At 39.0% G+C, this 62,950-nt stretch overlaps 1 long non-coding RNA gene across 4 annotated transcripts; it reads left to right on the top strand.

The window, feature by feature from the left end:
* Nucleotides 1-14,226: 14,226 nt before the first annotated feature.
* Nucleotides 14,227-62,261, top strand: LOC148217052 (uncharacterized). Of its 4 annotated transcripts, XR_015797888.1 has the most exons (7): nt 14,227-14,509; nt 16,608-16,669; nt 18,297-18,467; nt 18,726-18,847; nt 37,966-38,043; nt 59,767-59,854; nt 61,478-62,261. It is a non-coding gene; the product is annotated as an uncharacterized LOC148217052 (long non-coding RNA). The 4 variants fall into 4 exon arrangements; XR_015797891.1 differs by lacking the exon at nt 16,608-16,669 and having other exon boundaries at nt 18,731-18,847; XR_015797884.1 differs by lacking the exon at nt 16,608-16,669.
* Nucleotides 62,262-62,950: the final 689 nt, after the last annotated feature.

Below are 62,950 nucleotides of genomic sequence, written 5' to 3'. Positions count from 1 at the left end.
TTTTAATTTTAAAATGTGTAAGCCCAAGATATACAGCACAACTCCAAGTTACTATGATTTCAAATCCTATTTTCCTCTGGTTGATCACACAAATGTGGGCCACTCTGGGGAGAGACAGGAGGAGGAGATGGGTGACCTCTGAAATGAAAAACTCATTGTTTTGTTCTGTGTTGTTCTGTGGAGAAGTTTGAATTTGCTTGAGTTGCTTATTTACAGCTCTGCAAAAACAGAAATCCATAGGACCATATGCTCCTGTAGGGGGATTGCCAGAGATGATCCCGGTTGAAATGCTCCAATTTAGAGAGAAATGCTTAGGGTTCCCCACCCCCACCCCCGCAAATTGAAGAAGTTATATACTTCAGAAGCAAATCTACATCTTGAAACTTTGCCTCCTCAAGGTGAGGTGGAAGAAAAAGGAAGTCCTGTCTCCTTCCTTGAGGAACCAGGCTAAAGGGTTATCAGTCTTCCAATCACTGAAAAGTAGAGCAGAGATGAAGAAAGGAACAAAAAGGGAGTTCACTACTTGCTTTCTCCATCCTTCATGTCCCTCGTGGTCAGCAGGTTGAAAGAGGCAAAGGATCAATGCTTTGGGAGCTACATCTCCAGCATCCTTCGAGGTCGGAGGTGAAAGAAAAGTAAAACTTGTTTCTTTGACCATGATCAGCAGTTAGAGTTTGGGGCATGTTTCAATAAATTGCCTATACTTTGTCCAAGGTGTGTCTCGCAGCATATGCAAATTATTCTCCATGTGTTTGATAATGCTTATCACAGCACTTACCACTATTCTGATTTGATATTCTCCTCTGTTTTTTAAATGTTTTCTGTCCTGCGAAACAACTTCAGTTTTTCTGAATCTGATAATCTATGAACAGTTGCAGAAACTTCCTGTGCTGTTGACTGTTATGCAGACTTATAGGTGAACACAGCAACAGTAAATGTTGGACAACTTGATCCTCTACAGCAGCTTAATCTTTGTCATCAAATCTTATAGCTGTGATTAATAGTGGCACTTGAGCCTGTTTTGAAACTTGTTATTTGGCATCTTTGAAGTTTGAATTGTGGATTCATTATAAAGAATCATTATAATACAAATGTCTCCTGCTATCGTCTCATCTAATTAAGCCATATATAAACATAATGCAGAGAAATCTGATGCTATTGATATAAGCTCTTTGTTTATTATGATAATTTAGGCACTTTATCAAAGTGAACGATCACATCCAGCAAGATAGCAAACAAACTTTTAAGAACAATAATAATGAACAGCAACGCTAATAATTTCTCAAGGCCAGAATTGGCTAGTAATTTACTTCATTGATTTACACTGCATCCTTATTTCAGTTAAGAGCTCAGACCATTTACCCCAAGTTAAAATTGCTTTAAGGACCCTGGCCCAGGGCATAGGTTTCCACTACACGCTGGATTTTTTTTTCAAATTCAGCAATTGCCCATAGAAAGTACAGCTATGTACTGTAGCTGCCTGTATAAATACATAAACTTCACCCAATAACAGAAAACTCAAAACTGCTATTATTTGCATAACTATGCACTGCGACACAGCTTGCAAAAACATACACAACAATGCACAAAATGGTACACAGACACATCTACAACCGTCCACAAAGCTTGTCTGCCTTTACAAGCATTTACAACAGATTGTGCAAAAGCAGACAACAAGCATCCAGTTATGAATTGTTAATGTGCAGTGACTGCCCACAGGGAGGTGAACAGCAAAAGTCCACATAAACTCCAAACAGCTGTTTACACAGCAATGCACAGCAGCTCACACAAATGTTCTGACCCACGTGCAACCATTACCTGCCCAAATAGAAGTAGATGTGCCCATAAGCCAGGACACAGATGTGCACAATGGCTGCCAGCACAGCTGTGCACAATTGCCCATTCAAGCATGCCCAAAGCTGTTTATAGAGCTGAATAGCAGAGAAGCAGGCTGCATAACTGTGTGTGGCACAGCCGTTCTCCCCTAAAACAAACCCACACATAGCATTTATTCATACGACTGCAGTGCGCACAACGTGGGCACACAGCAGAATTGCCTCCAGTGAGAAACTATCCAGATCCAAATAGATTGGAGCCCTGTACGGTGATTCGGTGGACGGTAGATTGTTTTTCAGAGCTTGGCTGTGGATTCTGTTATTTAGTTTGTATTTGGGGTGATATGCTTTTCTATGTTTTAAGATTGTGCTTTCTAATTGTTGTAAGCTGCCCAGAGTCATGCATTTGAGATGGGTGGCTATATAAATTGAACAAATAAATAAATAAATAAATAAATAAATAAATAAATATTATAAATATTATAAGCTCTTATCTTCAACATTCAGTTGTTTGGTAAACGGTCCCTAATTGGCTACCTCCTCTGTGAAGATAACACAAGGATGCACTATAGATGTATATATAATTGACAATAAGACATCTGTTTTCAGTTCATTCTCAACAGTGAAATAATCTTCTTTTCCTCCACAAAGAGAAAAAAAAGAATGTATCACAATATACAATGTATATAAATATATACGTACAAAACGGGAAAATGCATAACTTGCAATAAATTGCATAATAAAAACGGAATGTCCATATGGTATTTGCTGGGAAGTAATATATTTCAAGGGAGTTACTGCTATGTAAATGGAGAAGATTGCAGCCACTGTGAGCTGCACAGTGTACTTTATAAAAAATGACAGAGAGATCCATTTTCTCTACTGCCTTGTACCTTCAAGGTTTGGGTGAGCACTCAGGTTAGCTCTTTTGCAATGTCGCTTGTGAGTGGACAAGTGACATATGTCACCCACCTAATAGAATGCAATGCGTCAGGTAATAAAAATTAATACTTTTATTTATTTCCAAATTTAGAGGCCGCCCAACTCCTTGATGGCTCTGGATGGCTTACAGATAAAAAAGAAAAACAACATTGGGAGATGCAAGTGAAAAAGCACCCTGGCTGGCAGGAAAAACAATAGACTAGGCCCTTCTGCAGACATAACAAACAAAATGGCCCCACCCCTGTTATAACGCAGGAGTTCATTTCATGAAAATACTACACTTGGGAATGTTGCGCAGATTATATTTTTAAAATTGTATTTACTCTCTGCTTTGCAGTTAAGATCAGTGATGTGCAGTACTGCAGGATTACAGTGTTAGATGTCTTTGCTAAATGAGGGCAGATGAATTTGCCCATCTGTAGGTACATCCAGGCATGTTTGGAAGAGAGAAACCATTGCGGATTGCAGGACAAACATTACTATATCCTTGCATGTTTGTTTGGTTTTTTTGGTCATCCTTATCACTGTTTAATTAGCCAGTTGTTCTAATCAGTGAACTTCTTGAAAAATACACACTTAGTAGTCTGATGTTGAGATATTGTTGCTTTTAAGTGAATGAAAAATGTGTCAGTATTATATGCTGGGGCTGGGCAAAATATTAAGAAGGTGGGTTGTGTGTCTTAGATTGTAGACCACCATTCCCCATAAAAGTGCCTTCCTCCAATATGTTGGAATTTAGTTTCCATAGTCCTACAGCCATTAGCCCTGCCTGCTGGCGGTTGTAGGAGGTATAACCCAGCATATGTTGAGGGTCATCATCCCTATTTTTGGCTGCTACAGACATAAAGCTAACTCTCCGCGTTAGCTCCAGCGTCCTGATGAGTGAGCTAACTAAAGCCGAGTATTTAGTTACACTTAAGCCAATTTCCATATCGGTCCATGTTTGTTGTTGTCCAGGTATATATTTGCATTCATTTTCAACAGCATTTATCCTATCATTTGCCATTTTGGACACCGTTTTTTCCATAGTGCAAATGTTTCAAAATAGTTTCCCCTGAATATAATGCTGTTTTATGTTCAAGTTTCCCAAATATAGACTTTTTCATAGTGCATGCATATTTGAACTGGGGAATTTCCTCACAATTTGCATATAGGCTCAAGAAATGGAATTAGGTAAGTTTAAAATGTAACTGAATGACTTCTTATCACTCTTCCTAACTGGAACCAGTCACTTGGAAAAAAGAGTTTTTCCTTCACTAAAGATTTCTAAGCAGCAGATTTTCTGCAGGGGATTCTATTAAATAGCCTAAAATCTTCCATGCTTTCAACTGTACACATTTGTAAATGAAACTGAAACCCTTCTTCCTGTCATTGGGACTTGGTAGAGCACAGAGAAGATGATGTTCTTATTTCTGATACTCTAATGCAGGGACACAAATCTATGGCCCCACTGGGCTATACCCCAAAGTGGGCTTAAGGCCTTATTTTGCACTTTTAAATCCCCCAAACCCCAAAATACAAACAGCAACAACAACAAAAAACCCCAAAAGGTGAAGGTGCGGAATCTATGGGCCTCTAGAATTCATTAGATTCAACTTCCAATCAGTATCAGCATGGCTAATGGTCAGGATGATGGAAGGCCTCAGTCAAAGATGGGGAACAAAATAGCACCCCTTCTCTTTCCATGTACTGTAGTGGAAAGACAGGTAACATTACTAGCCATGGGGTAGCATCCCCAGGGTTCATATTCTGCAAACTAGCTTAAAATCACAGGGCAGGCTGTGTGACAAAGATCTCTCCTGATCAGACATCGCTACCTGCTCCCAGCATCTACCACCTGAGACCAGTGACCTTGATTTGCCTCATGGTAGGGTTGGCTAGGGGTTGTTCACATTTCTCCTTCTGATATTTGGCTATTTGTGCCATTTATATGATACTTATAGCTTATAGAGGTTTGTGTAATTCACCTTCTCAAGTTTATACTCATAGTATCCCTCCTTCAACATAAATGAAGCAGATTATATGAAGAATTAATGACAGGGAGAAATTTGTAGTGAATGGTGAATTGAATTTGGGTGTTGTCTTGGGTTATCTGACCCTCTAAGCCAGTGTTTCTCAACCTTGGCAACTTGAAGATGTGTGGACTTCAACTCCCAGAATTCCCCAGCCAGTATGGCTGGCTGGGGAATTCTGGCAGTTGAAGTTCACACATCTACAAGTTGCCAAGGTTGTGAAACACTGCTCTAAGCATTGTACCAGAGGTAGGCAGCTTCCTGTCCCAGCAGTGCCTGCTGCCCTTGAGTGCCCCTTCGATATCCTCTGGATTAACCATGATTACAGAAAACCAAACAGCACATTTTCCTGCCATTTTGAGATGGGAAATATATGGAGACTGTAGCGTAAGGCCCAAATGTACAGATCTTCAAGGTGATGCTTCACTTCAACAATGTTTCAAGTGGAGAGCCCTCTCAAAGCTGTTTTGTAAACAAGTGCTTGTTTCTAAGATCAAAGTCAAACTACTCAATTGCTTTGCTTCACTCTATTTTGACTGCCTCTTCCTAGATTTGCAATATTTGGAAGAGGTTTCTGTGCAGGTACTTTGATTGTCCAGAAGCTTTCTGCAAATGATGGAGGAGGACACATAGAGGACATAAAGGAAACAAGAGAGTTGCAACATGAGCCAAAGTGCTTCATTGACACAAATCTCATCACTCCTTTGTCTCCATGGTGCAAAGTTCTTAGTTAAGGCAAATCTAAGTCCAGGATCAAAGTCAAAGAAAGCCTCCAAAAACCCAAGCAGATCAATCTCACCCATGTGTACAATGCAGCTCTGCCCACCCATTTTTCACCCTCACCCCCACCCCCCTCCCAAAATGTAAGTTTTTTTTTTAAATCTGCACTCAGTGCAGCGGCGACAGCCTGGATGAGTCCCTGCTTGGCCTTCTCTGGACTCTGATATGCTGGCTTTTGGGCTTGTGTTAGAGCAGAATTAGATGTTGTCACTATATCAAGACAAAAATCTTTGAGGGAACCATCTGCCTAAACCTTGAACATTTCCATTTTATGAGACTTTGATCTATTTTGAATTATGTCTGTGGCATTGTGTATTTCTTTCCTGCATTTACCTTTCTTTCCTGGATGCTTTTAATCTAAAAGGAAGATAATGAAGATATACATTACATTCCCTTAGCCACAAGTAAACTGTTACATTATACTGTAACAGATCTCACTTAGGAAATCCAGCAAAAAGGATTGTCTCTGACTTAACTGTGGGTTGCTGATCAGAATCTATCACTCGGTTTAGTGGATACAGAAACAGCCAAATCAATGGATTTTTCTCTAGTGAATAACAAAAGTTCAGTTAAATGACCTGTTTTGCATATGCAAATAGCATGTTTCACTGGTGCTTCTTCAACAACCAGAATGACAATTGAAGTTTGAAATAGTGCTGAAGCTTTTTCAAATTATGCTGACTCTTATGCTGTCAGCCATATGTTGCTCTACCAATGGAATCCAATTCAAACTCTTGTACTTGAATGGCTTACACTGTCCTCCCTGTAGTCTGTTCCCCGTTGGCTTTGGCTGACATTCTTTGGCAGCCGTGCCAGAATTCATTTCTTTGAAGTTTTGTGTATTGGTGGTGGTGGGAGGCTTTCAAAGATGTGCCCCAACTCTCTGTTTTGAATAAATAGATATTTCGTAACATATGTCCCAGCTTCCGCTGCTGTGCTTTCATTTTCCATTGAAATCTATCCTGTTCAATAACAATCAATAGCAATGCAAATATTGCGCTTCATGGTTCCCCAGTGCCACATTGATAAATAACAATCAAGGTCTTTTGGTATTCAGAATGAATGCAGTAGGCAAAGGATGAAATTGAAAGTGAAGCTGAACCTCAAGTTAAAATGCAAAAAGTAAAGCCATAAAATTTGTGCAGATATATACAAAATCATATCCAAAAAAAGTTCTCGGATATTTTCCTATAAAGACATTTATAACATCTTTGCTTGATTATGTTACAGTCCAAGGAGCAGAAATATCTAAAACAAAATACTAGTGAATCCTTCTTTTGGTTCACAAAATTAGAACATGTATCTGACCAGCTGCAACTTATTCAACAATGAATTCCATAATCCAGTGTACCAAGGGAAGATTATACGTTGCAGATTATACATTTAAGCAAATAAAAGTCTAATTCCATTCTTACTGAAGTCAGCCATGTTCCTCTAGGATTGCAATAAACAGGCTTGAAATGTATTTGTAATCTATCAGATCTGTAGAGAGTAAAGAGGATGGCCTTGAAGGAGAAAGGGGTGAACTGTTACCAAAGAGTCAAGAAGGAAAACATAGATTAAGTCCAGGACATGTAGAAAGTGTGCACAGACGCCTCCCTAATTCACATGATTATAAAAGAGAGAGGAGGGGGAGCACAATCAGACTTGCAAGATTATGTTACCACAGCAAGTCTAAATAAAAGTAGTCTTTAGTCTTCCATGGAGTTTATTTCTTGGTCTGATACCAAGGGCTGAAACCATCTTAGTTCAGAAAAATACAACTAAAAAAAAAAATCAAATGCTGATTTGTAAAATATTGGAAAATACCTGTGGTGAAGCAGTTAAGGTATTGGATTGGTGCCAGACAGAGTCAGGTCTACTCTCAGGCATGGAAACTGCTTGGGTGACTTTGTCACTGTCAGCCCACAGGGTGGGAAAATATGGGAGGCTAAATCCTTTGAGCTCCTGAAAGGGAAGTGGGAGATTAGATAGATGGACAAACAGACAGACATGCTACTGATAACATACAACCCCCTCCCCTGAGCAATGGAGGCAGATCTACATGAGTATTTAAGATCTGAAACCTTTTAAAAGATACAATTTCAGTAGAATATTGATTAGTAGGACAAAGTTAAGAACTCTTATCATCTTCCTCTACCTCTTCTTTATACTTAAAATTAACTGTGAAGGTTTATTGTTGTGAGCAATGTGTGGATGAGGGCCATCATACATAAAATTGTGGGAGCACACTACATCACATTTCCCGTAATAAGGCATGGCAGGAAGTTGGTCTGGATGTGGAATACCATGTAGGGAGGGGATCTTAGCCTTCCCCCAAGAGCACAGCTCTCATCCCAACTGCATGTCCATCACAGTTATATTTGCCTTTTGGGGGGGAGGGGGTATGCACAGCAATGGAAATCTGATCGTCTGTGTGACCCTGAAAGAAAAGATCACAGTTGATCTGTGTGAGAGAATCAAGACTTCATCTACTTCTTAGTCACAGCTGAACATAAAAAGGGGAAGGCTATGACAAATACCTTTTTAATAGCATTGATGAACAAGCTAAAATTTACTATATATACTTAAGTGAATAAATGGTGTGTTTATAATCAGACAGATATTCACACACTGTGTGTGTTGGCAAATTACATGCCTTCTGGTTTCCTTTTTTAAAAAAAATGCTTTTGCAGCGGCTTTTCCACTGGGTGAAATCCACATGGTATCACACGCTACTTCCAGGGGCAGGATGGATAGGGGAGGCAATTCTCTTCTGACCTGCAACCCTTTACCTTGACAAATCTGTTCCACAAAGTTGACGGACCATTATAGCCCTTTTCATGAGGATCAAGCCAAATTTTATGGAATGTGTTGAAGGCCTGTTCCAACTGTTGTCCATTGTTTACACAATAATCATTCACCCGAAGCATTCAAATCACGCTGCCATAGATCTGTGAGATTAGAATAGCAGTGTGAATCATACTGAGACAGGAGAGTTACTTTGGGCCACATGGGTGAGCAGAACCTATATTTACACCTCAAATGCCAATCAAGCCAAATCATTTACTTCTGAAAGCTATTGAAGTATAAATGTTTGACAATGCAGGACAGGGAAAACCCTTGGCCGTCCTGGTATAAAGACCCTCATGGGCCTTAACTGCTATTCTTCACAGAGGCAAAAACCTACAGCAGTGTTTCTCAACCTTGGCAGCTTGAAGATGTGTGGATTTCAACTCCCAGAATTCACCATGCTGGCTGGGGAATTCTGGGAGTTGAACTCCACACATCTTCAAGCTGCCAGGGTTGAGAAACCCTGACCTCGAGAGTGGGAAATGCCCACTCTCACTGCTTTGGGTGTTCCACCGCTGGACAGAATTGCCTCCATTTTTTGCCCAAGGCAGATTATTTAGGCCTTTGTGTTGGTACTGGGGCAAACTTGATCACTTCCATGAGCTGCTGTCCTAATGATTAGGCCTGGACTCTTGGGGATGAGACTTAAATAAGAATAGACTGGCCTTGTTCCAGAGTTTGCAACAAAAGGAAAACACAATTTCCCATCTGACAAGCACAAGAGGGCAGAGCTGTTGAAATGACAGACAGGATCACTAAAGTCTGCTAAAGAGATAACAACACTTCCACATGAGGAGGAGGACGGTGGGGATGGGGACGGTGGGGAGCTGGGGGAGGGGAGGGGAGGAAGGAAAAAGCCAAACAGCTGTTAGCCACAAAGGGCTGTTTGGCAGCAAGAAAGGATTTCTCAGCAGGCAGATAATTAGACAGAATCCAGGCACTACCACATTGGATGTCCAGGAAATAAATCTAGGGAAGACTTCTCTGGTGCTACAAGCATTTCATTGTCCTTTTCGTGTTACGGTTAGTTTGAAGCATGTTCTCTGTCCTGGCATATTCTTATGCAAGTTAGTTATACCAACATCAGTGACATGCACTGCTAATACATTATTCCTGAATGCTCAGGGCCATCAAAAAATGATATAGACTGTATTTTTATAATTACTTGTAACATTATTTGTATTGCTACTATTCCACTACTTATGTAGTCTCCCCATCCAAAATTTTCTGGAAACATGGCAAGGAGCTTGCTTCCTGACCCACTTGGTTGAGGTGACACAGATTTCAAGCGACATTTTCTTAAGCCATCAATTTAAAAAGAAAATGGTCAGACTTTTTAACTTCCAGGGTAGTTTTCACAAGATAATCAGAGACACACTTTCTTATAATCTAAAGCAGTGATCCCAAACCCAAAATATGTGTGTAAGCCAGAAGGCTCTGGTTTACAGATACATCTGAAATGTGAAGGCGTCCTTTGGACACTTGAAAACTCAAATTCTGTTTTGACAGCTCTCTTGGAATGAAGGTTTCTCTCTTTCTCTCTTGCGCAAACATGCCGGCTAACATTTGTATTTGCCAACAACACATCAAAATAAGGAGAGAGATCGTATTCATGTTCTTGATAAAAATGCCCTGTGCCTGCCTGGAATGTCATTTGAGAAGTCCCAGTAATGTTGTTCCCTGCCATCCTTCAAGCACGTTGACATTTGCTGATGACTCCATGCATAGCTGGCCTGATTTGTGATGTGCTTTTTAGCAAGCTGAGCAACAGAGTTCACTGAGTTGGAGAACTTTGTCACCAGAATTAGAAACTTATACAAGCAGTCGTCTTCTCCCCCAACCAGCCACCATAATTTTTTTTTTCTTTTTTAGTGTGAGTCACAGGTGAGAGATGAATGGTGAAGTTAGATATGCCAAAGAATTCCTGGCTGAATAGTATCATTTTAACGTTAGGGTTTAGCAATTTGTTCCTGAATGACACATCAGTGTTAGCTGTATATATTTTCAGGAGAATAACTTGTCTGTCAATTTTCTTTTTCTGAGTTCTTCCTTTCTTCCCCCCCCCCCACCTCCAGGCTGTGAAGCCAAGGCTTTGTCAAGAAGCATCTTACTACTCATTTCCACTACAAACAAATTTGGTTGTTCTGCTTTCACAAGACCTTTCAGTGGAGGGACTACTATCTACTAGGATTTGTCTTTCCCCAATAAAAATCTGCAAACAAACCAAAACATTGCAGTTTATTTATTTTTTCTTGTTAAAGATTTCTAGTTACTTCTAAAAAGACAGCTTACCACAAGGAATATAGATTTGAAGAACTACCATCAGGGATATGTGAGGAAAACCAGCAGTTTGATCTGCATTTACAAAAAAAAAAAAAAAAAGGTTAGATATTTTTGTATTAATAGTTTTGTACATTATGGACATAAGGGTAATAGCCTACATATGTTATATATTGTCTCCGTAAGTTATGACAAAATTTACTAACTCAAAAAAAGTAGTAGGAAAAACACCAATTATAACATTGCCCTGGAAATGAGGAAAATAAGGCAGTCAAGGATTTTAGAGATTTCTTATAGGTAGGGCTAAAGAGCAAATCATTCAATGCTAGATTATGTAAAAGCTGTCCACCCCCTGGAATTACTAATAATGAAGCCAAAGCTTAGCTATTTTAGATGCGTAACATAAAGACATTGCTGATGCTTGGAAAAATCAAAGATGATTGAAAAGTAGGTCAACAAAAGACCAGGTGACAAAATACTATAACCAATGATGCAAGCATGAATTTACAAGAATCCAAAGAAGTACTTAATGACTACTAATTGGATTTTTATGCCACCAATTCAGTTTATAGCAACATACATCTTGGTGCAATGTCTGTCAGGTCACAGCGAGTCAGAAGCAACTGAGCAACCACCATCCATGGGTAGAGGGTTGGGCAAAGGACTCAGACTGATGAAAGCAGTATTATGGCATTGCAACCCAAGCCCTGCCCCTTTCTACATGTGTCCTGAGGTTGCACCCACACCCAAAACCTGTAGCACAGTTTCATGGCACAGCTTTTATCAGAATGGTGAAAGCAACATGATCTTACAGATGCACTGTCTGGGCTGTAACTAGAGGGCAGCAAAGAATAGAGTTTTCTATACTCCTCTGCTGCCATCTAGTGGCCATGCAAATATTTGCAATCCAGATTTTGTAGCCCTATTTTAGGAGGATCAGAGCTCTAGGTGACTCTATTGGACTCTACTCTGATAAGCTGGATACCAAATATTGCAGAAATTACTCCAGAGTATATTTTACTCTGCCATTAGCAAAGCTGCATGATCTTCATGCATATAGAAAAGTATATTTAGTGCACTCCTCTCCTCCCTCTGCACAATACCTCTTTTTAAATATCCAAAGGTACAGCAATTCTTTGCTGTTATGTTTGTCTGCCAATCAAGAACATAAAATCTGAGCTTGAAAGGGGCAGAAATCCTCCACAGTTTAGACACTTGTGTAGAGACAACTAATTTTAACCTTGGGATGCTGTGAAGGCATTGTTCCAAAGCACAGTGAGAGTTGTAGCAATCTTATGGCTGACAACTGCACAAATACAGAATGGGCCAATTTTGTAATAAGGGTTGCCACAGATTAGTTGAAGTGAGAGGCTACCCCATCCACTTTTTAAAAATTATTATTAATATTATTATTCCGACTCAGAGATCTAACAGTGCTGAAAAGCAGTATTTGCCTTTTGTGGTTTCAATTCCAGAAATGCTAAGCTTTTGTAAAATCGCCTTCCCCTTCTCCTTGTTTGTTCTTAAATAGGCCTAACTTTCCAACTGATTGATTATGTGCCATCAAGTCATGATCAACTCTTAGTGTCCAAACAGTGGCTGATTTTAATCCAATCATTAAGATAGCCTTTTATAACTGAAATATCTTTGAAAATCATTTCCCCATGAGCAATACTGGTCAACCCCAATAGCATCAGATAAGACCACACTTTAGAGTGTTTCCGAGTGTTCCCAGGGCTTCGCATGAACTGGCCAGTTGCACTCCTTAGAACGACCCGCACATCCGATGGCACTAGTATTCCTCAGAATGCAGAGGGGACTAGCTGAGGTTTAGACAAAGTGTCTGGTCCCAGGCCACCAGCTAAGTTTGAGCCAGAAGCATCCTGATCCATAACACAGTCTCTGAATAGGTATACTTATATTGCCCAGCCCACTGTCAGCAAAGGTGACCGGGCCATTAGGCATAGTGAGGCAGTTGCCTCAGAGAGCAAATACTGAGAGGTTCTAGCAGAGAATGTTTACACCCGGGAGCATGCCTTGCATCACTAAACTAGCAGGCTGCCTTCAAGGGCGATGGAGATATTACAATATCTTCCATGTTAAAGAAAGATTTGACTGACAGTCCAGTTGACTTTTGTACATGAGATGGGAGGGAAGGGACACCATTTTGCCTGCAGTTATGAGTACACTGAAGTCTGCCCATGTAATATCATTACTTTAGGAGCTGCATTGCTGCCAGTTATCGGGCAGCTGAATTTCAAGGTGCTTGGTGTCATCTTTAACACTCTACATAGCTCAGGACCTGGATAACTCTGCCCATCCAGTGAGGTCAAGGAGATGCAGCTTGTTGAGGGTCCTGCCACTGAGAGAATGCCTTCTTGGTGATGGCCCCCCTCCTTTGGAGCAGCCTATCCCTGCATATCCATATAATCCCTTCCCTACTGTGTTTTCAGGGAGACACAAAAACATGGCTCTTTAGCAAAGCATTCAGGGATGAATAAAATGCTGCTGCTCTTGAATGGGTCCGATGGATCCGATGGAATTTTTTGTACTTTATGTTTTTTGTATATTTGAGTCCTACTTATCTTGGTATGTTGTAAACCACTCAGAGTTTTAGGGAAAAGAGTAGCATACAAACTGAAGCAAACAATGAAGTAACTTAAATACATAAATCAATAAAATATTCAGGCAGTACCATCTCTTGGGCTAGCCCTGATCATTGGAAGAGCTCCTCTAATTCCTGAATCTTCGACTCCATCTGTTGTACAGATTGTTAAATTAACCTTCAATAGCTTTTCTCCCATTTAGCCCAAAGCTGTTCTTCTGGAGAAAGATACTCTTGAAGAATTCCATGAAGGCACATGGCCAAGCCCCATCATTTTTCAGCTCCTGTCTTAAGTCCAGAATCTGTACCACTTTTCTGTACCTCAGCAGTGGGCAAGGTATGAGAGAGAACCTGTGAGAGGCTTGGCCCCTTAGAGTTTACACATACGCATTTCCCTACAACTGTGCTGGAGGGGAAAAAAAGATCCATCTACCACATGCTGCTCTGGAGATCAAGCATTTCATTAAGGAAGGAAATCAGTCCTGAACAAATGCTGCTTACCAATCTGCTCTTTCAAAATTGTAGTACTGTAAAAGTATACAATAGATAGGAGTCTCATCAAATTACAATGTCTGTGTGGCTAGCATACACATAAGCACATACACCAATCCAGGAGTCTACTTTGGATTGGACATACTTATGTAGGTGCTATGCACATGTTTCCTCTCTGTGATCCAACCATTACAGATGTGCATATCCATTTAGAAGCAACTAACATGTTTCCTCTCTGTGATTCAACCGTTACAGATGTGCATATAAAGTCCATTTTAGAAGCAACTAACATCAACCATCTAGTGGGGACTGAAGCCACCATTCATCTTCTTCACAACTCAGCTGCTGATTGCAGAGATTTTCACTTCCAAAAGGGATTCTGTATACAACCCTGGATACTGGATCATTGTGGACATTTCCCTAGGTGAGTACATAGCAATCCCTTCAGTTAGAGCTATTTATACAGAAGCCTGCTTTTCATACAGAGTGCTGATAGCTGGATCCAAGTGAACATCTACATTTGTAGTGCTGTAATCCATCCTGGGAACATTTTGTTTTGAAGGGCAGCACGCATGAAGAGTTTTCTTGGTGAACTGGGCCCCAGTATGATAGTCTTGAATTTTGGTGGTTGTAATCCAAAACCTTTGGAGGACACCAAGTTGGAGAAGACTGCTGCGGATAAGCAGCATGATCATCTAATTTGATTTGCTTTTCACGGATCACTCTGACAGGTATGAGAAAATGCTTGCTAACAAGAACTGCAGAACATGTTTCAATAAGTGGACAGAACAGCAGGGTGAACAGCTTCCTCCCCAAGATTATTCCCTGAATTCTCTGCCCTTGTTTTCTAGTTTTGTTTTGTAAACTCTGCAGTACAGCACTAATGTGTATACAAAGCCTGCTGTTTTAACTGTAATCTGCCATTTTGATGCTGTTTTGCATCAGAAAGGCAAAGCAGAAATTATATACCAGGAACAGACAATATTTTGTGGTTGTAGGACTTACTTAAAAAAAAAAGGTGGTGGGTTAGTTTCTTAAGGCAGAAGGGCTCATGGTAGGAATGGCATAATTTTCAGCTTTTTTTGTATTTTGGGGCCCCAGTTTTTTTTTAAAGGCCATGAAGCCTCTCAGATACTTAATATACTGTACTTATTTAAATGTTCATTTTTTAAAAAAAATTGCACCACCCACCCCCAGAAATTTGGTGCCAGATTTTAGTGGCATAGACTTGGGAGGCTTGGGAGGCCATCAAAAGGAGGCTGAGGCTAAAGACATCCGATGGGCTATGGGCTCCCTGTTCCGATTAAAAGCAAATAAATATACAGAACAGGATAGGCTTCCCCCCACAACATCTTGCTGAGGCAGATCATCAAATGATGCCATCCCACTGACATACACAGTTCTCAAATGTTATTTTGGCACCCCAGATGGAAAATTTCTGGTTACAAATATAGTTATAAAAATGTAGTATTATTTTGCATCACGTTATGGTACCTAAAATCTATTGCCCAAAGCATCTACTTCATTCTACTTACCATTCTACCTAGTTGGAGAATAAGCCTTGGATCAGAAGGTTGCCATTAGGGAGTGCATTTGTGTTTGTGTGAATGTGAAATAGAGTCTATGCTCATGAGTTGCATTTTTTTCTGGACTATAGCAGTTAGGATAGCAGAATTATTCATGAGGAAGAAATATGCACACATATCCTTTTTCCTCAAGAGTGTCACCATGTAAAACCCTCAGAAAATATATATTTTGAATAGTATTGGCGTGCTGTTATTTACATGGAGCATTTCACTCCAAGTTAAAAAAAGGAGTGCCATCAAGATTTTCCAACTCCTCCTCCTCCTCCTCCTCCAGAAATTCTCTCCCATCCTCAGTAAAGCTTTGGCATCTTATTTTTGAGGTAGGCTGACTCTGCCCTCATGACTATTATAGATTTCCTCTGCCCCTGAAGATTAATAGCTAATCTAAACCCTCCAGAAAGGTTTGAAGCAAATATTTAGGCCCAGAACGAACCAACAGATCTCACAGAGGATGGTGTCATGGGGTGAATGAAAGCACCCAAATACTGGGGCAAGTCATGCGTCATTCATAAGTAGCAAGAGGAATGCCATAATTCTCCTTGGCTGTCATCAAAATACGGCAACCTACATAGGCTGAGCAACATCCACATACTCCTTGAAGTGGGGCTGTTATTCCCATGGCAATTTCCCTATTCTCTGGTGTAGGCGGACCAACAGCTGATCAATGCATGACTGTTTTTTGTATGAGATCCAATCCAGATAAACCTCTCTCACTTGAAGTGCTGGACGAAAAGCTGAAATGCATGAAATCCCCAAATTATTTAGTGCTCTCCATGGATTTTTTTTTCCTCCATCATATTTGGCACGCATAAAATTTGGGAAGTGGGCCTAAAAGCAGCACAATGGATGTTTTTGTCTGACAATCCCTTTGTGAAAGATTATGGATTTAAGTGCTTACTTTCATTTCATGCAATACTGGCAACAGATGGAGACATACAAAGGAACCAATTTAGGCTTACTTGCTCCAGTGATTTGGAGATATTCCCAGTTCACTCCTATGGCTCGGAAGTCTGTGGAAAAGAGGCACAGACATTTTACTTGTCTGTTATCCTAAGTATCATGATGGTTCATACCGTACCCAGCATTTGGCTAGTTAAACTCAGTTACCTTTGAATCATCTGAATTGAGAATCTAGCCGTTGAATGGCTCTATCACACCTGAGTTCTCTAGGCAGGTTTGAGGTGATACAAAGAAAAGCTTCTCTGTCTTCTCTCATTATTTTTATTGTTTTTATTGCGGCAAGTTCATCCAACAAGTACATCTACAAAAAGGAAATGGCTGCTCTGTACATTCGAGATGAAAAAGGTAATGGAAAAGAAATAGCTAATGGATCACAAGAAGTAGCAATCAGTAAGGGACTGCCTTTTCTCTTATCAGAATTAACCTTTCGAAAAAGCCTTGCAGGTGTGCTAGAAATAGTGCATGTCAATTCCATGCACAGCAAGAAATCTGGGTTAAAGCTGTTACTAGAAAGTGCAAGCTCTGGAATGTAATTGTAGCCAGGCAGAATAAAAATGTACTTTAATTTTTAACAGGAAACTTCTGGAAATAAAGAATCTCCAGAAATTATGTGGGCACATCCTATGCCATTCACAAGCATCAGACTCTTCTTAGGGGTATACAGATTGATCTAAATTATGGATGTGTAGCCATTGGGATTCAAAGCAGAAAAATGCTTTGGAAGGAGTGTGGGCACGTTTGTGTCACCTGTCCCCACTTCCTTAAAGCTGGTGCCTTTGCCTGGATTTAATGGTTGCTGTGCAGTCCCAGGAAAATATGCATTTAAGTTAAGGAGCTGCCGACGGGATGCAACAAGGTGGTTGCATCCTGTTACCATCTCCTTAAAGCTTTGTTACACAATTTATTTTTGTAGGAGTGTCCAGCTACTGTGCAAGCCCAGGAAAAGGTGTAGCTTGCTTTGAAGAGGGCACCAACAGGCCTGGCAATTGCATCCTCCCGCCCGCACCCCCCATCTGAAGCACTTTTTCTGCTTCAAATCCAAATAGCTTCCACATCCCTTGCATAACTCCATTCCATATCAGTGGCCATATTAGTGATGCATTATTCTAATTTGCTAGGGGGCTTTTTCAAACATTTGCACAACTCCTATTTTGCCATGCTGTTTGCCTTCCCATTGGGTTTGCAACAAGAGCAAAATGTGCACATACCGTACCCCCAACCCCACCTCAAAGTCTCCTGCCGTGCACTGAGCTGCCAGAGGTCTTGGAGAAACACAGATCCCTTCCCCAAAAATGCTGTTAATAATGCACATTTTCCTAATGTCTGTCCCCTATTTAGTTATCAAATATTCAGCTATCCCAAATATACACTGCTTTTCATACAAATATCCTGAATATAGATGTCTTTCTTGGCACGCAGCTTTCCTAAATATGTGTCCGTTTTCAGACTTTTTTAAAAAAATTAAATTATATGCACAAATGACTGGTGTGGGTCTTCCGGGCTGTGTGGCCGTGTTCTGGAAGTTTTGTTTCCTAACGTTTCGCCAGCACCTGTGACCGGCATCTTCAGAGTGCAGGAGCACAGACAGGAGCAGTTCTCTCTGTGCCCCTGCTCAGTGCTCTGTGCTCTGTGCTCCTGTCTGTGCTCCTGCCCTCTGAAGATGCCGGTCACAGGTGCTGGCGAAATGTTAGGAAACAAAACTTCCAGAGCACCGCCACACAGCCCGGAAGACCCACGCCAGCCATCGTATGCCGGCCGTGAAAGCCTTCGACAATATATGCAAAAATTTACTGCAAAATCGTAGATATTGTTAGGCACTATAAAGCTCAAGTCCATTTGAGGGTTTCATACAAATTCACTCCAGAGAAATCTGAGCAGGTTTCTTTTGCACTTCATATTGCTTAAATGAACACAAGTAATTGTTACTAATGTTACCTTTTATTGTTGTTCTAATACATTCTGTGACATTCAGGAGGAGGATGAGCTCATGAACATGCCTCCAAAAACTTTCAGCGGTCTCAGCAAGGACTCCCAGGAAAAGTTTCTGTGATTCTGAGAAGGACAGTTCCTATGTCAAATCAAGAGCTTTGGAAGCCGAGACGTTCCTCTTTAAAGTTCGTTCTTATTATGTCCTTGATCTTAGGTAAGCTATATGGCACAAGGCAGTTTTGAGTTAAGAACCACTCCACCCCTCACCCCCACAGATAAGAGGGCTGCCCTTTGGCAGTTCGTATATCTGTGATTTACAAGGAACACACAGATCTGTATCCCTGGTGTCAAGGTCCCACAGTATAAAATACAGCAAATGGGGTTTTTATCTTTCAGCCCAGAACATAGTGGGTGCAGAGGGTACATTTCTTGGTCTGCATGCAATCAATCTAATGTAAACCATTATCTTCAGGACAGGAGACCACACTTCAAACTGGTGTCTAAAATATGTTTGAGAGACACAGTTCCCATGATCTCTTACAAGCTGTGTGGGATCATTCCAAGATGTTCGTCTTTCTTTGCAGCTTGAAACAGGTACGAGTCTGAAAAAAATGTAATATTTCCAGTGATAATGCTGGCAAGCTAAAGTGCATTTTTAGTTTGTATTTAAAGCAGTTCTGGACATTTTCAAAGATGATATAAATGGGCACAGAATAAAATGATAGTGTTGGGAAAGAATAGCTAGGAAAGACATGCAATGCTTTTATTTATTTATTTTACCTTTTCTGTAATTCTCTCCCCTCCCAATCATAGTGTGTATATGTATGTATATGTGTATGTATGTGTGTGTATATACACACACACACACACACGTAAACAATGTATAGTGCCTTTGAGTCATTGTGTGTGTGTGTATACACGCACACACACATACAATGACTCAAAGGCACTATACACACACACACACACACACACTCATGATGTTTTAAAGTTCAGCATAAACCAAAAACATTTTCTCACTTGAGAATTGCGGTGAGAATGAGAAAAGCTTCAGATGCATGTAAAACCACAAGGGTTGTACTTCAGTTTGAGGGATCGTGGCATGACCCATTTTAAAGCAGGCAGGTACAGAAATGCTGCATTACACACCACCAATTTCCAAAATGGGAATCTGTTTCCCAAACAGTAAGGTAAGCAATTGTCTGCCTGAGATTCCCAGAGATTCAACAAACACTTATGGCTGGATTTGTCACAAAAGCTGCTGGGCAGGACAATCTACGGCTCTCCTGAATTCCCCATCTCTTACCTGAAAGAACTAAAGTCTGTGTATGAGCTGCGATTGCTTTTACTGAGGTTTACATTCTGTCCCAAGTCTTCAGCAGCCCTGAAGTGGAGACGGGAGTGTGAGGGAACTATGTTTGATTTGTACCACCATTTTGAATTATATTTTCCTGTCAACATTTGATGAGATGACAGATCTGTGCTTAATGTGAATAAGAGGTCAACAGTAATCTCTCACTCATTATTTTTGCAACACCCAAGGCCTTCTGAGAGGTTTATGATTTTACCTTTGACCCTGGCAGTAAATACACAGTACGGGGATTATGGGGTGCACACATTAGGTGTCATGGCCCTCAATGCTTTAAAAGGAATTGGGAAAAATATAATGGCTATTTTTATTGTGACTCCATTGAGTGACAAATTGATACAGTAGAATTAAAGACTACAATGCTGTAGGAAGCATAGCAAGAACTATTTTCAAAGATGGAAAAGTCTACTTATATAAAAGCATTTGTGCACATTTTCTCTGACTTCAGAAAACATATTTCTGGGTAAACATCTACTGGATAAATTAAAGTTTGTCTATTAAACTCAAGACTTCTCAAATTTGGGAACCAGGGACTGATACGAAAGTACTCTTACAAAATGGCTGACATGGATAGACATGGCTAGTCAAAATATCCAAAAGGCAAGCTGATGAGGATATGTCCTGTTACTCTCTTTAACTAATTAATTAATTAATTTTTAAACAAATAAACTTTACTTTTTAAAACCAAGTGAGGTATGGAAACTGGTGGACACTGCATTTACAGAGATCAGTTATACTTAACTGATACTTAAGTTATACTTTAAAAAAAGTATAAAATTTGATTCATATGATGCAGCTTCATGCATGTGATAAATTTTATATTGATTTTAAGGGGATGGTTGATGAGTTTGAAACAAAGTACTCCTATTCTTGCAAAATATGAACATGACACAGATCACATAAGTTCTTGCACCCAGTTTTGTTGGTCCATGTCTCTGACTCCTGTGCAGTTCCTCAGATAGAACTGTAAAAACCTCAAGGAACTGTTGTACCTCACTTAGAATTGCACCAACATTGTCTTTTCTGAATCATAGTGAGCATACTACGTTTGAATTTGGAAAATCTGAATGAAATCTCTGCTTCTCTTAATATGGATTAGCTATTGTTTTTTTCCAACAATTTCTCTTTAAGTTTGCCAGTTGTAAAACGGAACTATTAAGTTAAAGCTTTTATTGTACAACCAACCAACCACACTCATCAAATTGTATGAGAAGTTAGTGTTTTCCATTTGCAGCATTCAGTTCCTAAATACAGAAGAAGAAAGAAAAACAGGGGAACTGCAAAACATCTTTTGATTGATAGCATAGCAGCCATCCATTGGGAATCATCCTACGTGAGGTTATATGGATAATGCTTAGATTTAATTGGCTTGGGGCTTTCAAAGGTTTAGATTATGCCTTGGTTTTATTGAATATCTTTCCTACAGCAAAGATAGACCATCTTTCCATAGGCATCGTTTTGGTTGCTAACAGGGGCAACCAAAAATGTATGCTTGTACAATTTCTGGTCCCTGGATTCTTTACTAACTGTGACTGTCAAAAGTTGGAGGTATGATTTGCTTCTATTCTGAGGAGGAAAACATGCAATAGTTGTATTCTAAGCTCCCAAGTAGGATTTTACATAGTTAACGAAAGGGAAGGGAGAAAATCCACCTCTTTCTTCCAAAACCCAAGTCAAAGGGAAAATCGCCCCATGCCATGTTGCGACTCTACCCATTTTGCATTTTCGACCCACCATTCAGGTTCTTGTTGCTCCCAAATGTAAACTGCGCTTCCACCCCCAAAAGATTGCTGGGCCCTGCTTTAATGCAGCAAATGTCTGTCGCCATCCATCGGTCCACTCTTTGGCTGACACTTGCAGGGGGCCCTATCCTGTCCCTTTTGGAGTAGTAACAGATGTTCCTAATAACAGAACAGTACATGAGCCCCTTGCTTTCAGTGGCATTAAAGTCCATGCTATGGGAAAAGGTGTTTTTCTGACTGAAGAAAAATCATTATCCTGCTTTTTAAACAAGTAGCGGGGCCATGCTTTCAGTACATTACAAGAAGTTCACATAAACACAACACTCACCCTCTTAGCATCTCTGGCCATTCTTCGGGTGTGCGGAGAAAAAGGCAATATTTCCGGCAGGGAAAATACCGGGCAGAGGGCGCCAGGGTTTCAGTCACCTGCCTATCAATCAAGGGGTGGAAGGCCAAGAGTTCTATTAATTGATGACACCTGGGAGACTCTCGCAGCAATTAACAAGTCAGGAAAAGACACTGGAAAAACAAGCATGCCATTTTCTGTTCTTGAATGAAAACAAAATCGACCCGTGCACTGCGATGTGTTGAAATTGTTCTTTCCAGTCCATTTTATCTCTTGTCCTCCAGTGCTAACAACTCTTGCCTCGTTTGCATTTTTACAGCCCGAAACATGAAACAAAGTATTGCTACCATGAAAAAGAAAAGAAGTGCGGGTTATTGGTCCATTGTGGGGGATGCAGCTGTATGAAAAGCACAGCAGTTTTAATGTAGTTATGCCGAGTAAGGAAATTAAAACAAACAAACAAACAGACTGGACCTTGGTCCACTGAGCTAACGAATGCCTCTCATATGTTTTAGGCTTACAATTTACATAATCCCCAGCAATTGGACAGGCAATGGTGACAGTGGGCTTACCCTATCAAAAGTGAGCCTTTCTGAAGCCTTTCCTTCAGGCAGCTAGTGACAACTAGCCTTGGAAAGGGAATTCTTCTCACCAAACATCTCTCTTGGCCTGCGAGGGCTTGAAACCCTTAGGCTTTCGCTCTCTGGAAGTTTGGGAGGGTCCATCTGCATCTAATGGATAGATGATGATGCTGGTGGCGATGATTTAAGCTGAAGACTCACAGATTATTAGAATTTGAGAGGGGAAGAAGTATAAAGGGGGAAACAGAGAACTTCTTAAAGGAGCAGGGCATTACTCACTGCAGAAGTTTTAATGAGTAGAGGATTTAATGAGCCCTCCTTGCTTGTGACTGGGTTCATACATGGCAAAGAATGATTTTTTCATTTATATATAATTATACAACACCTAAGATCAGGTGAACAGATAAATAAGTATGAGGCAGGCTCAGGCGTATCAAATCTAAAATATTGCTTTGATGCTTTTCAGTAAAACAATTAACACATAATATTCAGCACTCAAACAGTACAAACTGAGTTAGTGCCAGATTCCTAATTTGCTAGGGCAATACCATTGATCCCTAATAAAACAAAGGTTATGTTTTGTTTTATACTACCCCAAATCTATATTTAAAACATACTTTAGCCATTTGAACAATATGGAAGCAAGTTCCGGTCACTCTTTTCCTCTTCTCTGAGTCTTTGATCTCTTTGAAACTCATGGATAAATTTGATGAGCAAAGAATGAGAAATTCATGGACCTTATAGGATTAGAGACTTGATTGTTGACAGGAAATCCACCATATCTGTCGAATTTACTTTACAGAAGTCTGGGGTACAAATCCCAGACAACTGACTATAAAAATAATAGCTTGCATTTTCTTAACCTGAGTGGCTATAATTAGCTGTTATATTTCTCCTTTTGGCTGAAGAATTTTGAGGAAGGGTAAACGTTACTTGGACTTTGCAATTCTTTGAAGGCTTGCTGCATTTCAGTGAAGGCTTGTACAAAGTAGATCCACAAAGCATCCTAGTCCCCTTGCTTCTAAGTACAAAATGCCAGGGTCAGGTAGCTTCACGTTGCCCCATTCCTGGGACTTTAAGCAGCATTTCTCATAGCCAAACAAGGCTTCACTTGCACTGAAGTTGTTTCTGATGCTTCTAATCTTGGCTTAAGCATTGGAAGGGGTTTTTGCACATCTGCAAAACATGTGGATAAGTTTCTTCTGGCTACTGCAAGTGCTGGTGGAGGCTTCCAGGGGATGCCAAGGACCTCATGGAGGTAGATCATGTCACCTCTTCTCTTTAACAGGAAATGCGTCACCCCTACAAGCTCTTCATTGAGATAAATCCTACCCACTTCACACAGGGCCCCAAAATTACACAATCTTCATGGGACCTTTTTGCCCATTTTCTCTAAAATGGCACAATGTAAAGAAAAGAATTCAATTTTCTTTCTTAGCTGGTAAGTTTGCTGTAGCCAAATAGTGGAAAACTCAAATACATCTTTGGATCAATGTATTTAATAGTGTGGGAAATAGTATTCATTGGCTGAAAAAATTAGGTGAACGAAACAAACGACATCAACTGAACAGTGCTGTGTTTCAGAGCAGACATTTTATCTATGGTATTCAGTCAGGATTATCTCATTCGCATATTCATCAGTCAAACATCCAAAAGGATCTCAAAGTGTTGCTACCTCATTAGTGCTATATTGTTCTATTAAGTGCCCGCTGCTATATGTTTGAGCAACTATAGCCAGTTAGATTTGAAAAAGGATAACAAAAGAAACAGTCCCCTGGAAGCATCACCATGTTAATCTTCGGCAATCTTGTGGCATCAAACAGTCCACTTCATCCGATTCCTGAACAAGGGTGCTTCACTCAGCAGCACGGTCCCCTGGGTCTGAAAGCGAAGCAGAGCAGCCAGATTAGTTTACTTTGCCTCTTTCTGAGACCTCAGTATTACAAATATGCAGAAGCCTTTTCTGACCCTTCTGGTCCACTACCGGAAATGCTTCAGCACAGGTACAGCTCTTGCACAGAAACCTAAGGTAACTACAGTATTGCAAATCTCAGCCGAGGCTGCAAGCCCTGCACCTCAGAGCATCAGGTCACATTCTTCTGATGGTCTAATGGAGCTGCTATGAGAGCATCAGCTCCAGCAAATGTGTTTTCCACACATGCAAAGACTACATGTGAAGGCCTTTAAAGTGGCCATGCTGAACCTTCAGGAGAAAATCATCCTGATATTTTGGGAAACATTGTGCTTATGGCAATGCCTTGGCTAAAGTAGCCCTTTGAATGATTTGCAAAGGCTAACATAGACACAGACACAGACACAGAGAGAGAGAGAGAGAGTTGTATTTTCTAAATTTATTTCCAAACAACTTCATTAGATGATCCACGGCCTTAGTGGTTTAAGAGATGAAAGAAAATCTTCTCCCTCTCCACTTTCTCTATGCCATTTATGCTTTTATATACCTAAACAATATTCCCTATTATTGCCTTTTTTCTAAGCTAGAGTCCCAAAAATTCAAGAATCGTATCTAGCTGGTTTGGTCCAGTTTGAGGTAACTGGTTGTTAATTTTTTTCTAAGTTGCGTCGAACCTTTTGTCATTCACCCTGAGCAGATACTCAGTAGATGGGGGTGGGCTGGTGGGAAGAAGCTGAGAAGATTGGGGGAGAGGGGCTGGCAGGATGATGCTGGGAAGGTGGGGGTGTACGACCAATCCATTTGTTGCCTAATACAGATAATACCACAGCACACATTCTTGCCTTTTCTCACAAAAGGTGTTTAAGCTTCCTGATTATTTTCATTGCCCTCTTCTGAATTTTCTTCAGCTCTGTTAACTTATTTTTCAAATGTAGCAGCCAGACCGCAATAATCAAATCAAAGGATGGTTCTGTGAGAGTAAATAACAATCCTGTCTTATGAATTAATGAAATAAAACTTTTTGATTTAATATTGGAATTATTTCTGAAAGTACATTTTAGCTAAGATTACAGCATTGACCTTAATACCTCTTCCCCTTTATTTTCCCATTTTTGCTTATTGTAACACCTTGAAGAAGGATTCTAAGACTGTTGACTTTTATAGTGTTTGTTTGGCCCCAAGTAAAAGTGTTATCCTCTTAATGTTTTAATTTTAAAAAATATTCTATTATTTAACAGAGTAAGGAAGTTTATTAAAATGCTATCATTTTATTTTTCCCGGTTTCTTTATTGCAAATGTATGAATTGTCTTTCCCCAAACGATTTATCTTGTAAGTTCATTCAACAGACAAAACAGATAGGTAGCTTGATTTATTCTTACCCTCTGTTTGAACACAACTCATTTATTTTGGCCTTGTAAATCCTACCAGCAGCTTTATATTCCACTCTTGAATAAATCTCCCTAATTAGTCTAGTATTTTCTCCCTTCCACAAGCGGTTGCTCCTTCTGCTTGATCATGCTTGAAACAGCATACCACATACCAAAAGCACACATTTCTCACTACACACCATGAAAGGAGACCACATTGCTCCACTTAATGCAACTGCAAATTAAATTTCCTATTTGTGAAATGTTCTGAACTTTTATCTAGGGCTAAACAAGAAGTGTCATGTCATGAAGTAGACTGTGATTCTAAGTGGCAACTCCACGGACAGGATGCAACACAAACACAATTTTCCTGTATGTGAAAAGTAAGACTAAAATCATAACTTTGTGAACAAGCTTGCTTTGCTCTGTTTTGGAAGGTATGAATGATATTGGTAGGTTGAGCACTAATCAGTAATAATAGGGAGTCCGTTCCCAAAATTAAGAAGATTTTTGGTTAAAATTAATTATAGTAAGACTTTTGGTTGTAATAGTTACACTTATTAGGGTGAGGCAATTGCTTTTACTAAGCCCTTTCTGGCCACAGAACTTGGCTGCATTTTGGATGCTTTCCAAATACTAATCCTTTCAATTCAGACTGCAATAATTGAATTAAAAGGTACTTTTTCTTATCAGTGTACTGAGATAACTGAGTGACAGTAGTTTTAAAAAAACCCTATCATTAATGGAAACCTGTTTCTGATATAAAGAATAATTATGTTAAAAGTGAAGTCCATTTATCTAGAGAATGTTGACATAAATGTGGTTTGGAATTATCAAGTCAAAGGTAGAGTGTGAAAAAGAAGAGCAGTGAGGTGTAATACTGAAAATAATGACTTTATAATCTCATTATAACTGATATTCTGTATTGCAGAAGATAACATATTGGACTAGACCCTGGAAATTTGGGGGTTTTATACCTGGTTAGTGCTTCATTCATTCTGTCCCAGGAGGTAGAAGGATATAAATAATCTGACATTTAAGGAGAAGTAAAAAAGCAACTAAGCCTGTGTTTTCTCTTCTACTGCAAGATTGGACATGATTTTTCTGGAGATTTTCAAATCTACATTCACTGAGCTACTCAGTATACCTATTGGAGCTTTGAGTCCCAAACAGGACTCTGTTCCAGAAATTCAGTTTGACATACCATTCATTCATTCAATTTATAGTTCACATTTCTCCTGAAAAGTGTCTAACAAATTTAGAAAACAAAATTCAAAAAATTAGGGACATAAATTAAATGTGAGGTTTTCTAAATATGAAAAGAATGGGGACCAAATTCAGTTCCTGAGGAAGATTTTTCTGTAGCCTGGGAACAACATAGGAGAAAGTCCAAAGCCATATAGATGTGTCTCCTACCAATTTTTAACTCACAAATTCAGAATAAGTTCATAATGATGATGTGGCATGGACAAATGATATGGTCTCTTACTAACTATGGAAAGTAAAATGGTGAGAAAGCTGATGGATGGATGGATGGATGGATGGATGGATGGATGGATGGATATTTAATCTCTGAAGGAACATTTCACTTCAACTTCAAAGGTTCAGTTGACAAACCTAGTTTAGGACAGTTTGTATTTCCCACCTCAAAAATGCAGGAAACCACACACAATTTTTAGTAATCATGAAATTTGACGGTATAATCAAAGAGGACTTGGGAAACTGCAAAAGGTACAAAAATTATTTGAGGATGTGTTAATATTACTTTTATTAATAGAGAAGCAAATAAATAGTATACCGATGACTTAGAAGAATTCATTTGTATCACACCAAGATCAGAATATAAATGAGAGATGTCAACAATTCTAACAATATTCTCATTTTGAATTTTAAAAGCAAATCATGAACTTTGCACTTAAAACTTGAACAACGAAAGTTTATAATGTGCATCCTTTAAAAGATTGCACGCATTACTTTCAACTTTTGGGTACCAATACATATTCTCCATGAAGGCAGATTCTTTCACCATTTTTTTTTTTTTTACAACAGTGAGACTTTGATTAAACCACATGGAAATATGGGGGAAGGGTTGTTGCTCATTGATGCAGCCCATCCTTTGCATGCACAAGTCCCCTTCCTGTGGCCCTTGAGTGCAGTCTCCAGAAACTTTCAAAAATTTTTCTAAGGAAAAGATTTTTAATGTGCCAAAAGAGAAAAAATATTAAACGTATGCCTGGAAAATAATATCAATTATATTTAATAGTTAATTAAGTTTACCTGAATGAGATGTAAATGAAATCAAATTTAGTTTTTTTCCTGCCCCTACCCACTACTTTCTGATGTGTGTGTGCCCCCCCCCCCGCCAAGTTCAATGTAGTTGAACATACCTGGACGGTATCATATAAGGGGAATTTAGTATATGCTGAAGACCAGTCATCTGAGTCAGCATAAGACAGTTTCCTGACTTGCTGAGAAATGCTTCTCTGATTTGCTTGCATTTGTTGACTTTTTGCACAATTTGTTGCATCCATTGGCCCAAATTCAGCAAAAGCCAGTCACATAAAAGCCCCACAGAAATTCATGGGATTTGAGTTAAGTTACAACCACTTGAATGCTATAAATTCCGTAGGAATTTAAGACACAAATCACTGTTGCTGAATTGCCTGTTGTGTTTCACATCAAGACAGCTTAGCAACATTATGATAAGGAAATCTAGAAACTCATTTGAGTAGCAAAGGAGAAGCTTGGGGAGGGGGAAGAACACTTATGTAGAGAACCAAAGACACAAGCTGTCAACATCTATTTTTGTGTAGTATATGTTCTGTGACTGTTAATACTACCCAGAGGATGGCAAAATCAGCTTGGTATGTTTCATTGAGGTCACAAGCTATTATGCTGACACCACAGGTTTGTGAGCATATGTGCATGCCATAAATAAATCAAGATGCGTCTGGGACCTGTGGAGAGCTTCAGGAGTCAGAAACGTTTTAACGGACAAGGCTGCTAATTTTTTCCATGTAGCACTCACACATTTCTGGAAGCTGTACACAGACCTGAGGTTGCACAATATTTCCACTGAGGTATATGCCACATGAAGGCAAACTTTTGCATTCTGAACACGATGGGAAACATTATACGGGACAGAGTGTGTGCCATACGGGAGACACTACCCCACCCCAACTTCACAGTTTTATGAGGCAGAGGATTACTTCAGTTTTGCTATTGCACCAGATGTGGTAGCTTGCTTCTGATATAGAATGAAGCATTGGACAGGAACCAGGGGACTTGCTTTCCTTCACTTTTCAATACATAAACCTTTTCCATTAAGAAACCCATATGACGCACATACAGATGTTTCCAAAGTTTAAAAAAACACTAAAACTAACAATTTATGTTTAACAGCTTTAATAGAGTGATACTTATGCAACCGGGTTAAATTTACCATTCAAAAATTCATAGGAATATACAAGAGTTGAACATGGGGTGGCAGCTAACCCACTCAAAGGTTGGGAATGGCCAGTCAAGAGGCATTTCCAAAGGATCTAAGTGATGGCAATCGCTCATAGGGAATTTGCCCTGTGAAGTCAAGGGCTCTCAGTCAGACTGAAAAATTACGACTTTTCAACACAGAATGGAAAAATGGAATACTGCTGAAGTTTTTATCCCGCACGGCTTAGGATACTTCCCACATTATGGCCATCTCCATTCCCTAATCCCTTAAAAGCAGTTTATAGAAACTGTCTTCTCTTCTGTTGACATTGCAACACTGAGAACATGGAACAAACAATCATTCTTCTAGGTGCCAGACTAAGAAAACCCCATCATCTCCAGTTCACACAAAAGGGAAATAGCCTCCCCCTCCCCTTTTCATCCATGCCCTTCCTTCATGTTGAATGCATTTATCTGATTGTATTTTTAGAAAGTCCAAGTGATTTCTGTGTGAGGGTTGCAAAGCTAACAAACCACCTTTCCCATTAAAGTCCTTCAGGGTGGTTGAAACCCAGGAGCCAGGTGGTATGGTGGACTCAGAAATACTGCAAACAGATTGTCAAAAGCTCCAGAGAACTGCACTATGATGAAGACTATTTTCAGCTCAGTTAGTCAACACAGCCTACATGGGATCGTGAAGATCGAGAGTTGGTTTCAAAGTAGTGCAATGTCCCTGTGTGAAAGTACTCTGACTCAGTAGAGCATTTTCTAGTTTTCAGGCTGTCACTTTAGAAGCACCAGAGACTGAAATACCTGTTGTTTTTTTTAACTAGGTACTCTTCTAATATGGTGCTGAGTGGTCTGGATCTGAAATTCATAGGGATTTTGTGAAAAGATAGAGTAAGGAAATCACTATCCAAATACAATTTAAGAAAATGATTGATCCTCCCCACAGTTTCTCAAAATGTCATGCATTATATGGTGAGAGTCTTTAAGACTAAAAAGGGTCTCTGTTTCTTTTTCCTTTTTCCTTTTTATTATGTTATTATAAATCTTAAATTGTGTTGATTCAATATATTGATGTTTATACAATATGACTGAAGATTATTAACATTCTATTATTTAGTTAGCTTAGGATACTGAGAATAGAGAAGAGAAAGAAAAAGCATTCTATCAATGTCAGTTAGGGTGTCAATATTACTAGCATAAAATTATTTGGCTTTTTCATCCAAAGTTGAGTACAATTTTGAAAAAGAGCCACTACAACTCACATCAAAATATTTGATATATACTAGAAGTTTCAATCTTAAACCGATTACTTAATATCAAAGTCTACCTTGTATTGTTACTTAGTACAGTATTTATTTCTGCTATAGATAAGCAGAGCACATTTAACAAGAATTAAATACAAAAAGAGTATTTTTATAAAACTAAAAAAAAAAGAAAGAAAAAATTATTGGGTTTCTGATTCCTCATTTCTGCTAATCTGCAGAATTAATTACATCTGCTAATTTGCAGTATTTACAGACATTTAGCCCCCATTAGAAGGAAGAGTGTAAGTGATTATATTTGCCATGGTGCACGATATGTTGCACGTACGGGAACCATTCTTGCTTAAAGTTAGTTAAACTTCTATTGTGCATACTGCTAGTTTTGCCATTGCTGTGTATTCGCCAAGTTTGAGTTCCCAGTCAGGTACAGTCAGAATTGTATGTTTCTTCCAATGTTGCGCAAAATGTATTCTTGCTGCTGCAAGCATATATTTCATCTGATGTTTCTTGTCTCTTTCGCTTGCCCTCCCACACCAGCTATCTTTTCTTTAGCAATGACTTTAAATTAATTTCAAATGTGGTTGCATTGTGCTTTACAGTATTATGTTTATGAAACGTTATTTGAGGGCCAAGAGTTATGAAACAGGATACAGATCCTCTTATCATCTCCATCATCTTTATTTGCAGCAATTGGCATCAATATCTAGTTGGCCACTCTTGGAAAATAAAGGCTGGGCTGATCCACAAGGCAGTTTGTATGCTCCTCATAGCATCCCACAATTGGCAAGTGGAGCAAATCTCTACTAGTATCCCATGTGGTAAAATACCATAATTGTATAGTGAAATATAACCTCCACATCCACTCCACTCAACCACAGCTGGAGGGAGTATGGAGAGATAGGATTTCACTTATCAGCGAGGACTTTTATCCTTTAGGGTTTCGTCAGTAACACCGTATCTGTGAACTTTGTGTCTGTTTTATATACATTTGGTATGACTTCAATAGGTGGTGTTTAATGCACATTTTATACCCTATCACTTTTTAAGTTCTATATTGCTTTAGCTTACTGATGCCTTTGGAGTGTTTTTTATATTCTTAAAGCCCAGGGAAGGAGATTCATTTCTTACTCCGAACCTTATAAGGGGAGGATGACGGCTCTTGAGAGAGGGCATGTGGCATGCATTTGTCTGAACGTTTTAAACTCCACATTTCTACTGTGAGGTCCAGTGGTTAGGGCAGTGTTTCTCACCTTTGGCAAGTTTAAGACGTTTGGACTTCAACTCCTAGAATTCTCCGTCTAGCATCCTGGCTGGGGGATTCTGGGAGGTGAAGTCCATACATCTTAAACTTGCCAAGGTTGAGAAACACTGGATTAGGGTATCGAAGCAGGGACCACAGGCACCAGGTAAAAGAGTATCCTCAACTATGGACATTTGCTAGATATTCTTGAGTCAGTCACTATTCCTCAGTTCAACCTACCTCTCAGGAAGTTGTGGGGGGAAATAGAAGAAGGGAGTGATATATACAGTATATATATTCTCTGGAATTCCTGGAAAAAAGGCAGGAAATAAATACAACAAATAAATGTAATGGAAGCCAACAGACAATGTCCATGTAAGAACAATGCTTCTTTTTTGTCATTCCAACACTAGGGAGAATTGAAGATTCAAATTAAGTCTGATTTTCTTCCCACCAACCTGAACTTCTATCCAGTGTACTCTATAGTCAATATGAATTAGAAGTGACTCAGGAGTCTTGATTCCAGTCCAATAATCTAGCTAGTTTACCATCCTTGTTCTTCTCATTTCTCTTTGGATATTATCTAAGATTCAGGTATGCATAGCTGAATATTTCAAAAAAGACCATGAGGCTATTTTACAATATCAAATAGGGCAAAGAAGGAGAGGAAAATTATAATTCAGTATAGTATCACATTTAGTTTTGTTTTACTACTGATGTTCATCATCATCACTGAGTGCTACTCAGCTGTGACTTCCCAAACCTGCTCTGCAAATACTTCATTATGGCCATTTGAACATTTCCTTCCTTATTCCATGATTGCCTAGCTCCTGGGATTTTTGTCATTAAGTGAGCAATGTCAGGCTCTGATAGGCTGCCGAAGAGAGTCTAGGCTTTCAGCAGCTGCTGACTCAATTCAAGCAACTCTGAGTTTGGAAGTGCATTTTAGTGAATTCAAATTTTGATGAATAAAAATAACAAAGAAAGGGGGGAAGAAATAACACCTCCAAGTGTTTATATTTGAATCCTCCCTGTTTTCCACGAGGCCCTGCAGTCAGTTTGTATTTCTGCTGGATATAGGTTCCTTTCCTGTGTCACCTTAGATATCACATCTGTTGCCGTAAAATATTCCCTTGTTGAGAATTCATTTTTAAAGGACTGATTAATGTTTAAGTTTAGCACAGACTCATACCTTCCTGATGTCTTGCACTAGTTAACCTTCTCTCTTTTTTGGATGCTAAAAGAAGGTATGGACTAGGTTGAAAATCAGTGTTAATCTTTCTAATTATATGCTTCAGTCACTCCAAATACACTTAAGGGATTTGTTCTCTGTGAATTCCAGTATGAATAGATCTGTTCCACACATTGTAAATAAACAAGAGAATCAGAGTGTAGAAATCCTTCATATTAACACTTGTCTATATTTTCCATATCATTCTTGGCTAAAAAAATGTGCAGAGAAAGTCGACCAGATGCTGCCACCTGCTGAGATTTTTGTTCTTATGAACCTGTCCAATTATTAAGATCCATCAGAGGGGTTTGGTTTGGTGTTTCAACAATACTGTCACTCATAGAAATCCATTTGTTGGGTTCATGGAAAAAGGATTTTTGAAAATATTAAGCTCTTTTATGTTTAACATTTTTTCCTAATTTGTTCACAACTTTATTGATTATATTATGATTTTATTTTAGAGTTGTGCACGCTGTTTTGCTAGTCTTGGCATAAGGAAAAGGTGGTGTAAAACATGTCTTAAATATTACTTGTACAGCATAACATATCTAAATGAACAGCATTTGAGAAGTAGGCATACGAATTTTCAAAATATGGATTCCAAAAATACATTTAATTTAAATGCACATTTTTTTAAAAAATGTAGCTTCATGTAGGATCTATGCAAAACCTGAAACTGACTGAAAATGGACCCATCCATTAATTTCTAGACATTATTCCATTTAAGATTGTCAAAAGGTATTCCACACATCACAAGGGATGTTAGGATTTAAATATTAAGAGGAATTTTAATGAGAATCTTCCTGATAATTGGGTTTTCTATTTTGTCTATCATGGCCCATAGGAATTGCTATCCCACAATAAAGATTTCAGCTTCAGATTCTCAGAAACATCTCCACACTGACTCAGTGTTTTTTCAAGTCTATTGCAATTTTAGAATAATATTTTGTTATTAAGATAGGCCGTGAAGAACCTGTCACAGTTTTTGCCACATTCCTAATCTGTCTATCTTGTGTTCTTTTTTCAAAATGATGAAATGTTTATCCATCTGCCTTGGTCAAATTCAAAGGGTAAAGTTATTTGCAACAAGGAAAAGCCATGTCCACCAGCTCTTGAAGCTGAGAACACTGTCAGGAAAAAGAGATGGTGAAGACAGCCAGTTTGACGTAATGGTTAAAGGCCCTGGGCTAGAAACCGGGAGACAGAGAGTTCTAGTCCCACCTTAGGCACAAAGTCAGCTGGGTGACTCTGGGCCAGTCACTCTCTCTCAGCCCTCAGAAGAAAGCAAGGGCAAACTACATCTAAAAATGTTGTCAGGAGTCAAGAATGACTTGAAGGCACCACAAAAGAAGAAATCCTTGTTCAGCACCAGAAGCCTGATTCAGCACACAACCATTCAAACCAAGATATTTAAATGCTAAGCACTCACAGCATTCTGTCTAAAAGATAAATCTGCCAGTTAAACTTTCTCCCACTTTTTTTTTAAATAGCAAATTCTTTCAATCTCATTTTTAAATTATGTATGAATTTTGGAAAGTCCTCTTCAAAAAATGAACTAGTAAAATTCTCACCCATTCTTACATTAAGCATGTATTTTCCCAGGACCCGATAGTACGACTTTAGATAATTTTAACATGTTCAAAATTGAGTCGGTCTAATCCAATATTTTTTCTATAATTTATAATTGTGGTTTAAACAAAAACCTGAATTGCATTTAATGTTTAACATGAGAAGCATCAAGTGCTTTCTCCAGTTGCTCAAAAACAGCTGAATCCTGTATAAAATTATATCAGCTCTTTATTGTAAAGGTTAGCAAATCCCAAAGTACAGTATATACAAATGGAAACAGCTAATCTCCAGCAGCGAAGCACATGATTTGCTTCTAGACTACCAACGTTGAAAGTGGCAGCTTAGGAAAGGTGTGGTCCCAAACCTATTGCCTGTTTCCCGAAAGGAAAGATCAAGTAAATTTTATTTTGTTGAACAAAACAGGGTTAAATGCTGGCACCTCTATGAGTTAAATTGCCATGGTTCAGAAGTAGGTGAACGCACAGCCCATTCTTCCTCAGATGCCAGTTGGAATATTTAGTCTGTTGAATTATGGGTATTTACTGCATCAGCAGAGCAAGAATCTATTAGCACCATACTATATTAATGGCAACCTAGTAGTTTTACTCAAATTTTATTCCATGACTTGTGTAGCTAAAACAAGAATCTCAGTTTTCACATTATCTATGGCATATAAAGATATTTGAGGCATCTCTGTGGGGAATCTGGAAAATTCCGCCCAATGTTTTATGAGAAAATGTCAGCTCATGCCCTCATACTCCCTTTGTATTTCTTCATGTATTCCCCTCGACTACTCTATACCATTCCCCTCCTTCTAGAACAGATTTGGGAGCATCCAAGAGGTACAGGGGAAAGGGAAAATCAGTTCCATCAATGGTTCTAATGTACAAATATGTTTGTAAATATTTTCTGAATAAAACATATTTTTTTTAAAAAAATCATTACTATGTTGCTGCAAAACAAGTTATCCCTTTATTCAGCAGTGTCCCTGGTGGGATTGGGGGTGTCAAAATTGGCAAGATGGAAGGGAGTGCCCTGGTGCCAACCCTGCACCCTTCGAATGGGTGTGTGATGTCAATTCCTATATAAAAGAGGCAGAGCTTTGCATCAGCTGTTTTGCCAACTTTGACCCCCATCATTTGACATCTTTACCTTTTTAAAAACTATGCTTGCTCCCCTCTTTACAATTCACACTTTTAAAAAAATCAACAGAGAGAGGCAAAGACAAAATTAAATGCAGTTTGTTTAGATGGATCTCTTTCCAAAGGTTCTCTGACATTGGCCTGGCGTCATCATTTCTATGCCCTAACTTGAAAATTTATGTTGGCACTTGAGAGTAAATGATAGGGTTCCTTGGCAGAGTTCATCTTAGCAGGCTTGAAGATGTCAGTTTGATTCATGGTTCTTTGAAAGACTGACACACTTTATTAAGCAATGGGGAGATTAGCACTTGTAGGCTGTGCTCCACCCCGCTGCCTACTTGCCTCCCCCCCCCCCCCCCAATTCAGGTTGTTTGTTTTTGTGGAATGTCTTTTCTTACTTGGCACCACCAAAAAGATTGCTCTTATCAGCGCTCAAATACCAGACACTCCCTTCTGCAGCTCGCAAAGATACACTGTGTGGTCCCAAGGGCTAAGCAACCATCAGCTTTTCATTCGTTTGGGGGCTAGAGTCTCACTGTCAAGCTCACTATCTGTGGGGCTTTCATAGATAAACAGTCGATAGGCGCTCACCATAACACATTCCTTTCATGTTCACTTATTCCAAAAGAGAACTCTGCAGTTTAACACAAGCACATCCCTTGAAGTTATATCTTTGGCAGGCGTATAGTAATTAGTAGACAGAGCAAAGATATTTTATACCACTCCTGCTGCTGGGTTGTGTTTTTCTAACTTGGAAGAATTTTGGTCTCTCACTGTTTGGATTAGAAATCCCTATTTACTTCTGAAATTCTTTTAAATTAGCAGAAACATCCATGATAATTTCAACCAATAAGCTTCTCACGAGGGTAATTTATGTCATTAAGAGCTAAACTTGTCTATCTCTTTGGGATTTAATCTAACTTAAAATATTAACATAAATTTAAGATAATGAAAAAGTCGTCACTTTCAAAAAAACTGAGAAAAGATTCCAAGGGAGGTTGTGTCCCATATCTCCATATTAAGCTCAGCACTTTAGCTTTATATATATATATAGTATTTTAATTGAAGAGGTAAAAACACCACTGAGACTCTTAAGAACTATATTGTTATTCAAATTAGTTTTTTTTAAGTTTCAAAAGCAAAAAAAGGGGGGTAGGGGATTCAACCTCAGCCTGCAGATATTAGTCTCTTGATTTACCCCATGTTTACAACAATGTGGCCTAGTTCTATTTATTGTTTTAGGCGTTAACATCACATCCACAATCCTTTATTCATAAGCAGGAAGTGCTAGCATACAAACTTCCATATAATGGTAAACTAAGTCAACGTGAGCTTTTGTTAAGCCAGAATAAATACAGCGATATAATAAGCTCCCATATTTTTTCTATTAATATATTAAAAACCAATGGGTGGGAATATTAGTAACTGTTTGCAGTTCTTCAATTGATTCTAGAGATATTTTCTAACCACACTGATGGGCAACTGAACAAAAAAGATTTATATAACACCTTACAAATGATATATTTGTGTTTAGCCAAAGCCTCAGGAGCTGGTAGTCAAACTTCTCCCTTTAGGAAGCATTAGATTCCAGTACACATATTTGGTTATCTGCTGATCTTATTAAATGACACAATTATTCACCATAATATAGTAGCTTGGATTTGTATGAGTTGCTGAGTAAAGGACTGTGAGTATTTGCTCTACCATTCCCTGTATGGATACAGAAAGCCAATGGTGGAAAGAGCCTCTGTCTGTCTGTGTCTTTTTTAACAACATGTTTCTCATCTGGGAAGGGAGCATTGCTTTTAGTGGAACTTCTTAAAAATGAGACTTCTGTCAAAACTCTCTCCTGTCTACTGTCTTGTAGCCCTTATGTCTCTGCATACCCAAAAATCAGAACTTGAGGAAATATTGTTTGCCACAATAACTGAAGTGATGCCTTGGAAATCTTGGATTGATTCTTGGAGCACTTGTGACAGGATGGATGTAGATGAACAAAAGCTGCCACTTAGTCTGAACATTTTTAGGAGTTGCTGCTGTGGAAATTAAATCCGACCCATATATACGCATATATGTGATAGTAGCTGTGCAAGGAGCTCTTCTGGATCATGGCCAAAAAGGCAATACAATTTTTCCATTATGTTTAAATACTATTGGTGGAAATCTCAAATTATCCTTTCAACAAATACTACATAACATCAGAACACCATCTGACTATACTAGACTTAATCCAAGTTTATCACCAGAAAATACTTTTAACATTGTTTAACAAGGAATAATTGTTATGCTATTTGTTAACATTCCAAAATATTCTGATTCAATTCCAAATTGTATGCATTGTGAATGCTAATAAAATCTGCTAATTAGTATGGAATGAAGCAATTGCTTCTCTAAGTCATTCATTTCAAGGACTATAAAGCTAAATTCATTTTGAGCAAAAATTTTAAATGTTCACAACTTAATCATTCTGTTAGTGTGGCAAAATAATTGCTATAATTTCTTCATCTTTCAGGTTTATCCAGCAACAACAGATGTTAAATATATGAGTCAGACATCTTATTTGTCCCCAGTTTATTCAGAATATAATAAGGTAATTGTCTAGCTGTCATTAAATGATGAGGTTTGAGAACTTGATTCTATGAAGACCAACATCTTCCCTTAATGCCGATTTCCTCAAGATAAATCTCACGGGTTTCACTGGAACTTTCTTCTCTGTAAACATGCTGAGACAATAGTCATAACTGCATGACAATATGGTTTCATGAATTCTGGGAATATGCCCTTTTCCCCTGCAGACCAGTAATTAGCATCTATTTCAAACTATTCTGTGTTAAAAACATCTTCCAATTCTCTGATTTTTTTTCTTTTCTTTTCAGAGAAGTAGGGATGTGCAAAACCTGTCATTTAGAATCCCGAGAACTCTGGAATGTTCTATTTGTTTTCTGGATCAAACTTATATATTTGTTGTGGGGGGAGGGGCATATGTAGCAAGGGTTTACGGGATCCAAGATGGCTCAATTGAGCCCCATCTCTTTGTATGTGCATGCAACATGGATGGTTGATGGGGGTTGATGGTTTTCTGGAACTTAATCTCCCAAACTGCAAATAGTTTGTAGCACTCCAGACATGGTATGATAGCTTTTGAAGATACCCCCAAAATATAGAGTATTTAGAATTTCTTTTGGTGGTGTTTTGGAACTTAATCCAGTGTGCAAGAGATTGAAGAGGTCTATTTTGTTTTTATTCGCTACCAGTTACACATCATTCCAGCATTCTGCAGTAGTTCTGGGGGTCCAGTTTTCCCTATTGGAAAGAAATCCCCTCTGATATTCTCCCTTGGGATTGAACTCCCAAGAGTTCAATATGCATATTTCGGGGGAGCTGATTGTACACTGAAAGGTGGAATATTAATATATATCTCTCAGTCACTATGTAACTATGTATTAAGCACAAGAACCTCATTTTATGCATGAGAATTGCATCAATAATGAATAATGAGAATTATTTTTAAAGATACAGAATAAAGTTTCAGCATCGCAATATTGTTCGCTTCATTAAATGTAGAATACCCATCTAACAGGACAACACTTGGACTGTTTTAAACATTTGCTGTTGTAAATGATAAATGGCAAAATCCTAAAGAAAAACATCACAGGAAATTATTGCGTCATACAGAAGCTAATAGATAGAAGAGCAACATAACAGTCTGTTTGTATGATATTCCTCTATATATTCAATTACTCCACATTCATTCAATGTTATGATACATAATAATTTGAATGCATGCTATTGCTTGTGTTCTTATATCTTTGAATACATATGAATACATATGAAACAACATAAAATGTAAGATGCTTGAGGAATCTAATCTTTGTGAATGCAAGTACCAAGTGACCTGATCTGAACCTCTCAAGCTAATGTGCAGAGTGGACTTTTGTTATCATCAACACTTGCCTTTTCAGTTATCAGCTCTAATGGTTAATAAGTGCATGTACAATTGCTTGTTAATTAAATCTGACTTAAATGTACAGAATAATATTTATGGCTATGGTTCTTTCTCTGTGGTTTCTGGAGTGTCAGGGGAACTGAAAGTGTTTTTTTTTCTTTTCTTCTCTTTTATTAAAGATCTATAATCATAGTCTTTGTTTGGGTTCAGTATATTAGAATGTTGGTCTCCCTCTTTCATTTTGAGAGCTAAAGATTTATTGATTTAATATGTCAGCTGCCACATCTGTAAGCTCTTGGTAAGATATGTTCACTATACAGGTTCCTTTGTTAGTGAAAGCTATGTTTCGTTGTGTTTTAAAAAGCAACAGACTAATTTCTAACATCTCTTAGTTTGATTCTTAACAAAGAAACTGAACTGAAAACAGGAGTTAGTTTAGCATTTTACCTAGGCTGGAGAACAGTCCTATCCATCTGCCACATTATAGGCTACATGGGGACCTATTTTTTAAGGGAATTTAAATAAAAGCTATAGAAAAGGACTTGTCTTTTTCTGCCATAAATCTGGATTCTTGTGTATTTAGTAAATTATTAATAATTACAGGAGTGCATTCTGCCTCTGAAATAAATTACAAAAGAGATTTGCAATCTGTCCTACTTCACAGGGGTAGCATTGTAACTCTTTTAACAATGATATTCTCTGGAAGTCCCAAGTAAGACAAATGGGGTTGAACTGCATGCATTATAAATGTGAAAGGTCCTAACATCAGCTTTGTTTCTGTTGTTAGCCAGAATGTTTGCTCTTGAAGGAACAAACGTTACATCACAGAATAAAGATGATACATTTTGAGATCCTAGGCACTCTGAGTTCTTTATATAACATGTCTTTTCAGCAACATGAAAATTGCCAGCAGTTCTTGTTTGTTAGACTGCCTATGGCTGAGGAATTGATACAAGGTAGACAAAGGGTTGTCTTTTGACACCAATCCCAAGTGGTGACAATGCCAAGCGCTCTTCTCAGCTTGCCATCATCACTCTCACTGTGACATTCCAAGGAGCTTAACGTGCTAAAGTAGGATTTCAAGGCCACAAGCCTCTTCTGGATTTGAATTTTAGGATTCTTTTTAAAAAAAATAATCCAGAAGAGGATTTGAAACAATCTTAAAAATGGATGTCATTTATTTCCTCACTGCTTTAAGAATGAGGCTTGAAAAGCAGCAAAAGTATTTTAGAGATGAATAAAATTAGTGTTTGTTAAAAGCAATGTTATCATGAGCTCACAATGAAATGAACACGAAGAAAGCTTATTCAAAGGGAAATTTCAAGTATGCATGAAAATTCCCTCATCCCTTGAAGGAACATACATTTTAAAAATTATTCCTTCCATTAATTGTTTAGAATTATAAGGAACAAAGTTCCTTAAATGATACATGTGTTTGTCTGTTTGTTTATTTTGATAGCCTGCCCCAACCCATTCCTGATCAAGAGGCAACACTCTAGTGATAGGGAACTGGCTGAGTGAACTTTTTCTCATGGAACCCCATTACATTCTCACAAAACCCTAGGGTTCCACGGAACACAGTTTAAAAATCTCGCTGTAGTCTATATGAAAAGCTCTGATCTATGTCTATGTTTAGGGAACAGCCACTTCAGGAAGACACAGCTGAAAACAGCTACTTTAAGATGGAATCCACCCAATACACAGAAATATGAGTCAAAGTTCTATTCTGATGAACAGCCATTCTCTTGTGTCTTAACCAGGTACAAAATTAGCCTAAGAAATGTTGCTACCTGAGGCAAGACAGTACTCAACACCAGCTTCTCATACAGATACTAAAATGCCAGTGGAACCTTTTATTTCAATACTTAGGCCAACCCACTTTAAAAGATCACATCAAGATATCCAGCAGACACAATTCTGTCCTTCAACAAGGCCCTTTTCTTATTCTTCGTAATGGCAAGACTGGCCCTAGAACAAAGTTTTCATGTCATTTCCTCCTACCCAATCTCTTTCACTAAGGATATCAGGAATTAAACTGATTGAACCAAATGCAGAACAATTATTAATGTGCTAAGGGTTTGCTAGCTAATTTAATTATTTAACATAAGTTATGTCTAACAGTACATCATTCTATGAATTCATAGGAAAGGGACTTGAGGAGTCTCAATCTCAGTTCAAGAGAGATCAAAAGTCACTTGATCAATAAGGGCAATGTTCATAAGCCAATCAACCAGGAAATATAATATACCGGAGTTTTCATTGGCCTTGACTCCCAGAACATTTGAATAATTTACTTAACTGCAGGATTGAAATGCTGGAAGTGATAAACTCCTAGTTCTCAGCTACTTCTCATAGGTAAACTGCTATTGGATTGGTGCTGTGAATATTGTTTCTGGGATAATACAGAAGAATCTGACTTAAAATGCCTATGATGATGGAGGGTTTTTAGCAGACTTGAGATGAGATTCTACAGCAGTGTTTCTCAAGCCTGGCAATTTTAAGATGTGTGAACTTCAACTCCCAGAATTTTGGGAGTGGACATCCACACGTCTTAAAGTTGCCAAGTTTGAGAAGCACTGCTCTAGAGGGTAGACTGGTAGCTATGAGTTTGTTAGCAGCAGTTAAGATTGCCTGGTCTAGAAACTAGAAAAAGATTACTGTACCATCTGTTAGGGGATGGTTGATGAAACCTTTAGAGATTGCTGAAAGGGATAAACAGTGAATGTATTCATAGAAGAAAAAGCTTTTCTCAAATTATTTGTACAGCTGGCAAATGATGTAAACATATTTCTTCCTGGAAGAATAATTTAAATTTATCAGATTTGAACTAGTATTTATTTCAAATGTTAACAGGATTTATTTTCTAGAAAGAAGCTTAAAAAAAAATTTTTTTTTAATTTCCTATGGTTAGGAATGCACAATTTTCCACTCAAATTTTTTTTGATGCTGTCTTCAGAGCCCTCCAAAAGTATCACATTTATTTCTATATGACAGAAACAGAGTATTATTGAATACATGGGAGTAACCATATCAGCTGTGTTTAATTAATTACATTTAATGCTGAACTGAGAGCCAGTTTGGCCTAGGTGCTGGACAAGGAGCAGGGAAACTTGAGTTCTGTATAGTGCTCTATAGCAACAGTTTCCACTGAGGTAGCCATTTCAAATGCCCTTTTAAATTAGTTATTTATGTATTTATTTTACAGTGATTATAACCTGCCTCAAAGAATTCTGGGACTGGGACCATAAAACAAAATAAAAATACATAATCTTAAATGAAAACTTAAATATACTTTGAAAGTTATACTTCTGTCTTCTAGGGCAAGACAGGCAATCTTTTGACAGCTAGACCCTGCCCTTTTTAATTTTTTTTTTTAAAAAATGGCAGATGCAGTGAGCAGGTTGTTGAGGTCCCTTAAGTAGGCTGAGGTGGGGGTGTATTACACCTAAAAAAGAGGCTTGAATGGTAGAAATCCACATTTCCATTTCTTGGCAATTTGCCTTCCATCAGCACAATTTTTAGGGAGCTCAAAGTATTGTAATGAAAAAGCATTCTGATGTCGAATGGCCAGCCAGGAGATTCCTGTTTCTTTTTCTATTGAAGGAACAACCAGTATATTCCTAGCCATTCCCCGTATTTAATTTTATAGAATACTTACCTTTCTGTTTGAAAATTACCTTTCCATTTGAAATAAACAGGCAAAGCAGCTTGCAGTTGAAAACAACGCAGAAAATACAAAATGCAATAGATGAAAGCAAATGCATAGGAACGCAATTTTTTTATCTGCCTTCCTGCCTGCCATTAAAGATCCAGCTAAACAGAGTTGTTTTTTCCCTCATTATAACCAAGTGGTTGTACCCAGATAGAAAGTTGGGACATCATTCAAATCAATCAATCAATCAATCAATCAATCAATCAATCAATCCTAAACATACTTTCGTTTGTAACCTGCTTAGCTGTTATCAACAGCATTCTCAATAAATCACTCGTTCAGATGGGATGGCCTTCAATGCCCCCTAGCTCTTAACTAGTACGGCCATTTTAGAGTTTGAAGAATTGAAATCAAACACATTCCACATCAGGGTAAGGCTAGGATAAATTCTCATACCAATGACTTTTGATATATTTTATTGCTTTTTTTATCATTGTATACAACCTACAGTGCTTCTATAAGCAGAAATATGGGGCATTAATTTAATGATAAATTGTTTATTTTTTCACATTGTATTTTATTGATTGATTTATTATGCTTTAATCAGGCTTCTGGCAGATTACAAAAATGTTTAAATGGATAAAATGATGTATCCATTAATTATTAATGTTCTATTATTTTAAAACAGAAAAATACATTAATAGATGCCATAGGAAGAAAATTAATAATAATGAAAAATGTACAAAAGCTACTTATTTATGGCATTTATTGATGCATTATTTTCTTCTTGCTGTGTTATTATATTGTGTTTAGATCTGTATTTGTCAGCTACTTTGCTTGTTACCTTCATAGGATATAAAATGGATGGAAAATTAAATTTTAGATCATGTTCTTTTCCAAATAGTTTGCATGAACAGGAGGTAAATCCTATGTAGCACATAAATGTTTCCTTTGTAACCATGATGCCACAGTGATTAATCCACCTATTTATATTTGCTTACAGAGTAACCATGATGCAACGTCTGCATGCCATTTGGGGCCTCTGTTTCACTCATGTTTTTCATTGGGTTCTGCCTGTCCTTTACATTTCTTCTGATTCCTTATTTCCTTCTCTGCTCTGACACAAACATGCTATCTTCAGCAGTGCCATCTGATACTCTGAGGCAAACTAGCTCCTTTTGTGGGACTGTAGGAAGGCTGAGAAATCCTTAATGAAAATAGTATGGTGTCCCTTTAAAATAACATGTCATCCTGCTGTTCTGATTCGAAGTGGCAGAAACGTGCAGGAATGGCTTGGATAGCTGGAAAATAGCTAGTAGAAACCCCTTCCACACAAACAACCAGTGCGGATGCTCTTGAAGTTCCTACATCTGCTCCTTTGAAAATCATTTCCTCCATGTCCTCTGCTATGGTGCCAATGTGCACTCTTGGGAGAGAGATAAAAGCACCATGTTGCATCTCATAAGCCAAAATAAGAATAATGATTCATATATTAATCCCTCTGTACAAAAAAACACACACACAAAGGAATATAAAAAAAAACGAAAGGAAAGAAGTGGGAAGAGTTCCTTCAAAGCACTCAGTTTAATGGCAACAATCTAAAATTACCCTTCTTTTTTGCTGCTCCTCCCTGTAGAAGACTTGAAAGAAATGATGATTTTAAAATAGATCCAGTGGACATTTTGATTTGTCTAGGCAAATGACAGAAGATCTCATTCTTACCGGCAAGACCTTGGCAGACACTCCTGGACATTCAGCTCACTAAGCTCCAGATCTGAACTTGTCTTGAGGCAAGATAAACAACACAGCCCAGGTAGCTCAGAACCTTCGTTGCATACTAGACAGAAGCCACTTAAATAGTTGGTTGCCTTCTGTCAACATGAAGGTGCAATTTCCTGTTTATACCTCCTTTATAATACTAGTGTTTCTTTCTTGGGCTTTTCTGTTGATATGATGAACTTTTCCCCTGTGCTTCTCAGCCTTAAAGCTAGGCAACTGTTGACATAACTGACATTTTTGCCCTGAGAAGCTCTCACTTCCAAATTAATTCTACACTTTCCTGCTGTCCATTCTGTCGTCCTTCCCCTACTATGTGCAACATAGTTCACAGTTACGGGAAGTCAAGGGTGACTGGACTAAGAAAGAGGACTTCTTAGTGGTAGCTCCCATACTATGGAACATGCCCCGCAGAAAATACAATTATCCTCTACCCTCCTTAAGGGAAAGCCCTTGAAATGGTTTTGTTCTTTAAGTTCTTGTAAGCTTTGTTGTTGTTAGGATGTTAGCAATTTATTGGATGGGTCAGAATATTTTTTTTTTTTCTGTTTTGCTCCTGTCCATCACCCAGAGTCAGTCAGAGTGAGGTGGTTTATAAATGTTCTTAAGTAAGTAAGTGTTTGGAAGTGCCACAAACCATCCCTCCTTCTTGATAGAGAATGGTAAGGAGCAGGGACATTCTTCCCTCTTGCATCTCCATGGTGATAGGAACCTCTTGTTCTGGAGTTGGAGCTACAGGAATGATCAGCACTTCCCTCCCTGCCCTTTAGTCCTCATGTCTGAATGCAGTTCTTTGGCTAGAGTTGGTGAGATGCTCACAATTTCCAGGATCTGTCTTTTTCAGGTGGTGCAGTCAACACGCAACACAGCACAGCTTTACTAGGCTGAACTCAGCTTCAGACACACAGTACAGCACAGAAAGATACGAATCTTTATTACATACTAGAAAGAAGCTACTAAAACAGTTGATTGCCCTCTGTCAAGAGTAAGCTGCAATTCCTTTTCATACTCCCTGTTTTAATTCTTTCACTTGTATTTCCAATTCTGAGCCCCTGTATGTATTTTCCATCTCTTCTTGGAAAAATTTGTACTAATTTGTACTAATTAGTGAAAATGTGTACTAATTTCCTTCCTTTCAGCTGAACAGCAGTGATTCTCAGATGCTTCCTTCCACAAGAGGTCTCCTGGAGGAAGGAGGTACAAGTGGTATGCAAAGATGGGGAGATGGCAAGAATAGAGTTTTGCAGCCTAATTTTGGTGCCAAAATAAGTAGACATTCTTCAGTGGGAAAGGGATACAGGGATTATGTTCTTGTTTGTTTGCTGAATGATTCCAAAATATTGCATGTACTTCTATCATACTATTTAACATCTACGCAAAACTATTGGATGAGATCTTCTGAAGATTGGACAAGCATCTTTTCCCCCCAACAAATTCTAGAAGATATTGATAGTCCTAAACTAGTGAATGAGTGGGATCAGTGATGCCTGAAATGTGGCAAAGAAGGTGATGCTAAGCAAGGTGGAGGAATAATTGCTTAGAAAGATAGATCATCTAAAAATAAAGTTAAACTAAAATATCAGAACAGAATTGATGACTTAGAAACTGAAACAAAATGTTAAATAATTACAATGTGTGTATACACACACACACACACATATACATGTACACACATTGTGTGATACCTTGTGAAATGAAAGGTATAAATCAAACATAGTAAATAAAATTTAATCAGAGCTGTTCTAAGATTTCTGTTCTAAGAGTTTAAAAATCATATATAGCATTCAACTGCCAAGTTCTAGGCTGTCCTCTTTCTCTGTGACATCATAGCAACTAAGCCAATGGTACTTTTGAATCTTTGGCCAGTTGGGTAATTTTCCAGTCCAGAACCTATTACTTTTATTTTGTGCCATTCTCAGGGAGCCCAATATTGTACAGATGGTGGTCTTCCTTAATATTACACTCCCAATACCTGTTTAGGTTGATATGAGAGAGGGACTGGCCAAAAGTCACCCAATTATCTCCTTTGTTGAGTAGCGACTTGAGTCACTTCTAATACTTTAATCACTATAGGCTCTCAGTAGAATAAGACCCTGTAATAGCTGTACACCAATTTTGTGAAGTGAATAAAATATAAGAACTACAAAGTGAACTTGGCATTAAAGGCAGACAATATGTTCAGGGTCCTTCTATGTTTTAAAAAAAAGGAAGTAGAAAAAAACCAAACATTTTGCTGCAGTTTCAAGCATCAACTAAGCAGCCCTCAGTGGACTAACAGTACTGTAGTCAGCTCTAATCCTGGTGGGAAGAACTTGGAAGTAGTACAAATTAAACAACTCCCTGTTGTTGTACAAAGCAGGAAAAAAATATTGCAGCTGTTGTGGTCTTGTAGGATTTTAACTTGTGTAGTTTCGTGTAGGTTCAACTTTTGGATTTTGTACAATTTTATTGGTTCTCTTATAGCCCATTAGAATGACTGAAAACAAGGTAAAGTATTTTGTATCAATACAGTAAGTGTAGAACTAAATTCTTTCAGAATTGGGTGGTACTAAAGGATTATTGGGAGAGCTTTGATGGTTTGATGGTTCTCAAATGAACAGTGAACAGAAAAAAGAAATGTCTTTGAAAGGTGCAGTTGCTTCATAACTCAGCCATAGAATATTATCAGGAAATTGGTGACTTTGCTACTTTGTAGAGAAGCTACTGCATGTTCCGACATCAGCAGGTTGTCCATTTGTCCAGTGCGTGCCAGAGGCCTGTCGAAACATACTGCCCACAAATGTTAAATGCATGCTTGGAAAATACTTCATTTTCTGACAGTAATTAAGAATGTTACTAGGCAGGTTGGCAGTCACATAAAACAATCCTTACCCAGATCCAAATGTAGACTTTCTCGTCTTGTGGAAACAAAATGTATATTATAAACATATGTATGAAGCTACACATGTAAAATGATCGAATCACACATACATGTAGTTACAACAGACTCAAATCATCTTGTTTAACCTTGAAAAAACACTTGCTGTGGATTGCATTGTGGAAATAGCAAATTACACTATTTATGGATATGTCTTTTTGCTAACTGTCAAATTTGGATCAAATCAAATAAAACCCCATTCTCATCTGGAATTAACCTTTAATTGTCTTCTCCTGCCAGAAGGCATCAAGATGATAGCAAAAGTCTATTGGAAACTGAAAAAAAGAAGGAAGGAAGGAAGGAAGGAAGGAAGGAAGGAAGGAAGGAAGGAAGGAAGGAAGGAAGGAAGGAAGGAAGGAAGGAAGGAAGGAAGGAAGGCAAGCTAAATTCATTCAGTTTCAACAGAAAATGAACACAATTGCTTTCATTTCATCCTTATATGTAGGCAGGTTTTCATGTCTTGTACATAATGTTTTGCTACCTGTTTATAGCCAAGATGCACAGATTCAGTTCTGAAACCAATGTAAGATCATATATTTTGCTAAAGATAATAATGTTACCTTCCATAAGTATTTAGTCTTATGAGCATTATTACTTTAGTAACAGTTTTATTTTATTCATTTTATTTTATTTTGTTACCTTGAATTGAATAGTATAAACCAAATACAATTTTTAAATTTAAATTTTTTATAAGCTACCATTTATGAATTGCACTCCTTGGCAGTATACAAAATTAAAAATATATTAAATAATGTATGAAATGCAGTAAGATAAAATACACCAAATGCATAACATAAATTAAATAATATGACAGATGATGATTAAATAATATGATAGTGCAACAGCAGTACTATCATACTAAATTAAAATAGATATGTTTTTGTCCTGGCCCCACTTACCATCTGGGTAGATCAAATCTATTTGTTAATTTGAGGTACTAAAAATTGCTGTGGCTGCTGCATAGTGGGGATAGATTGCTTTCCCCGTCTCAACTCCCAACACATTTGTTGAATTAAAAAGGAGATGACAGAGCAGGGCAATCTTAAAACTACAGTCCTAATATCAGCCAAAATATGTTTACACAGCTGAAAAAAAATCTCATTACCACCTTTCCAGGTTCCAGTAACTTTGCTGCAGTTTATTTATTTATTTATAAATCAAATTTATAGGCCACCCAACTCATAACAACCCTGGGCAGTATATAAGTTTTTTTAAAAAAATAATACCCAGTACAATAAAAAGAAGAAGGCAATAACCTGAGGATTAATCCACCCATGATATTAATAAAATTCCCACCAAGGCACATACTTCCTCACCCAGGATCTGAGGACAGAGCCAGGTCTTAGCTTGCTTAAAGGACAGCAGGGTCTGGCCAGCTCAAGCTTTTGGGGAGATAGCACTCCAGAGGGCAGGCACTGTGACCCAGAAGGCATGCCACCGGGGCCCCATTGGATGCAACTGTTTTAAAGATGGGAGCTGGGGCATGCCCACTATGCCAGGTCTTTCCAGACAGGCAGAAAAAATGGCAGTCCTTTGGATAGCCAAGCCGTATGCCATGAAGGGATTCACAGGTAACAACCAGCACTTTGAATTCACCCAGAAGCCTACTGGTAAGTAGCATAGCTCAGGCAGCAGAGGGGTACATGAGGAAATGGATTATCTGGACCCTTTCCAGTCAGGTTTCAGGCCTGGCTATGGAACGGAAATGGCATTGGTCACACTTATGGATGATCTCTGGCGGGAGCGGGATGGTGGAAGTGTGGCCATCCTTGCTCTCCTTGATCTCTCAGCGGCTTTCGATACCGTCGACCACGGTATCCTGTTGGGACGGCTCAGGGAGTTGGGGGTGGGTGGCACGGTCTTGTGGTGGTTCACCTCTCTTCTTCAGGGCCGATCCCAATCGGTGATGATAGGGGGCGAGAGGTCCCATCCTCGGCCTCTCCTTTGTGGGGTGCCACAGGGTTCAGTTCTCTCTCTACTCCTTTTCAACATCTACATGAAACCGCTGGGTGAGATCATCCGTCATCATGGGGTGAGGTATCATTAGTATGCTGATGATACTCAACTATATATCTCCATCCCTGGTGAGGTAAGTGATGCCATGACTGCCCTCTCGTGGTGCCTGGAGGCTGTGAGGGTCTGGATGGGGAACAACAGGCTCCAGCTGAACCCTGGCAAGACAGAGTGGCTATGGGTTAATGGCTCCTCTGTATCCGGGACGTTGTCATTGTTGGTGCTGGATGGGGTAGCACTGCCCCAGACAGACCCAGTGCGTAATTTGGGGGTCCTCCTGGACTCACAGCTCCTGCTCAAAGAGCAGGTGGCAGCCACGGCCAGGAGGGCTTTTGCACAGCTTTGGGTTGTGCACCAGTTACGCCTTTTCCTGGATCGGGATGCCCTTCGAATGGTCACTCATGCCCTTGTTATCTCCCAGATAGACTACTGCAATGCACTCTACATGGGGCTACCCTTGAAGAGTATCCGGAAGCTTCAGCTGGTCCAGAATGCGGCCGCGCAAACGATTTTTGGGGTCCGAAGGAGGACCCATATAACACCTTTGCTCCGTGAGCTGCATTGGGTACCAGTTTGCTTCCGAGTCCAATTCAAGGTGTTGGTTATCACCTTTAAAGCCCTACATGGCATGGGGCCAGGCTATCTGAGGGACCGCCTCACCCTCACAATGTCAACCCGTCCCACCCGATCTCACAGAGAGGGCATGCTCCGGACCCCCTTGGCAAAAGAACTCCGATTAGCGGGGTCCAGAAGGCGGGCCTTCTCTGCTGTAGCCCCCGCCCTTTGGAACATCTTGCCCCCGGAGGTGAGACAGGCCCCCTCACTCCCGGCCTTTCGGAGGGACTTGAAGACTTGGCTCTGCCATCTGGCCTGTGGCGGGGAGGGAGGTTGTCAGAAATCCGGTTGGCTAGCCCCTTAGTGGCCTGGTGTGGCCTCCATCAGCCTCTTGGGTTTTTTATCTTTTTTCTATCTGTGTAAGTGTGGTCCTTTTTTATAACTTTTAATTATGTATTTATGGTTTTAATTTGATGTAAACCGCCCAGAGTCCCCCATTGTGGGGAGATGGGCGGGGACAAGCCAAATAAATAAATAAATAAATAAATAAATAAATAAATAAGGGAAATGCACCCTCAAGGTCAAACTAGCCTCCCTCCAACCAGCACCTTGGGGTGACCAGCAGCTGGAAAATTAGGTCCCTTTGCTGCCATCCCCCCTTCATGATCAACCAGACTCTCCCTTCTGCACCAGCCCTCTGGGGTACCAGGAGATGAGTGAAGGGGGAATCTCATGCTGCCCTGGGTCTGGCTAAACTCAGGAAAGGAAACCAAACAAAACTTTGGGAGTCAGTGAGATGGGTGCTAGAAGGTCACCCAGGATTGAAACAAAAACAAGTTTTATTAAAAGTGCCCAAAGAAGATAAGGTTCTACACACATAACACACACAGTAAAAAAGCACTTCTAACTACAGCTAAACAACTCAACTTCCAACCTTGCCTGAGGTCACCCCTCTTCCAGGATTCCAGCCAACTTTTTCACAAAGACCAAACCTGACAAAACCCACTTCTTTTCCTTTACTGGCTCTCAGATAAATCTGGGCAAAGGCCCTCATGGCAACACCTGACACCCGCTCTTTGAGCAGAGCTGAAAGACCAGGAGGATCCCCCAAATTGTGCACCAATTCTGTCTGGGGGAGAGCTACCCCATTCAGAATTAAAGTTAGAAAATCCATGGTAGCAAGAGAACCAGAAACACAGCCACTCAGTCTTTTCAAGGCTGAATTTAGGCTTCTTCTTCCTCATCCAGACCCCAACAACTCTTAGGCACCAGGATGAGACTTCAACAGTATCACTTGGTCAGCCCAAGGTCAACATATACAATCAGGTATCACCAGCATATTGATGATACCTGACCCTATGTGGATGGATAACTTCCCCCAGAGGATTCATGGAGATGTTAAACAAGAGGGGTGAGGGCATCAATCACTGTGGCATGTGTAAGTCAGGGAGCTCATACTCAATCCCTTCCCATCCCCCAGCATCAATACTGACTGGACATACCATGGAAAAGGAGGCGAAGTACCGCAACACTGCAATATGGCTCCCACTCCTAATCCCCACAGTTAGTCCAAAAGGATACAATGATCAATGGTTTTTAAGGCTGCTGAGAGATCAAGGAGAACTAGGACAATGGTACTACTATCATCCCAGCTCCACCAGAGGTTACCAAACAGTACAATCAATGCTGTCTCCATACTAGATCCTACCTTGAAAGCCAACTGAAAAGGGCCCAGATAATCCACTTCTTCCGGGGCCCTCTGAAGTTGCAATCCAACCCCCTTCCCTAAAAAGAGAAGGTTAGAGACTGGACAAAAGTTGTCCAGTGCCAGTGGGTCCAGCAATGGCTTCTTGAGAAGGGAGCATACCTGTATCTCCTTCAAGGCAAGCAGAGGGTGAAAGGGAAGCACATTCAGACTTGCAAAGTTCTTTTACTATAGCTGTTCTAATAAAAGTAGCTTTAGGCCCACACAATGTCTATTTCTTAGTCTGGTTTACCTTCTAGGGCTGACAGAAACCATTCCCCTCACATTCATGCTAGACCGCCAAACTCTGGGGCCAAAGCTGCTCCTCATGCAAACTTACACATTCAAACTCCCACCCCCAATGCAGGGCACAACCAAAGTCCCTGAAAGTCTCCACAGTCAGACAAGCAGCTAGCAAAGTCCAGCAAATAAACTGGCAGGTGCATCTGGTAACTGAGTAATAGATAAGCCTCCAAAGTAAACACAGCAGGGACAGCCTTGGCTGTAACAGATGGGTCTAGCTCTTTTATCTCCAACTGAACCTGGCCCTACTGCTCCACTCTTCCTCACTGAAAAGCTGCCACAAAGCTGCCACAAAGCTGCCAGAGTTTTGCTAAATTCCAGATGCCAGCCACCCTGTAAGCCACAACTTTTGCCAGCTTGCTGAGGTCTTCAAAATTCCAGGTGGACCTTCTCTGCTGCTCAGCCAAAATAGGACTGCCTGTTGTGGGAAACGGTCTGATGCAAGAGTCCACCTTCTCATGACAAGCAGGCCAGTCCTCTTCCCAGCATCTCCCTCCCATTTGCTGCCTCACTCCAGCCCTGTGTTGAACAGCAGCTCTGAATTGGAGCTGAACTTTGCCTCAAACCCTTCTCCAACATTCCAGCCATTCAATCCACTAACCTACCACCTGCTAGCTGGAGGGACAAAAACATGCAGCCTCAACTATTGTGCCTATTGATATGATTGAAAAAGGGAATACAAACAAATGCAGCCTCTGGTAGTTCTGTCCAATCCAGTTTCAGCCTTAATTCTGGAAAGAGAAAGGCAAAAGAGGAGCAAACTTAATTCCTAAAGAGATTATCAATGTACTGATTTCATTTATTTGCTTTTTAACTTGGGAGATGTACAGAAAGTTGGCATTGTAAACTGACAGGGAAAAGAGGACAGGGCTTATCTTCAAAATTAGTTAAAACTAGATTGAAATATTCAGAATACCATGGAAACTTCTTTGCATTCCAATCACTAAGCAAGCAGAGGATGATATATTCAGCATCATATTCAAATGCATTTTTTTAAAAAAAGCAGAGGAAGTATTTTTACTTTGAATATCTTTGTTTGATCCATTTTGCTTTTTAAGAAATCCTAATTGTGATTTTTGAGAGACAATTACAGCAATTATAGGGCATGACCAGATTAAGAATTTTGAGATCCCACTGGTTTCAGTGGGGCTTATTCCCTGATGAATGGGTACAGGATTTAAACAACTTCATTGGCCAGTGATGTAAGAACAGTAATTTGCTTTCCCTGAAATACACACACACACACACACACACACACAGAGAGAGAGAGAGAGAGAGAGAGACAGAGAGGGGGAGAGCAGCTGCAGATACGATCCAATGTTTCCAACATTTGAGATGTTTAATGTTAATGCATGTTTTATGTCAATCAAACACATAAAATGTAGTCACGGTAACTGCCTATGCCATTAAGATATACTTTTAAATCTTTAAAAGTAAGGCACTATAATTATATATAATAAAACTTTCAGCATCCCTGGAGTCCTTTCCTTATTTTTAAGATACCCAAGCTAGAAGTAAAAGAAAAAAGTTTAACATTGTAAGTGCAGAAAAAATGTAAAATCTGTCCAGTTGTGCATACAGAATCTCCCTTGCTTTGATTTATTAACTTTAACAACTGTGGGGTCTTGTCGGATTTTTGGCTCCAGGAACTGAATGTCGAGAGTGTACATTTTAAAAGAAGAAGAAATGATCTCTCCTTGGGTCAGTAATTTGGGAAAGTCAAAAAATTCAGTGGTACTCAACTGTGATCTAACTTTCTAGCAATAGTTTTAAATTAAAATGTTCTCCTTTTAACTTGCAGACTTTTTTTCTCAGTGAAATCCTTTGAGAGAGATCAATAGCGCGCACGCCCTCTCTCTCTCTCGCTTTTTCTCTCTCTTATAGAGAAGCGATTTGAATGTATTCCAACAGGGTTCAATATAATTCAGCAGCATTTTCAAATGGCAACATTTGCAGCTGCTTTAGACTTTTTTGAACAACTTGCCTTCTAGATATTTTATTCCTGTAATGCTTTTTAGCTTTCTGTGACATGAAAAACTGAAGCTTATAATCCAAATAAAGATCTGCAGATGCTATGAACATTTTAAGGTATTTTCCTTTTAATATGTCACCAGAAAACATTTCCCTAATGTTTATTGCCCTAAAAGCAAATTCCTATGTATGCTTGTTTACAAGTAGGTTTTACTGTGTCCTGTTATTTAAAACTAAGATGGGTGATGTTGAGGGCTGAAGGAGCAGCACCCACAGGACTTATGGGTACCTGGTGCCACCAATGATGCCATCCAGTGTCTATCACAGCAGTGGACAACCTCTACCTCATGGCCACATGTGCTCTCCAGCCCCTTTGTGGACCCCTAGCATCTCATGACTGAAATTTTAGTTCTTTGTTTGTCTGTTTGTTTGTTTGTTTACTCATTTTTATAAAATAAGCATGAGAATGAGAGCAGGAAGGCTCAAGAAAGGAATCCAATTCAAGGTGCAGTTCAAGGTGCTGGTTAACACCTATAAAACCCTTCATAGGGTAGGGCCACTTGTTTCTGCCCATCCAATGAGATCAGGCCAAGTTGCATTTTGATTAAGCAGTGTCATCTATCAGGATCCAGGTAGTGTGCCTCATTTGTTGTGATGCCTGCCTTCTGGAATAACATCTCTCCAGAGATCTGGATGGCTCCCACCTATGATGTTCAGGAAGCTATTACAGGCAGTCCTCATTTAGCGACCACAATTGGGACCAGCAACTTGATCATTAAGTGAAGTGGTTGCTAAGTGAAACTGCAACGATCCTTATCATCTTACTTCAGCTTTCCTTTGCTTTACAGACCTAAGAAGGTCATAAATGAGAGGACTGCTTGTACAGTTACTTCTTCATCACTGTCGTAGCTGTGAACAGTCACAAAATGAGGCAGTTGCCAAACAAGGACTACTTGTAAAGACCTGTCCCAGGCTTTGGGTCAGGGTGATGGTTAAGCCCCTGTTGGGTAGCTTTTTTAATCTATATGTTTGTCTTCATGCTGCTTCATGCTGCTCATGATTTCTTTTCTGATTTTTCTAATGCTTTTACTTTTTAAAAGTGGTTGTCAGGAGTCAGCAGCTTCTAAATTGTATAACAACAACAACAATTTATTGATTAGCCATTTGACCATATCAAGACACTATAAACAGTACTAAGATAAAGATTGAACATATTCATGTTACATCATTAAATTGAATAAATAAATAACTAAATGAACCACAGCCACTACCACCTTTAAATATGTACCTGCCCAATAATTCCACAAATTAACCCTTTTTAGTGATATTACCACATCATCAGATGGTCTCCTGCAGTCACTTGTTTTTTGCATTGTGATTCAAGATTCTCTTTATTAGCAACAGCCAATTGTATTATATGTTTTGGCTAGTTGGTGATATCTGTGGTATCAGACGTTTCTAGAACAGGCATGCACTATGTCAGTCAGCTAGGGGCTTAAACCATGTCTCACTCCCAAAGTGGGTATAGCTATCTTTATTGTTCAGATAATAAAATAAAATTTAAAATCAATAAAATACAGAAAAGTAATAATAAAAATTAAAAATATAATGCAATTTTAAAAGTAAGTAAATTGCATTTTATTTTTAATTTTTATTATTACTTTTCTGTATTTTATTGATTTTAAATTTTATTTTATTATCTGGAGGCCAGGGAGGTGCCAAATTTTGGGGGGTGCCAAAATTGAAAAGGCTTCCAAAAAAACACAATAAAAAAGCGAAAAGCAGTAACGGTGCACTCTGTGAGCCACCGTGCCCCTTAAGGGTTATATAACTTTGCAGTGCAAATAGGGTGAAAATGTCTGAGAAAAAAAAAAAAAATGTCCGGGGCTGAAAATCATAAGTGTAAAGCTCAAAAACTAGAAGGAAAAAAGAAACAAGCGGGTGCCTTTTTGAAATTCCTAACAAAATTGGAAGGTGAGCCAAACCATAGGGGGTGCCAAAATATGACTTTGCCTATGGTGCCAAAATATCGAAAACTAGCCCTGTTGGAGGCTTTTAACAAAAAGAAACTGCACTGTTTTTCTTCACCACTACAGGGTGATGTGAAACTGAGATGCTGTTTCAGTGTCCTAACTCCCTCTTTTGGTAGAAAGAACTTTCTATCAAAGGATGTGCTTCCGAGGTCCTGATAGGTGGCATTGTTTAATCGATGGAACCTGGAGCACACCAATCCCGCCAGGTCAAACCGGCCAGGCACATATTATGGGAGACAGACAGTCCCTCAAGTAACCAGGCCCTATGCCATGTAGGACTTTATAGGCAGTGACCAGCAATTTGAATTGCACCTGGGAACAAACTGGCAACCACTGCAGCTTGTGAAGCAGAGGTATTACATGGGCATACCAAGGCATGCTCACCACTGCCCGTGCTGCTGCATTTGGGATCAACTGAAGTTTCCAGATGGTTTTCAAGGGCAGCCCCATGTAGAGTGCATTGCAGTAGTCAAGGCATGAGTGACTGTCTGAAGGGCCCCCCAATCTTGGAGAGGGTCCAACTGGCACACCAGATGAAGCTGGGCAAAAGCCTTCCTGGCCACAGCTGCCACCTGCTCATCAAGCAGGAGCTTTCAGTCCAGGAAAACCCCCAAATTGCACACCACCCTTGGATGGGGTAGTGCAATCCTATCCCAGGTAAAAGTTGGAATATCCCCAGATCTGAGGGTTCAGACACCCACAGCTGCTCAATCTTGGTAGGACTGAGTCAGAGACGGTTCATCCCCATCCAAAGCCGTACAACCTCCAGGTACTGGGACAGAACCGTGACAACCTCACTTGGCCAATTTGCTAGATATGCTAGATTTCCATTCAAAAAGAGGCTACAAAATGGTATGATTCTGAACTGGTGCATAACATTGGTCACAGTTCAGTACAGACTCAGCTCTTGGTTAAGTATATGCGTTTAATATTATTTATATATTTATTATTAAACTTGTATGCGCCCAACTCCCAACAACTCTGGACAGCTATGTAGGATTGTAGGATTATAACTTTGATCAAATAGATGTGATGATTTTTTTTTCACTTTTTTTTTCTACTTTCATAAAACAGAATTGTAACTGCTTCATCTAAAAAGTGGTCACTAAAAGGGTCCCGAATGCCAGCATGGAAAATTTCCCGTTCCAAATCTACAAGAAAGTTTTGCTCATAGGAGCAAATACCTGTGCATTACTCCATGAAGTACAACTCAGTTGAACCCAAGAAATTCCACCATATGTTGGCCATTGGATTATGTGAACAGCTCTGAGTAACTCAGTAGCTCTCAGTGAGAATGGAGTAACTACCACTCCCCTTAAGAGCTCTGATTAACAGTCTTTACCATTTCATTTGGGGTTTTGTCCTTTCAGAGTGGATTCATTAAAACAACACAACAACCCAAGCATCTAGTGTGGGTTTCCCAAGGCAATTAATTTAACATTTACATCTGTTAACTGACAGTCTGAATACACTCTTCCCTCTAACACATCACTCCACTGTTCACAACTGTGCAGATTTTACATCACTCTTAGCTTTGGAACTTTGGAATCATACAGTTTGCTAATGATGGATTCAATGGTGAAATTTTATGGGCATAGTTATAATTAGATATACTTTTATGGAAATTAATATATGAATGTCATTTGCCATTATCTTTGCACATTTCTATAACACCAGAGCATTTTATGGGTCTGTTTACAATTTGTTACATAGATTAGTAATTTTGCAATAATAAAGCCCAATAACTACCTACATATCTTCAGTTATCTACCAACCAATGTGATTATTCACTCATCTGATTGATTCACCTTTTCTGGTTCTCTGATTAGTTCTGAATTTGCAAATAGAGATTTTCAGCTGCTGGTCACTAGTAAAGTAAAGCTTGTATTCAGCATCTCATTCTGGGAACAAGATGGCCACTGCACTAAAAATGGCAGGGGACGAATGTTAGGAATCGGAGCTCTATCCTTTGTGTACTGATTACTATCATTTTTGTAGATAGAGAACTCAAGCTATGGCTAGAGTGGTTTAAGCATCTGCTATGTGCATCCACCATTTCTGGCAAATACATTTATGTAACTATTTATGTGTCATATTGAAATAAGCCATTTTGGGCTAAAAGTTCAAGAGAGTATTCACCAGTCTGTTGGGCTAGGGTTTTTTTTCCATATCTCCTTGTTCAATTTTCAGCCTTGCCAAGTTTATTTGCATTCTGTGGTAATCTAAATTCCTCCTGAACACCTTCCATCACCTGTTCACTGATCCATATCCTGTGCTTCTGGTGGAATTATATTTTGGAATCCCCCCACCCCTCCCAGCTTCCTCTGCTAAACCTAGTGCTGGTTGCTATCAAATGACCTTTGTCTCCAGTGACTATTATTCATAAGATTGCCCTAATTTTTCTGGAAAAAAATTAACTCCACATGTAAAGTTAAAGCAAATAAGCCAAATGTCATATTAGCAAATATGTGGAGCCAAGACCAGTAGACCAGAAAGGCCAAATCTCAGATTATTTTATGATTTCATATCTGATTATTTCTTTCTTTACAAGTGGGAACTCGGTTGACAGAACTTGTGTGGGCTTTTCCCATCAGTCCAGAGTGACTAATAATTAATTTACGCTGAATGCAATTACTCTCTTGTTAATAGTAGTTTTTTCCGCACTTTCTCTCAGTTGGCTCAGGAGACGAACATGTTGACTGTGATGTATGATTCCTGGCACAGAATGAAAACCTTAGGCCTGTGAAAAGACAAAGATAAAGTGAAGTTGTTCCATTACTTGCTAATGAATTTATGGACCTGCCCTTTTATCTGAAGTGCAGTCCTGAAAAAAAATATCTTTGCGGCTATTAGCGTAGTCTTGAGATGAAGATATTAAAGTTGAGATTTATCTATTACCACCCCTTCAGTTCTCCTGTCACTTTGTAGTGCACTTCAAAAGAGTGCTAACCCATTCTTCTGTATGAGAAAGAGAAACAATTGGTTCATAGTAGATCATGTCTTAAGCCAAAGGTGGAAAAGCATGAAACAATTCAAGTTTCCTGGTTGATCAGGGAACCGGGAGGGACCAGGAGATACTTTGGAAACACCAGGTTTAAAAATTAGCACAAGGTGACAGTAATTCAGAGGATTGTGATGACAGCTCTTTTATATTTTGTGAGATCTGGAGGTGGGGATTCTGGGAGACCTGATATTTAGGGATCTTCCAAGCCCTATCGAATCAGCTTTTTTTTTTTTTTAACTCTTTTATTTGTGAAATATAAAAAGAATTATGCAGATACAATGGCAAGAACTGTGGGGGAAGGGGAACTTAAGAAACATAGAAACATACATTTATAATAAAAAATAAACATAAGTTTGCTTCTTCTAATCAGAAGCCTTCTCTGGATTTTGGTTTTCGCAGGGAATGAAAGGAATCTCAAGATGCAAGTCTGGATCCAATTCAGAGAGGAACTGGTTCCAGTCAACCCTCAGTCATGGAAGCTCACTGGGTACCTTTGGGTTATCATTCTCTTTCACCCCAACTAACCTTACAGGGGTATTGTTATGTAGAAAAATAGTTCTTGTACTGAGCTTAGAGATAAATGCATACCTACTAAAAATGCTGAATACTAATTTCATTCATCTACAAAGTAATCAAAATGAGAAGTGTTCTTTTCCTCGTCGTGTTTCAAACTCCTGATTAGTCAAGAGCATATGCAGGGAGGAAAAGGAGACAAGAGCATGACAAATATGATGTCATTGTGCAAGTGATATGAATTATGTACTGCCTGTCCTTTGCGTGTTTTAACTGATGCAAATGACATAATTTGCACAACGATATCATAACTTGGTGATGTAATCATGGCTTCTACCAGGCCCCTGGGGGGCTAGTCACTGGTGGCTTGTGTTAAATCAGCTGCGCTAAGAAGAGGAACAAACTCCCTCATCCTTAGAGCAGGGAAATAATTGGTTAGTTGTAATGAGCAATGGGAAGTTATTTGGAACGAATTGGTTATGCATGCCAAATTTACAATTCCTTTTTGTTGAAAGGATAATATTGCATAGCATGGGGTTCACAGAGATGGCATCAGTTGAGGTCTTTCTGCAGCAATTCAGCTACCATTGGCAGCAACTTTCTAGATACTAATGGTAGAAGTCTGGTGAGGCTGTGGGTTTCAAGCCAGTGTGAGTATAGAGAGATGCCAAATCTTGTGAGGCCTGTGATTTTAGCATCGTGTGATTTAAGGTCAGAACTTTATAAGGGTTAGCCAGAGATGACAATATAAACTCATTGGGCTAAGCAGAGTCACTAACTCACCCATTATAGATTTAGAATTACCTCAGACAATAGCATGGAAAGACTTGGCTGGGGGGGGCGGGCATGTTTTTCATCTTCACCTGAGCTTTGTATGCTCTTGTTTTGTATATCTATCACAACAGTGGCAGATAGAAAAGATGGCAAGATGAAGGCCCAGAGAAGCTGCAGTTTAAGATGTCTGTAACATAGGAGTGAACAACCATTTTGCTAATGAGAACAGATTTTCCTCTTTAACAATTTGGTGAGGATGAGGGCTACAGAAGATGTGTTGGTAGTGTTTATTCATGAGCCTAAAAATTCTATCCCATTGTGTATAAATGTTGTGCAGTTGGTATCATTTTTGATAATAGGTATATAAGATAATTTTAATTTTAAGATAGGTATATAAGATAATCATCCTGCCAGAAAATGAAATTTCACCATCATTCTGTGCTTTCTCACTACATGATCTTAGGATCTTCAGGAGCTACAGCACTGGAGACTGGGGGTTACATGATGTAACAAACGGTATCACCCCAGAGTTTGGTCAGCTATTAAAACTGGGAATGAGACTTCACCCTTTTGTAACAGCCAATACCAACTTTACTATAAGAAAAGGTTCAGGCTCAAGCCAACTCTCTGAGGAACTAGTAGTAAGATATATGGCTCCATAAGAGAAATTACCTCCTTTAGCTTCCCTTCTCCTGAATGAAATATTAGCTGATTTAATCAACTCTATAAATAAATAAAGCGATGTTAAAAGGTGCCTGTCTCTTCATTGCTAATATAACTGAAAATCCTTTCTCCCTGCCTCCTACCCCTTTTTATTTTTCAGATCTGAAACAACACCGCTGAAGTAAATCCTCCCAAGTTTGGAATAAATATTCTTCCAGTTAAATGTGTGCTTGAACCATTTTTGTCATTCCAAAATCAGTGATCATGGTCAGTGGTGGGATGATATCAGAGGTGAATTAGAAGTAGAATATGCAGATGAACATGTCTGGACTGAATGATGGCTATTTTGTTGGAATATCGCTCCTGCTTTGTGAAGAACATGTATATGAACAATAATTCGTACCCAGCAAGAAACTCCTGGACCTTAGCAGAATGATAAAATAATATAGCAGTTCCTGAAATAAACAAACATTGCAGCCCATCCATTCAGGATAATTAAAGCTTTCAGACCTGTCAAATTTCTTTTGGAGTTCGATTCTATTAAATTAAATGCTTATTATTTCAGAAGTTAAAATAAGAGGCATATTTTTTTATTTAGTAGCACAGAATTCTTTTGGTTCTTGGGGAAATAATAGCTGTTAATTCTTGTAAAGTATTGCATAGAGTTGCAGATTGCAGAATATTATGAACAGGCTCATGGAAGACTAGTATAACTCAGGTCTTCATTCATCTCAACAATTTAGGCACATTTAGGGATTTCCAAACAGGACCTCTAATTCTTTAATTCCTTTTTTATTTTACTATATTAAACTGAATAACTGAAGAACAAAGTATACTAAATATACATATAACAGTATTAACAATTTCAAATAACTTAAAAAATGTTATGATGTTGATGATGGAAAAGGAAAAAAGCAGAAAGATCTAGGAAATTATGTTGTAAACAGAGAAACTAAAAAGAAAAAAAAAGATCATATTGCTTGGAGTCTTCTTTGTCCTGTTCCGGAAAAACAAACCCTCATCAACCCACTGCTGCAAATCAGGTGTAGAAATCTATTTCCAATGTTGTATAGTAATTCTTTTACCCACTTGCATAATTCCTTAATTCTTGATGTCTTTACAGATTCCAAATTCTAGAGATATAGCCAAGAAGAAAATATGCATCTTTAACACTCTGTTATCGATCAAGAATCATATTAAACTTTATATTGATTTCAGGCCCAAGAGAGCCAGTTTGGTCTAGTGGTTAAGGCCCCAGGCTAGAAACCAGGAGACTGTGACTTCTAGTCCCACCCTAGGTAGGAAAGTCAGCTGGGTGACTTTGGGTCAGTGGCTCTCTCTAAGCCCACGATGTCAGGCTCAGGCAACAAGTTGGTCAATCAATTCCTGTCACAACCAATGGAGCAACATTCAGTTGATCCAAAAAAAAAAAAAAAAAAAGCAGACCCTGTACCTGTGGGAAAAAAGCTAGGAAGAAAAAAAATATTGATTTCCTATGAGTGCAAAATAGTGCAAAAATCACAGTGCAAAAAAGTTGCATATTTATAGATAGATGATAGAGAAAAAATGCAGGAGACAATTTAATAGTGTAACAGATTGTTTAATGAAGACATTTTACAAGGCAGTAGATATG

Source organism: Python bivittatus, unplaced genomic scaffold (genome assembly GCF_059951505.1).
Source record: "Python bivittatus isolate LINGU-HERP-01145 unplaced genomic scaffold, Pbiv_v1 ctg000020_np1212, whole genome shotgun sequence".
Taxonomy (NCBI): Eukaryota; Metazoa; Chordata; class Lepidosauria; order Squamata; family Pythonidae; genus Python; species Python bivittatus.
The sequence above is the reverse complement of the archived record's forward strand: the minus strand, read 5'-3'. Positions and strand labels throughout refer to the sequence as shown.